At 43.5% G+C, this 72,089-nt stretch overlaps 1 protein-coding gene across 3 annotated transcripts; it reads right to left on the bottom strand.

Annotated features, from left to right (window-relative positions):
* Nucleotides 1-36,137: 36,137 nt before the first annotated feature.
* NKX2-2 (NK2 homeobox 2) lies at nt 36,138-52,486 on the bottom strand. Of its 3 annotated transcripts, XM_088477568.1 has the most exons (4): nt 52,426-52,486; nt 41,974-42,632; nt 40,812-41,120; nt 36,138-37,123 (listed from the first exon to the last, which is right to left on the bottom strand). In XM_088477568.1, exons 2-4 carry the CDS (start codon nt 42,233-42,235, stop codon nt 36,981-36,983), a joined length of 714 nt encoding a protein of 237 aa, XP_088333694.1. In that variant the 5' UTR covers nt 42,236-42,632; nt 52,426-52,486; the 3' UTR covers nt 36,138-36,980. The 3 variants fall into 3 exon arrangements, with proteins under 3 accessions (XP_088333694.1, XP_088333692.1, XP_088333693.1); XM_088477566.1 differs by lacking the exon at nt 36,138-37,123 and having other exon boundaries at nt 39,868-41,120; XM_088477567.1 differs by lacking the exons at nt 36,138-37,123; nt 52,426-52,486 and adding an exon at nt 51,999-52,063 and having other exon boundaries at nt 39,868-41,120.
* Nucleotides 52,487-72,089: the final 19,603 nt, after the last annotated feature.

Below are 72,089 nucleotides of genomic sequence, written 5' to 3'. Positions count from 1 at the left end.
GCGCATCGGCACTCGCGACCGACTCTGAATGAGGTCCATTATGCTTCCCTTGCCACACATTATGCCCCCAACCCTTCCATTGTCACACATTATGACCCCTACTTCTTCCCTTGCCTAAAATTTTGCCCCTTTATGTTTCCCTTGTCACACATTAAGGACCTCATTCAGAGCCGGTCGCACAGAGCGTGCGGTCGGTCTGAATGAGGGGAGGACGTCTTGAATTTTCAAGACGTCCTCCTTTGCGGTGGTAAGGCTGTGGGTTAACAACACAGCCTTACGACCGCCTAAGGTGATAGTCGCGATGGTCTTGACCATCGCGACCATCGGGGTTTATGACGAGACCCATGGGTAGGTTCTCCCTTGTTGTAAGCCCCGGAGAGCTTTCGGCTCTGTCTGAGCCGGAAGCTCTCCACTAGTGATGTCAGTGGGGCCGCCCCGAAACGGTAGGCGTTACCATGGGAATGCCCCCGTTTGGGCTGCCACACCCCCGGGCTGCCTTCCAAATGGGGTGAGCTGTCAATCAACATCGACAGCTCGCCCCCTTTGGATCGAGACCCACTACGACTGGCGGTGTCGGTCATAGCGGGTCTCACGCATGCGCACAACGGTGCCGGCGCCGTCGTGCGCATGCTCTGTGGGGGGCCATCCCTACCCCTTCCCTTGTCACACATTATACCCCCATCCCTTCCCTTGTCACACATTATACCCCTACCCCATCAATAGTCACAAATTATACCCCCATCCCGTCCTTTGTCATACATTATGTCCCTACCCCTTACTTTGTCAAACAATATGCCCCATCCATTCCCTTGCACAAATTATACCCCCATCCCATCCTTTGTCACACATTATGGCCCTACCCCTTACTTTGTCAAACAATATGCCCCCATCCCTTCCCTTGTCACACATTATGCCCCTACCCTTCCGTTGTTACACAATGTGCCCCCATCCCATCCCTTGTCACACATTATACCCCAACTCCTGCCCTTGTCACACATTATGCCACCATCCCTTCCTTTGTCACACATTATGTCCCCATCCCTTCCTTTGTCACACATTATGCCCCTATCCCTTCCCTTATCACACATTATGCCCCTACCCTTTCCCATATCACACATTATGCACACTTTATGCTTCCCTTGTCACACATTATGCCCCCAACCTTTCCATTGTCACACATTATGACCCATACTTCTTTCCTTGCCTAAAATTTTGCCCCTTTATGTTTCCCTTGTCACACATTATGCCCCTACCCCTTCCCTTGTCACACATTATACCCCATCCCTTCCCTTGTCAAAAATTATACCCCTACCCCTTCACTTGTCACACATTATACCCCCATCCCTTCCCTTGTCACACATTTTACCCCATCCCATCCTTAGTCACACATTATGCCCCTACCCCTTACTTTGTCAAACAATGTGCCCCCATCCCTTCCCTTGTCACACATTATGCCCCTACCCTTCTTTTGTTACACAATGTGCACCCATCCCATCCCTTGTCACACATTATGCCCCCACTTTTGCCCTTGTCACACATTATGGCCCTACCCCTTCCCTTGTCACACATTATGTCTCCATCCATTCCATTGTCACACATTATGCCCCATCCCTTTCCTTGTCACACATTATGCCCACATCCCTTCCCTTGTCACACATTATGCCCCCATCCCTTTCCTTGTCACACATTATGCCCCCATCCCTTCCATTGTCACACATTATGCCTCCAAACTTTCCATTGTCACATATTATGACCCCTATTATTTCCCTAGCCCAACATTATGCCCTTTTTATGCATCCCTTGTCACACATTATGCCCCCATCCCTTCCTTTGTCACACATTATGTCCCCATCCCTTCCATTGTCACATATTATGCCCTCATCCCTTCCCTTGTCACACATTATGCCCCTACCCCTTCCCTTGTCACACATTATGACCCCATCCCTTCCCTTGTCACACATTATGGGCTTCATTTAGAGGCGGCCGTACGGTCTATGACTGCACGGCCGCCTCGATGTTTGTCCAGTGCGCATGCGCACGAGGGAGCCGTCTCCTTCATGCGCATGCGTGAGACCCGCTACGACCGACAGCGCCGGTCATAGCAGGTCTCTTTCCAAAGGGGGCGAGCTGTCGATGTTGATTGACAGCTCGCCCCATTTGGAAGGTGGGCCGGGGGGAACGCCTGCCATTTGGGGGAGGCCCCACTGACATCACTAGTGATGTCAGTGGAGAGCTTCCGGCTCTGACAGAGCCAGAAGATCTCCGGGCTTACGACAAGTGAGACCCTACCCTAGGGTCTCGACGTAAGCCCCGATGGTCGCGATGGTCTATGACCATTGCGACCATCACCCTAGCGGTCGTTAGAGCTGTGTGTGTACACCCACAGCTAAATGACCGAAACAGAGGCGGGTGGTCAGGATGCAAGATGCCGCCCAGTTTCTGAGCGACCGCTTGCATCCTCCGACCGCCTCTGAATGAGGGCCTATGTCCCCATCCCATCCTTTGTCACATATTATGCCCCCATCCCTTCCCTTGTCACACATTATGCCCCCATCCCTTTCCTTGTATCATGCCAAACGATCAAAACGGGCATTTTAAGGGTGTGTATAATTAACAAAGCAGCGTCATCGACCACGTCACTTGGTTGTTTCTTAGCCTGAACTGTTCGCATGATTGCGGTAGGATAAACCTACCACAAGCACTGCGAGCAGTTCAGATGCCTTTCGATGTCTCGATTAATCAAATAAATAGCGGAGATGACGTAGGATGTGAGTGGCCAGGGGGCGTCTTTACAAAATAGCGAGCGCATGTTTCATTCGCTCGCTCAGACATAGAGGCGTCAACAGACCGCAAAGAGCGAGCACTCAATTTAAATAGCCGGCCCCTTTTTCTGAATGAGCGAGCGCAAATAGCGTCCGGCTCTGAATCAAGCCCAGACACCTCATAATAAATGTAACAACTTCTTTGTATAGAAAAATCTTCTCCAGTAGGTATGTAATTATTTGAACAGCTTGTTCCTCTGTATAGGTAGTACATTCCACCTTTATGGTATGGACAAAATATTTTTATTGTTATTGTAGCGCTATATAAGAAATGTAAGAAATAAATAAAATATACAGTATAAGAAAAACATATACAGTGTAACTCCGATATAATTAACAATTTGTGCTCTCATGCAATCATGATGAGAATGGAAATTAAGTGCTGTTATATACATACACAATATATAACACCTATTTAATAAGACATTAATGGACTCATACAATTTAAAAGTTCAAAACATGGTTATATGTCAGATGTCGGAGTTACACTATATATGTTTTTCTTATATATTTTATTTATTTATTATGTTTCTCATATAACGCCATTTATTTTTTATTAAATAGGTGTTATCTATTGTGTACATATATATCTACACTTAATTTTCATCATTCACTATATATTTTATTATTTCTTTATATGTTTGATGTATTCACGTCATGAAATTTTGAGGCAAGGACAAATAGGAAAAAACTTGACACAAACAGATACCATGTCACTGCATTGAATTTGAACTAACTTACACTGAAGGCGCCGTTTCTTACCTAACCCTTGTTATCCATCTATCTATCTATCTATCTATCTATCTATCTATCTATCTATCTATCTATCTCATATCTATCTCATATCTATCTATCTATCTATCTATCTATCTATCTATCTATCTATCTATCTAAAAGGGACAGCGAGAGGGATGAAATTATGTAGTCCATCTGGGAAGAGGTAATTTACTCATACTTGCCTACTCTCCCAGAATGGCCAGAAGGCTCCTGAATGTCTTAAGTTTCCCGGTCTTGAGCTACTAATGTCCGCATCTGCCCAGCACCGCCTACTTCCCGAGAGAAGTGCTTGGTCTGGGAGAGCTCATGATGCTATTTGCGCTGAATTGCAGCACTGTAGCCCTGCCACCTCTTTACAATGCCAGTAATTTCTGCATTGTATAGCAGGTGATGGGGCCACGAGGATGTGATCACATTGCCACTCTCCCGCCCATCTATGCCACGCCATGCTCCTTGCTGTGATGTCCTGCTTGGCCCCCACCCACCCCAAACAATTTTAGTTAATCTCATTCCGAAGGTCCAGTAACTGATCTTGTCCTATTTGGCCATCCATGTGTGGTCAAACTGAGTGCTCTGGTTTATTCCCACAATACAAAAGCATATACAGTAGGTAAGTTAATTGGCTTCTAACAAAAAAAAACAAGTGTTTATGTGTGTCCATGTGATAGGGACTGTGCAATATGTGCATTCTATATAAATTACTGTAAGTAAATAGATAAAATAACCCTGTTGGCTGGAACTTGTGCAGAGTGACAAGATTTACAGTATATACAATAAATAACAATGTTATATATTTATCAGTTTCTAGCCATGGAGTGCTGTGTGGAGCACATTGATGTCATGTAATTGAGATCTGCAGTATTGTTACATTGGAGAGAGTGGATAAAATAAACTTGTTGAGGGCGAGGAGTGGGATTCTTGGAGACTTGAAAAGACAGATGCTATGTGCAGTGGAGACATGCATGTAAATAGGAACAGAAGAGACTTGTACAGTCTGTTCTAAAGCTCCAGTTAAATAAAATAGCAGAAATTGTGGAGGACTGTAGTAAGTTACCTCACAGAAGTGCCCAGGGTGCTGGCCCAGGACCTTCTACAATGGATAAATGGGTAAGGTCAAAACCCTGGAAGCCACTATAAAATATGCAGATCCCCACCAATGCTCCCCTTGGTACACAATATACTCCCCACCACTTTATTTGTCATACATTAGGCTCATAAACCATCACTTTGAAACAAATGATGCTCCTCATCCCTCCCTTTGCTACACTTTATGCCTCAACCGTTCCCTTGTCATATGCTCCCACCCCTTCCCTTATCACACATTACGCCCCTACCCCTTCCCTTATCACACATTATGCCCCCATCCCTTCCCTTGTCACACATTATACCCCCATCCCTTCCCTTGTCACACATTATGCACACTTTGGACCTCATTCAGAGGCGGTCGTTAGTTGCAAGAGGTCGCCCTGAATCAGGGCGGCCGCTTGCATCCTGAACGGCCGCCTCCTTGTCAATCGTTAAGCTGTGGGTTACTACCCACAGCTTAACGACCGACCAGGTTGATGGTCGCGATGGTGATCACCTTCGCGACCATTGGGGCTTACGACCAGACCCTAAGGTTGGGTTTGGGCACTCGTAAGCCCCAGGGAGCTTTCTGCTCTGATGGAGCAGGAAGCTCCCCACCGACATCACTGATGATGTCAGTGCGGCCGCCCACAAAACGGTAGGCATTCGTAAAGGAGCGCCTCCATTTTGGAAACTACCCTCCCGGCCTGCCTACCAAACGGGGGCAGCTGTCGATCAACATCGACAGCTGCCCCTTTGGTAACGAGCTCCGGAGCGACAGAGTTTCTCTGTCGCTCCAGGGCTTGCGCACACGCAGTGTGGCCGCAGGCCAAACCATAGAGTCGGATACGAGCGCATCGGCACTCGCGACCGACTCTGAATGAGGTCCATTATGCTTCCCTTGCCACACATTATGCCCCCAACCCTTCCATTGTCACACATTATGACCCCTACTTCTTCCCTTGCCTAAAATTTTGCCCCTTTATGTTTCCCTTGTCACACATTAAGGACCTCATTCAGAGCCGGTCGCACAGAGCGTGCGGTCGGTCTGAATGAGGGGAGGACGTCTTGAATTTTCAAGACGTCCTCCTTTGCGGTGGTAAGGCTGTGGGTTAACAACACAGCCTTACGACCGCCTAAGGTGATAGTCGCGATGGTCTTGACCATCGCGACCATCGGGGTTTATGACGAGACCCATGGGTAGGTTCTCCCTTGTTGTAAGCCCCGGAGAGCTTTCGGCTCTGTCTGAGCCGGAAGCTCTCCACTAGTGATGTCAGTGGGGCCGCCCCGAAACGGTAGGCGTTACCATGGGAATGCCCCCGTTTGGGCTGCCACACCCCCGGGCTGCCTTCCAAATGGGGTGAGCTGTCAATCAACATCGACAGCTCGCCCCCTTTGGATCGAGACCCACTACGACTGGCGGTGTCGGTCATAGCGGGTCTCACGCATGCGCACAACGGTGCCGGCGCCGTCGTGCGCATGCTCTGTGGGGGGCCATCCCTACCCCTTCCCTTGTCACACATTATACCCCCATCCCTTCCCTTGTCACACATTATACCCCTACCCCATCAATAGTCACAAATTATACCCCCATCCCGTCCTTTGTCATACATTATGTCCCTACCCCTTACTTTGTCAAACAATATGCCCCATCCATTCCCTTGCACAAATTATACCCCCATCCCATCCTTTGTCACACATTATGGCCCTACCCCTTACTTTGTCAAACAATATGCCCCCATCCCTTCCCTTGTCACACATTATGCCCCTACCCTTCCGTTGTTACACAATGTGCCCCCATCCCATCCCTTGTCACACATTATACCCCAACTCCTGCCCTTGTCACACATTATGCCACCATCCCTTCCTTTGTCACACATTATGTCCCCATCCCTTCCTTTGTCACACATTATGCCCCTATCCCTTCCCTTATCACACATTATGCCCCTACCCTTTCCCATATCACACATTATGCACACTTTATGCTTCCCTTGTCACACATTATGCCCCCAACCTTTCCATTGTCACACATTATGACCCATACTTCTTTCCTTGCCTAAAATTTTGCCCCTTTATGTTTCCCTTGTCACACATTATGCCCCTACCCCTTCCCTTGTCACACATTATACCCCATCCCTTCCCTTGTCAAAAATTATACCCCTACCCCTTCACTTGTCACACATTATACCCCCATCCCTTCCCTTATCACACATTTTACCCCATCCCATCCTTAGTCACACATTATGCCCCTACCCCTTACTTTGTCAAACAATGTGCCCCCATCCCTTCCCTTGTCACACATTATGCCCCTACTTTTGCCCTTGTCACACATTATGGCCCTACCCCTTCCCTTGTCACACATTATGTCTCCATCCATTCCATTGTCACACATTATGCCCCATCCCTTTCCTTGTCACACATTATGCCCACATCCCTTCCCTTGTCACACATTATGCCCCCATCCCTTTCCTTGTCACACATTATGCCCCCATCCCTTCCATTGTCACACATTATGCCTCCAAACTTTCCATTGTCACATATTATGACCCCTATTATTTCCCTAGCCCAACATTATGCCCTTTTTATGCATCCCTTGTCACACATTATGCCCCCATCCCTTCCTTTGTCACACATTATGTCCCCATCCCTTCCATTGTCACATATTATGCCCTCATCCCTTCCCTTGTCACACATTATGCCCCTACCCCTTCCCTTGTCACACATTATGACCCCATCCCTTCCCTTGTCACACATTATGGGCTTCATTTAGAGGCGGCCGTACGGTCTATGACTGCACGGCCGCCTCGATGTTTGTCCAGTGCGCATGCGCACGAGGGAGCCGTCTCCTTCATGCGCATGCGTGAGACCCGCTACGACCGACAGCGCCGGTCATAGCAGGTCTCTTTCCAAAGGGGGCGAGCTGTCGATGTTGATTGACAGCTCGCCCCATTTGGAAGGTGGGCCGGGGGGAACGCCTGCCATTTGGGGGAGGCCCCACTGACATCACTAGTGATGTCAGTGGAGAGCTTCCGGCTCTGACAGAGCCAGAAGATCTCCGGGCTTACGACAAGTGAGACCCTACCCTAGGGTCTCGACGTAAGCCCCGATGGTCGCGATGGTCTATGACCATTGCGACCATCACCCTAGCGGTCGTTAGAGCTGTGTGTGTAAACCCACAGCTAAATGACCGAAACAGAGGCGGGTGGTCAGGATGCAAGATGCCGCCCAGTTTCTGAGCGACCGCTTGCATCCTCCGACCGCCTCTGAATGAGGGCCTATGTCCCCATCCCATCCTTTGTCACATATTATGCCCCCATCCCTTCCCTTGTCACACATTATGCCCCCATCCCTTTCCTTGTATCACATTATGCCCCCATCCCTTCCCTTGTCACACATTATGTCCATCCCTTCGCTTGTCACATATTATGCCCTCATCCCTTCCCTTGTCACACATTATACCCCCATCCCTTCCCTTGTCACACATTATGACCCCAAATATTTCCCTTGCCCAACATTATGCCCCTTTTATGCATCCCTTGTCACACATTATGGCATCATCCCTTCCCCTGTCACACATCATGCCTTCATCCCTTCCCTTGTCACACATTACGTCCCCATCCCTTCCTTTGTCACACATTATGTCCCCATCCCTTCCATTGTCACACATTATGCCCTCATCCCTTCCATTGTCACATATTATGCCCCCATCCCTTCCCTTGTCACACATTATGTCCCAATCCCTTCCCTTATCACATATTATGCGCCCATCCCTTCCTTTGTCACACATTATGTCGCCATCCCTTCCCTTGTCACATATTATGCCCCCATCCCTTCCCTTGTCACACATTATGTCCCCATCCCTTCCCTTGTCACAAATTATGTCCCCATCCCTTCCTTTGTCACGCATTATGTCCCCATCCCGTCCCTTGTCACACATTATACCCCCATCCCTTCACTTGTCACACATTATGTCCCCATCCCTTCATTTGTCACACATTATGTCCCTATCCCTTCCCTTGTCACATATTATGCCCTCATCCCTTCCCTTGTCACACATTATATCCCCATCCCTTCCTTTGTCACACATTATGTCCCCATCCCTTCCCTTGTCACATATTATGCCCTCATCCCTTCCCTTGTCACACATTATGCCCCTACCCCTTCCCTTATCACACATTATGCCCCTACCCCTTCCCTTGTCACACATTATACCCCCATCTCTTCCCTTGTCACACATTATGTCCCCATCCCTTCCCTTGTGACATATTATGCCCTCAACCCTTCCCTTGTCACATATTATGCCCTCATCCCTTCCCTTGTCACACATTATGTCCCTACCCCTTCCCTTGTCACACATTATGTCCCCATCCCTTCCTTTGTCACACATTATGTCCCCATCTCTTCCCTTGTCACATATTATGCCCCCACTCCTGCCCTTGTCACACAATATGCCCCTACCCCTTCCCTTGTCACACATTATACCCTCATCCCTTCCCTTGTCACACATTATGTCCCCATCCCTTTCTTTGTCTCACATTATGTCATTATGTCCCCATCCCTTCCCTTGTCACACATTATGCCCCTACCCCTTCCCTTGACACACATTATACCCCCATCTCTTCCCTTGTCACACATTATGTCCCCATCCCTTCCCTTGTGACATATTATGCCCTCAACCCTTCCCTTGTCACATATTATGCCCTCATCCCTTCCCTTGTCACACATTATGTCCCTACCCCTTCCCTTGTCACACATTATGTCCCCATCCCTTCCTTTGTCACACATTATGTCCCCATCTCTTCCCTTGTCACATATTATGCCCCCACTCCTGCCCTTGTCACACATTATGCCCCTACCCTTTGTCACACATTATACCCTCATCCCTTCCCTTGTCACACATTATGTCCCCATCCCTTTCTTTGTCTCACATTATGTCCCCATCCCTTCCCTTGTCACATATTATGCCCTCATCCCTTCCCTTGTCACACATTATGCCCCCATCCCTTTCCTTGTCACACATTTTGTCCCCATCCCTTCCCTTGTCACACATTATGCCCCCATCCCTTCCCTTGTCACACATTATGCCCCCATCCCTTTCCTTGTCACACATTATGCCCCCATCCCTTCGCTTGTCACACATTATGCCCCGATCCCATTCCTTGTCACACATTATGCCCCCATCCTTTTCCTTGTCACACATTATGCCCCCATTCCTTCCCTTGTCACACATTATACCCCCATCCCTTCCCTTGTCACACATTATGCCCCCATCCCTTTCCTTGTCACACATTATGTCCCCATCCCTTCCCTTGTCACATATTATGCCCTCATCCCTTCCCTTGTCACACATTATGCCCCCATCCTTTTCCTTGTCACACATTATGCCCCCATTCCTTCCCTTGTTACACATTATACCCCCATCCCTTCCTTTGTCACACATTATGCCCCCATCCCTTTCCTTGTCACACATTATGCCCCCATCCCTTCGCTTGTCACACATTATGCCCCCATCCCTTCCCTTGTCACACATTATGCCCCCATCCCTTTCCTTGTCACACATTATGCCCCCATCCCTTCCCTTGTCACACATTATGCCTCCATCCCTTCCCTTGTCACATATTATGCCCCCATCCCTTCCCTTGTCACACATTGTGGGTGGAATTCAATTCTCTCCAGCCCCTATCGCGCCCGATGGAGCTATTCTATTCTTGCTCCTGTTGGGCGCGATCAGCTTCCAAGCACTACACTACAGCTCGCAGCCCCTGGGGGATGAGAGCTGAAATGTGCGAAAAGTGATATGTTTGGGTGCCCAAAAATCACTTTTCGCGATCGCGCCCAGCAATTTGGTCGGGTTTAGCTGCTTTACGCGGCTAAACCTGACCTCTATGGGCACGATCAGCGTGAAATTCTGGCACAATTGAAAAGCGGCCCGCGATCTCCTGTCACTTTAGACAAGAGATGCGGGCCGCGAAATCAATTGAATTCCGCCCTATGCCTCCATCCCTTCCCTTGTCACACATTATGCCTCCAAACCTTCCATTGTCACACATTATGAAACCTATTATTTCCCTTGCCCAACATTATGCCCCCATCGCTTTCCTTGTCACACATTATGCCCCCATCCCTTCCCTTGTCACACATTATGCCCCCATCCCTTCCCTTGTCACATTATGCCCCCATCCCTTTCCTTGTCACACATCATGCCCACATCCCTTCCCTTGTCACACATTATGCCCCCATCCCTTTCCTTGTTACACATTATGCCCCCATCCCTTCCCTTGTCACACATTATGAAACCTATTATTTCCCTTGCCCAACATAATGCCCCATCCCTTTCCTTGTCAAACATTATGTCCCCATCTCTTCGCTTGTCACACATTATGCCCCCATCCCTTCCCTTGTCACACATTATCCCCCCATCCCTTCCCTTGTCACACATTATGCCCCCATCCCTTCCCTTGTCACATATTATGCCCCCATCCCTTCCCTTGTCACACATTATGCCTCCAAACATTCCATTGTCACACATTATGAAACCTATTATTTCCCTTGCCCAACATTATGAACCTTTTATGCTTCCCTTGTCACACATTATGCCCCATCCCTTCCCCTGTCACACATTATGCCCCATCCCTTCCCTTGTCACATTATGCCCCTATCCTTTCCTTATCACACATTATGCCCCCATCCATTCCCTTGTCACACATTATGCCCCTCCCCTGCCCTTGTTACATTATGCCTCATCCCTTCCCTTGTCACATTATGCCCCCATCCCTTCCCTGGTCACACATTATGTACATCTCTTCCCTTGTCACACATTATGCCCCCATCCCTTCCCCTGTCACACATTATGCCCCCATCCCTTCCCTTGTCACACATTATGCCCCCATCCTTTCCCTTGTCACACATTATACCCCTCCCCTTCCCTTGTCACACATTATGTCTCCAAACCTTCCATTGTCACACATTATGAAACCCTTGCCCAACATTATGCCCCTTTTATGCTTCCCTTGTCACACATTATGCCCCCATCCCTTCCCTTGTCACACATTATGCTCCTATCCCTTCACTTGTCACACATTATGCCCTACTCCTTCCCTTGTCACACATTATGTCCCAATCCCTTCCCTTGTCACATATTATGCCCCATCCCTTCCTTTGTCACACATTATGTCCCCATCCCTTCCTTTGTCACACATTATGTCCCCATCCCTTCCCTTGTCACATATTATGCCCCCATCCCTTCCCTTGTCACACATTATGTCCCCATCCCTTCCCTTGTCACAAATTATGTCCCCATCCCTTCCTTTGTCATACATTATGTCCCCATCCCTTCCCTTGTCACATATTATGCCCCCATCCCTTCCCTTGTCACATATTATGCCCTCAACCCTTCCGTTGTCACATATCTTGCCCTCATCCCTTCCCTTGTCACACATTATGTTCCTACCCCTTCCCTTGTCACACATTATGTCCCCATCCCTTCCTTTGTCACACATTATGTCCCCATCTCTTCCCTTGTCACACATTATGCCCCTACCCCTTCCCTTGTCACACATTATACCCTTATCCCTTCCCTTGTCACACGTTATGTCCCCATCCCTTCCCTTGCCACATATTATGCCCTCATCCCTTCCCTTGTCACACATTATGCCCCCATCCCTTTCCTTGTCACACATTATGCCCCTACCCCTTCCCTTGTCACACATTATACCCTCATCCCTTCCCTTGTCACACGTTATGTCCCCATCCCTTCCCTTGCCACACATTATTCCCCCATCCCTTCCCTTGTCACACATTATGCCCCATCCCTTCCTTTGTCATACATTATGTCCCCATCCCTTCCCTTGTCACATATTATGCCCCCATCCCATCCCTTGTCACATGTTATGCCCTCAACCCTTCCGTTGTCACATATCATGCCCTCATCCCTTCCCTTGTCACACATTATGTTCCTACCCCTTCCCTTGTCACACATTATGTCCCCATCCCTTCCTTTGTCACACATTATATCCCCATCTCTTCCCTTGTCACACATTATGCCCCTACCCCTTCCCTTGTCACACATTATACCGTCATCCCTTCCCTTGTCACACGTTATGTCCCCATCCCTTCCCTTGCCACATATTATGCCCTCATCCCTTCCCTTGTCACACATTATGCCCCCATCCCTTTCCTTGTCACACATTATGCCCCTACCCCTTCCCTTGTCACACATTATACCCTCATCCCTTCCCTTGTCACACGTTATGTCCCCATCCCTTCCCTTGCCACACATTATTCCCCCATCCCTTCCCTTGTCACACATTATGCCCCATCCCTTTCCTTGTCACACATTTTGCCCCCATCCCTTCCCTTTTCACACATTATGCCCCCATCCCTTCCCTTGTCACACATTATGCCCCCATCCCTTCCCTTGTCACACATTATGCCCCCATCCCTTTCCTTGTCACACATTATGCCCCCATCCCTTCGCTTGTCACACATTATGCCCCCATCCCTTCCCTTGTTACACATTATGCCCCCATCCTTTTCCTTGTCACACATTATGCCCCCATCCCTTCCCTTGTCACACATTATACCCCCATCCCTTCCCTTGTCACACATTATGCACCCATCCCTTTCCTTGTCACACATTATGCCCCCAACCCTTCGCTTGTCACACATTATGCCACCATCACTTCCCTTGTCACACATTATGAAACCTATTATTTCCCTTGCCCAACATTATGCCCCATTCGCTTTCCTTGTCACACATTATGCCCTCATCCCTTCCCTTGTCACACATTATGCCCCCATCCCTTCCCTTGTCACATTATGCCCCCATCCCTTTCCTTGTCACACATCATGCCCACATCCCTTCCCTTGTCACACATTATGCCCCCATCCCTTTCCTTGTTACACATTATGCCCCCATCCCTTCCCTTGTCACACATTATGAAACCTATTATTTCCCTTGCCCAACATAATGCCCCATCCCTTTCCTTGTCACACATTATGTCCCCATCTCTTCGCTTGTCACACATTATGCCCCCATCCCTTCCCTTGTCACACATTATGTCCCCATCTCTTCGCTTGTCACACATTATGAAACCTATTATTTCCCTTGCCCAACATTATGAACCTTTTATGCTTCCCTTGTCACACATTATGCCCCATCCCTTCCCCTGTCACACATTATGTCCCATCCCTTCCCTTGTCACATTATGCCCCTATCCTTTCCCTTATCACACATTATGCCCCCATCCATTCCCTTGTCACACATTATGCCCCTCCCCTTCCCTTGTTACATTATGCCTCATCCCTTCCCTTGTCACATTATGCCACCATCCCTTCCCTGGTCACACATTATGTACATCTCTTCCCTTGTCACACATTATGCCCCCATCCCTTCCCCTGTCACACATTATGCCCCCATCCCTTCCCCTGTCACACATCATGCCTTCATCCCTTCCCTTGTCACACATTACGTCCCCATCCCTTCCTTTGTCACACATTATGTCCCCATCCCTTCCATTGTCACACATTATGCCCTCATCCCTTCCATTGTCACATATTATGCCCCCATCCCTTCCCTTGTCACACATTATGTCCCAATCCCTTCCCTTATCACATATTATGCGCCCATCCCTTCCTTTGTCACACATTATGTCGCCATCCCTTCCCTTGTCACATATTATGCCCCCATCCCTTCCCTTGTCACACATTATGTCCCCATCCCTTCCCTTGTCACAAATTATGTCCCCATCCCTTCCTTTGTCACGCATTATGTCCCCATCCCGTCCCTTGTCACACATTATACCCCCATCCCTTCACTTGTCACACATTATGTCCCCATCCCTTCATTTGTCACACATTATGTCCCTATCCCTTCCCTTGTCACATATTATGCCCTCATCCCTTCCCTTGTCACACATTATATCCCCATCCCTTCCTTTGTCACACATTATGTCCCCATCCCTTCCCTTGTCACATATTATGCCCTCATCCCTTCCCTTGTCACACATTATGCCCCTACCCCTTCCCTTATCACACATTATGCCCCTACCCCTTCCCTTGTCACACATTATACCCCCATCTCTTCCCTTGTCACACATTATGTCCCCATCCCTTCCCTTGTGACATATTATGCCCTCAACCCTTCCCTTGTCACATATTATGCCCTCATCCCTTCCCTTGTCACACATTATGTCCCTACCCCTTCCCTTGTCACACATTATGTCCCCATCCCTTCCTTTGTCACACATTATGTCCCCATCTCTTCCCTTGTCACATATTATGCCCCCACTCCTGCCCTTGTCACACAATATGCCCCTACCCCTTCCCTTGTCACACATTATACCCTCATCCCTTCCCTTGTCACACATTATGTCCCCATCCCTTTCTTTGTCTCACATTATGTCATTATGTCCCCATCCCTTCCCTTGTCACACATTATGCCCCTACCCCTTCCCTTGACACACATTATACCCCCATCTCTTCCCTTGTCACACATTATGTCCCCATCCCTTCCCTTGTGACATATTATGCCCTCAACCCTTCCCTTGTCACATATTATGCCCTCATCCCTTCCCTTGTCACACATTATGTCCCTACCCCTTCCCTTGTCACACATTATGTCCCCATCCCTTCCTTTGTCACACATTATGTCCCCATCTCTTCCCTTGTCACATATTATGCCCCCACTCCTGCCCTTGTCACACATTATGCCCCTACCCTTTGTCACACATTATACCCTCATCCCTTCCCTTGTCACACATTATGTCCCCATCCCTTTCTTTGTCTCACATTATGTCCCCATCCCTTCCCTTGTCACATATTATGCCCTCATCCCTTCCCTTGTCACACATTATGCCCCCATCCCTTTCCTTGTCACACATTTTGTCCCCATCCCTTCCCTTGTCACACATTATGCCCCCATCCCTTCCCTTGTCACACATTATGCCCCCATCCCTTTCCTTGTCACACATTATGCCCCCATCCCTTCGCTTGTCACACATTATGCCCCGATCCCATTCCTTGTCACACATTATGCCCCCATCCTTTTCCTTGTCACACATTATGCCCCCATTCCTTCCCTTGTCACACATTATACCCCCATCCCTTCCCTTGTCACACATTATGCCCCCATCCCTTTCCTTGTCACACATTATGTCCCCATCCCTTCCCTTGTCACATATTATGCCCTCATCCCTTCCCTTGTCACACATTATGCCCCCATCCTTTTCCTTGTCACACATTATGCCCCCATTCCTTCCCTTGTTACACATTATACCCCCATCCCTTCCTTTGTCACACATTATGCCCCCATCCCTTTCCTTGTCACACATTATGCCCCCATCCCTTCGCTTGTCACACATTATGCCCCCATCCCTTCCCTTGTCACACATTATGCCCCCATCCCTTTCCTTGTCACACATTATGCCCCCATCCCTTCCCTTGTCACACATTATGCCTCCATCCCTTCCCTTGTCACATATTATGCCCCCATCCCTTCCCTTGTCACACATTGTGGGTGGAATTCAATTCTCTCCAGCCCCTATCGCGCCCGATGGAGCTATTCTATTCTTGCTCCTGTTGGGCGCGATCAGCTTCCAAGCACTACACTACAGCTCGCAGCCCCTGGGGGATGAGAGCTGAAATGTGCGAAAAGTGATATGTTTGGGTGCCCAAAAATCACTTTTCGCGATCGCGCCCAGCAATTTGGTCGGGTTTAGCTGCTTTACGCGGCTAAACCTGACCTCTATGGGCACGATCAGCGTGAAATTCTGGCACAATTGAAAAGCGGCCCGCGATCTCCTGTCACTTTAGACAAGAGATGCGGGCCGCGAAATCAATTGAATTCCGCCCTATGCCTCCATCCCTTCCCTTGTCACACATTATGCCTCCAAACCTTCCATTGTCACACATTATGAAACCTATTATTTCCCTTGCCCAACATTATGCCCCCATCGCTTTCCTTGTCACACATTATGCCCCCATCCCTTCCCTTGTCACACATTATGCCCCCATCCCTTCCCTTGTCACATTATGCCCCCATCCCTTTCCTTGTCACACATCATGCCCACATCCCTTCCCTTGTCACACATTATGCCCCCATCCCTTTCCTTGTTACACATTATGCCCCCATCCCTTCCCTTGTCACACATTATGAAACCTATTATTTCCCTTGCCCAACATAATGCCCCATCCCTTTCCTTGTCAAACATTATGTCCCCATCTCTTCGCTTGTCACACATTATGCCCCCATCCCTTCCCTTGTCACACATTATCCCCCCATCCCTTCCCTTGTCACACATTATGCCCCCATCCCTTCCCTTGTCACATATTATGCCCCCATCCCTTCCCTTGTCACACATTATGCCTCCAAACATTCCATTGTCACACATTATGAAACCTATTATTTCCCTTGCCCAACATTATGAACCTTTTATGCTTCCCTTGTCACACATTATGCCCCATCCCTTCCCCTGTCACACATTATGCCCCATCCCTTCCCTTGTCACATTATGCCCCTATCCTTTCCTTATCACACATTATGCCCCCATCCATTCCCTTGTCACACATTATGCCCCTCCCCTGCCCTTGTTACATTATGCCTCATCCCTTCCCTTGTCACATTATGCCCCCATCCCTTCCCTGGTCACACATTATGTACATCTCTTCCCTTGTCACACATTATGCCCCCATCCCTTCCCCTGTCACACATTATGCCCCCATCCCTTCCCTTGTCACACATTATGCCCCCATCCTTTCCCTTGTCACACATTATACCCCTCCCCTTCCCTTGTCACACATTATGTCTCCAAACCTTCCATTGTCACACATTATGAAACCCTTGCCCAACATTATGCCCCTTTTATGCTTCCCTTGTCACACATTATGCCCCCATCCCTTCCCTTGTCACACATTATGCTCCTATCCCTTCACTTGTCACACATTATGCCCTACTCCTTCCCTTGTCACACATTATGTCCCAATCCCTTCCCTTGTCACATATTATGCCCCATCCCTTCCTTTGTCACACATTATGTCCCCATCCCTTCCTTTGTCACACATTATGTCCCCATCCCTTCCCTTGTCACATATTATGCCCCCATCCCTTCCCTTGTCACACATTATGTCCCCATCCCTTCCCTTGTCACAAATTATGTCCCCATCCCTTCCTTTGTCATACATTATGTCCCCATCCCTTCCCTTGTCACATATTATGCCCCCATCCCTTCCCTTGTCACATATTATGCCCTCAACCCTTCCGTTGTCACATATCTTGCCCTCATCCCTTCCCTTGTCACACATTATGTTCCTACCCCTTCCCTTGTCACACATTATGTCCCCATCCCTTCCTTTGTCACACATTATGTCCCCATCTCTTCCCTTGTCACACATTATGCCCCTACCCCTTCCCTTGTCACACATTATACCCTTATCCCTTCCCTTGTCACACGTTATGTCCCCATCCCTTCCCTTGCCACATATTATGCCCTCATCCCTTCCCTTGTCACACATTATGCCCCCATCCCTTTCCTTGTCACACATTATGCCCCTACCCCTTCCCTTGTCACACATTATACCCTCATCCCTTCCCTTGTCACACGTTATGTCCCCATCCCTTCCCTTGCCACACATTATTCCCCCATCCCTTCCCTTGTCACACATTATGCCCCATCCCTTCCTTTGTCATACATTATGTCCCCATCCCTTCCCTTGTCACATATTATGCCCCCATCCCTTCCCTTGTCACATGTTATGCCCTCAACCCTTCCGTTGTCACATATCATGCCCTCATCCCTTCCCTTGTCACACATTATGTTCCTACCCCTTCCCTTGTCACACATTATGTCCCCATCCCTTCCTTTGTCACACATTATGTCCCCATCTCTTCCCTTGTCACACATTATGCCCCTACCCCTTCCCTTGTCACACATTATACCGTCATCCCTTCCCTTGTCACACGTTATGTCCCCATCCCTTCCCTTGCCACATATTATGCCCTCATCCCTTCCCTTGTCACACATTATGCCCCCATCCCTTTCCTTGTCACACATTATGCCCCTACCCCTTCCCTTGTCACACATTATACCCTCATCCCTTCCCTTGTCACACGTTATGTCCCCATCCCTTCCCTTGCCACACATTATTCCCCCATCCCTTCCCTTGTCACACATTATGCCCCATCCCTTTCCTTGTCACACATTTTGCCCCCATCCCTTCCCTTTTCACACATTATGCCCCCATCCCTTCCCTTGTCACACATTATGCCCCCATCCCTTCCCTTGTCACACATTATGCCCCCATCCCTTTCCTTGTCACACATTATGCCCCCATCCCTTCGCTTGTCACACATTATGCCCCCATCCCTTCCCTTGTTACACATTATGCCCCCATCCTTTTCCTTGTCACACATTATGCCCCCATCCCTTCCCTTGTCACACATTATACCCCCATCCCTTCCCTTGTCACACATTATGCACCCATCCCTTTCCTTGTCACACATTATGCCCCCATCCCTTCGCTTGTCACACATTATGCCACCATCACTTCCCTTGTCACACATTATGAAACCTATTATTTCCCTTGCCCAACATTATGCCCCATTCGCTTTCCTTGTCACACATTATGCCCTCATCCCTTCCCTTGTCACACATTATGCCCCCATCCCTTCCCTTGTCACATTATGCCCCCATCCCTTTCCTTGTCACACATCATGCCCACATCCCTTCCCTTGTCACACATTATGCCCCCATCCCTTTCCTTGTTACACATTATGCCCCCATCCCTTCCCTTGTCACACATTATGAAACCTATTATTTCCCTTGCCCAACATAATGCCCCATCCCTTTCCTTGTCACACATTATGTCCCCATCTCTTCGCTTGTCACACATTATGCCCCCATCCCTTCCCTTGTCACACATTATGTCCCCATCTCTTCGCTTGTCACACATTATGAAACCTATTATTTCCCTTGCCCAACATTATGAACCTTTTATGCTTCCCTTGTCACACATTATGCCCCATCCCTTCCCCTGTCACACATTATGTCCCATCCCTTCCCTTGTCACATTATGCCCCTATCCTTTCCCTTATCACACATTATGCCCCCATCCATTCCCTTGTCACACATTATGCCCCTCCCCTTCCCTTGTTACATTATGCCTCATCCCTTCCCTTGTCACATTATGCCACCATCCCTTCCCTGGTCACACATTATGTACATCTCTTCCCTTGTCACACATTATGCCCCCATCCCTTCCCCTGTCACACATTATGCCCCCATCCCTTCCCTTGTCACACATTATGCCCCCATCCTTTCCCTTGTCACACATTATACCCCTCCCCTTCCCTTGTCACACATTATGTCTCCAAACCTTCCATTGTCACACATTATGAAACCCTTGCCCAACATTATGCCCCTTTTATGCTTCCCTTGTCACACATTATGCCCCCATCCCTTCCCTTGTCACACATTATGCTCCTATCCCTTCACTTGTCACACATTATGCCCTACTCCTTCCCTTGTCACACATTATGTCCCAATCCCTTCCCTTGTCACATATTATGCCCCATCCCTTCCTTTGTCACACATTATGTCCCCATCCCTTCCTTTGTCACACATTATGTCCCCATCCCTTCCCTTGTCACATATTATGCCCCCATCCCTTCCCTTGTCACACATTATGTCCCCATCCCTTCCCTTGTCACAAATTATGTCCCCATCCCTTCCTTTGTCATACATTATGTCCCCATCCCTTCCCTTGTCACATATTATGCCCCCATCCCTTCCCTTGTCACATATTATGCCCTCAACCCTTCCGTTGTCACATATCATGCCCTCATCCCTTCCCTTGTCACACATTATGTCCCTACCCCTTCCCTTGTCACACATTATGTCCCCATCCCTTCCTTTGTCACACATTATGTCCCCATCTCTTCCCTTGTCACACATTATGCCCCTACCCCTTCCCTTGTCACACATTATACCCTCATCCCTTCCCTTGTCACACGTTATGTCCCCATCCCTTCCCTTGCCACATATTATGCCCTCATCCCTTCCCTTGTCACACATTATGCCCCCATCCCTTTCCTTGTCACACATTATGCCCCTACCCCTTCCCTTGTCACACATTATACCCTCATCCCTTCCCTTGTCACACGTTATGTCCCCATCCCTTCCCTTGCCACACATTATTCCCCCATCCCTTCCCTTGTCACACATTATGCCCCATCCCTTTCCTTGTCACACATTTTGCCCCCATCCCTTCCCTTTTCACACATTATGCCCCCATCCCTTCCCTTGTCACACATTATGCCCCCATCCCTTCCCTTGTCACACATTATGCCCCCATCCCTTTCCTTGTCACATCTTATGCCCCCATCCCTTCGCTTGTCACACATTATACCCCCATCCCTTCCCTTGTCACACATTATGCCCCCATCCCTTTCCTTGTCACACATTATGCCCCCATCCCTTCGCTTGTCACACATTATGCCCCCATCCCTTCCCTTGTCACACATTATGAAACCTATTATTTCCCTTGCCCAAAATAATGCCCCATCCCTTTCCTTGTCACACATTATGCCCCCATCTCTTCCCTTGTCACACATTATGCCCCCATCCTTTCCCTTGTCACACATTATCCCCCCATCCCTTCCCTTGTCACACATTATGCCCCCATCCCTTCCCTTGTCACATATTATGCCCCCATCCCTTCCCTTGTCACACATTATGCTTCCAAACCTTCCATTGTCACACATTATGAAACCTATTATTTCCCTTGCCCAACATTATGGCCCTTTTATGCTTCCCTTGTTACACATTATGCCCCCATCCCTTCCCCTGTCACACATTATGCCCCATCCCTTCCTTTGTCACATTATGCCCCTATCCTTTCCCTTATCTTACATTATGCCCCCATCCCTTCCCTTGTCACACATTATGCCCCTCCCCTTCACTTGTCACATTATGCCCCCATCCCTTCCCTTGTCACACATTATGTCCCCATCCCTTCCCTTGTCACACATTATGCCCCATCCCTTCCCTTGTCACACATTATGCCCCCATCCCTTCCCTTGTCACACATTATACCCCTCCCCTTCCATTGTCACACATTATGAAACCCTTGCCCAACATTATGCCCCTTTTATGCTTCCCTTGTCACACATGGCTTCATCCCTTCCCCTGTCACACATTATGCCCCCATCCCTTCTCTTGTCACACATTATGCTCCTAAATCTTCACTTGTCACACATTATGCCCCCATCCCTTCCCTTGTCACACATTTTGCCCCCATCCCTTCCTTTGCCACACATTATGCCCCCACTCCTTCCCTTGTCACACATTATGCCCCCACCCCTTCCCTTGTCACACATTATGCCCCCATCCCTTCCTTTGCCACACATTATGCCCCCACTCCTTCCCTTGTCATACATTATTCCCCTACCCCTTCCCTTGTCACACATTATGCCCTGATCCCTTCCCTTCTCACACATTATGCCCTACACCTTCCCTTGTGACACATTATACCGCCATCCCTTCCCTTGTCACACATTATGCCCCCATACCTTCCCTTGCCACACATTATGCTCCCACTCTTTCTCTTGTCACATATTATTCCCCTACCCCTTCCCTTGTCACACATTATGCCCCTAACCCTTCCCTTGCCCAACATTATGCCCAGGACAAGTGCAAGGTTTCTGTGCACCGTTGGCAAAACTCCAGCCTACTGCCCCCCACCATCACTTATACCCACTTACCAGTCAGTAAGGTGAAAGTGCAGAGGCGGATTCTTATAAGTTCCCCAGAGACATTCTTAATTATGTGATGGGAAGACTCAGTTGCCTAACGGTAGAGTCGGCCTTGATTATGCCCCCAATATGCTTCCCATGTCTCACAAACATCACATAAAAATAGTTTGTTTCTGCCCCACTCCTGTTTACTGCACACTGTAGTCCAAACTGTAACCAATAATTATTCATTCTCATTGTGAATAACTTAATTTAGCATTTTATACCTAAAGTTTCCAAAAGCTCTACAGAATTTTTATTGAACACCAGTTTATAATTGACATAACAAAGTCTAACACACAAATGCTTGTTATTGTGATTAATATGCCATTAGTTTAGTGTGTGCTGCTATATTGTGAAAAATTAGTCATAGCTGTGATGCATTGTTTCATACATTTGAAAAATGTAAGTTCGCAGACTATAGAAACGATGATGTCAGTCGCTAATCCTAGAGGACTGCCTTTGATTGGCTGTTATTGTGAACTCTCTGCTAACACTGATAGATGTTTTCTTTTTGCTGTAGCTCGTACATACCTTAAGATGGATGTTTTCTTTGTACAGGTACTGCAGCTCAGACATACACAACATGGGGATTTGTTTCTGCTGTTTATCTGAGGTGTAGTTTTATTGATGCCTAATATTGAATGTGTTTCTTGTACATAAGTGTTACTGTTACTGTTGCCGACTGGAACACATCTCTAACTCTGCATATGGGCAGAAATAAACTATTTTTATGTGAGGTTTTCAACCATAACTTACAAACATTTTGGCCAAACTCTGCACCAGCACCTAGGTTTCTAATTATTCAGTCCAATAAATAATTGCAATATCGCTGGGGCTTCCTCTTTGAGGGTCTGGTCAAATTAGGGCAGGATAGACACAATCAGTGTCTCTCCTGCTTCTAAAGCTGGGTACACACTACACGATTTGTTGTGCAATCATGGCACCTGCGACCACTCTGCACGGCCATCGTGTAGTGTATACACAAAATGTATTGTTTCATGAATTGTGTGGTTGCATTGTCCCATTTGAAGTGCTGCACATCAGATGCAGCGTCCGATGCAGTGTAGTTACATTCAGGGGCGGATTGGGATGGAAAACCAGCCCGGGCAATTTCTGCAGCAGCCCTAAATGGGAGGAGGTGGAGTCTGTGAAGGGGGCAGGATCTGGTGACATATCTAAATGGATCGGATGGTATATAGGGGGCAAGTGGAGGAGAGACAGCAAGAAATCTCAGAGAGAGATGGGGGAGGGTAGAGAAACAAACGAGAAAGATAGAGAGAGAAGAAAGCTATTTTTTTTCTTCATCATTTATCAATGTACAATCCCATCTCCACTATATAATAATAATAATAATAATAATAATAATAATAATGCCACATATCACATATTTTCTGGTACTGTCCCGCTGTCGAGCCCGCGGGCTGCAGTGTCCCGCGGTGGGGGGAAGTTGGGGAGAGCACACCCGCTGCTCTGCCTAGCAGAGCAGCGGGTGTGCAGAAGGTGAACAGATGCCATGTGCATCGCACGGCATCTGTTCACTAGCGTAGGGAGAGCCTGGGGGGCTGCCCAGCATCTCTGAGAGTGCTGGGCACGCCACCTATAGTGACGAAAACGGGGGGAAGCCACGAGGCTCCGCCCTGTTTTCAGTTGGCTCCGCCCCTTCTCGGAAGCCACACCCCTTTTTCAGACGCCCGGTTTCCCGGCGGCCCAATCCGCCCCAGGTTACATTAAGCATGTAACGATAAATTGCGGCTTCATATGGTGGACTGTGCAGTGTGTACGAGGATGTGATATATTGATACATCGCATTGATGCGTCGCTGGGCTGTCAACTCGCTAATTTCAGTTACAAACACCTCTTAATAGAGATCTTGCAGGCGTAGTAATTACTATTAGAAGTGATTAAATTGCACAGAGGAGCAGCTTACCATGGACCAAATCCCTCCTGCCTTCAGTGCAAAAAAAAAGTAACTTAAAAGTTAAATAGAAAAGCAAACATAAATCAAAGAAATAGAAACAAGTACATAAAAATAATAGTGTCCTAATGAAATAAATAAAAATGTCACTAACTCTCTACATAGTTCATCTATGGTCAGTCTATATTCTGCAAGTCACAGATGCATTTTGCATGAGTTTATACACTCTAGGGATGTGCGGTGACCACTGTGTTTTGGATTTGGATCTGTATCTCTTTCAAGGTTTTGGATCTGGATTTGGTTTTACATAACCACCCTTGCGTGTTTTGGTTTTAGATCTGTATTTTTTCTAAAAAAATCATAAAAACAGCTGAAATCACATAATTTGGGCCTGTTTTTGTTCCTACAGTATTATTAACCTCATTAACATTTATTTCCAGTCATTTCCAGTAAATTTTGACCACGTCACAACTCACAATATTGATTTCATCCAGTTTAGGCCAAAAGGTTGCATCGAGCTTGCTGGCTAAATAAGCTAAGCGACAGCAGTGGGCTGCACTAACATGTGGCAGTTCAGATTCCAACATTTCACAGAGTGGCACTGCAGTGGCAGACAGGATGGCAGTTAATAAACTATAAAATTAAAAATGTCATGCAGCAATGCCCCAAGCAGCACATAATGCAAAGAAAAGAGGTGCAAGATGGAATTGGCCTTGAGTCTTTCCACCCACCCTTATGTTGTATATAGTAAACAGGGCATGCACAGTTTAACAAACCAATCACTTCAGCGACAGGGACTGCCAATTATGGCTGAAGCTATTGGTTTGTTTGGGTCCCCACAAAACAAGCTACCAATGGGCAGCTGGCAATGATATCTCCGTGCACAAACTGGCTGTACAGAGGCAAGATGTTGTCGCCATCTTCATTCGATTCCTCACCCTTATCAGTGTGTACATCATCTTCACACAATATTAATTTGTCCCCGCTGGAATCCACCATTACAACCTCAGGTGCCTCTGTAATTTTTGGATGCAATTGGCGGTAATGGTTTTCCTCATGAAATTTGTAGTTCATTTTCATGAACATCATCTTTTCCACATTTTGAGGAAGTAGCCTCCTACGCCGATCGCTGACAAGGTTCCCGGCTGTGCTGAAAACTCTTTCCGAGTACACACTGGAAGGTGGGCAGCTCAAGTAAATGCATGTTTAAATTGCTCTACTGTCTTAGCCTCTACCACCTCTGATGGGAGGCTATTCCACTTTTCCACTACCCTTTCTGTGAAGTATTTTTTCCTCAAATTTCCCATGAAGCTACCACCCTCCAGTTCTAATACATCTCTTTCTTTGAAGAATGTCTCCTTTCTTTACCTTGTTAAAACCCTTTATATATTTGAATGTTTCTATCATGTCCCCCCTTTCCCTTCTCTGCTCCATACTACTTTGAATGAGCTGCTGATTCTTAAGATGCTGCTGCTGCTGTTGATGCTGCTGAAGGCAATACACCCAACCAGTGGGCTCTTACAGTCATGTAAATCTTGTGTTTGCCCTGTCCCACTTGTCCACATATCTGTGGTTAAGTGGACAGTCAGTACAATGGCATTTTGGAGGACACTAATTAATTTTTTTTTAAACATCCCTGTACAGACTGGGAATTGATTTTCTAGTGAAGTGGAACCAAGATGGGATTTGGTAGTGGGGACACAGGACCTCAATTAACTGTCTAAAACCCACTGCACTAATGGCGGATATCGGTCGCACATCTAATACCAGCATATATGTTATGGCGTCAGTGATCCGCTGTGCAACTGTGTGACTGCTGTCATACTTACTCTCCCTTGCAAAGGATTGTTTAACAGTCAATTGATTTTTTGAACTACTACTAGTAGTCTTCCTGGTCCCCTTCTGGGATGAAGATCCACTCCCAGCAGCAGCAGCAACAGGCGTAGCGCTCAAGGATTCTTCTGAGGAATCCAGGATAGGGGTGGACTGAGTTAGCCTTATTTGGGTAGAAATGATTCCAAACATAAGAAGTGGATTTTTTTGTTTTATGCCCAGGCATGACAATGGGCTTTTCCTTATCATGGGCAACAACTGTTGCCACTGGAGCCTGATTTACACAAACAACATCCTCATCATCAGCATCCTCATCATCAACATTATTAGCGTCAGTACACAGATATCCTCCTCATCCTGGTGCATTTCCACAGAAGCATCCTCGATTTCTATGTCAGTATGTTGGCTTGTGCTGCTCAACCCCACATTTGCAGAGGGCGTACAAGTGGTGGAAGGAGGCTCCTCTTCTAGTACAGTTTTGGAAAGGTCAGGTTCACACATGGCACCCGCCGACACACTTAGACTCTCCTCATGGATTTGTGACATTTCTGAGTGCACAGTTGGTTCCTGTGCCTTAAAAATTAATTTTTTTTTAAACTTCTACAGGGAGAAGGGCCTACATCATCATAAGAGGCAGAACCACCAGTTATAAATAAATGCCAAGGTCTTAGCCTTTTCTTGCCACTTCATGTGGTGAAAGGCATATTGCCAATTTTATGTCTCTCTGCAGCTAGCTTTCCCTTTGATGTTTTTTCTTTACCAATCTAAAAGATTGGTTCTTTGATTTTAGATGCCCTGACTTAAGCCCTGTATGCCCTTGGACATTGGATTTAGTAGATGATGTAGACGGACTAGTATCATCATGACTGGTGGCACTAGCAGTAGCTCCAGCACTAGTATGTGGTTCCTGCTCTCCTCTCAACTGATCATTCTCCATATCAACAAACACAAACAAAGTGGGGTACAGCACACACGTCATTTCTACCAATTTTAAATATTACACTGCGGTATCAATGACCTACAGTGTCACAATATTTTTTATGACTACACTGCGCTACAACCTACAGTGTCACAATATTTTTTATGAATACACTGCACTACCATTTACAGTGTCACAATATTTTTATGAATAATACACTGTTTCCACTTACAGTGTCACAATATTTTTTATGAATACACTTCGCTACCACTTACAGTGTCATGAGTAATACACTGCATTTCCACTTACATTGTCACAATATTTTTTGTGGATTCACTGCACTACCACATACAGTGTCACAGTATGTGTTGAATATTGCACTGCGCTACCACTTAGTGTCACAATATTTTTTATGATTAGAACACTGCGCTACCACTTACAGTGTCACAATATTTTTCATGAATACACTGTGCTATCCCTTACAGTGTCAGACATACTTTTATGAATATATTACACTGCAGTATTACTGACTGACAGTGGGGGTAATTCAGACCCACTCGCAAGCGGCAGTACGCTCGCAAGTGGGTCGATGTTCCCCACTGCACATGCGCACGACGGAGGGAGCTCCGTCGTGCACATGCGCGAGATCCGGACTGCGACAGCCAAGCTGTCGCTCCGGGTCTCGCACCAAAGGGGGCGTGCTGTCGATGGTGAGTGACAGCACGCCCCCTTTGGTGGGCGTGCCGGGGGCGTGCCTGCTAGACGAACGCCATGGGAACGCCTACTGTCTGAAGCCGGCCCCACTGACATCACTAGTGATGTCAGTGGGAGTGATTTTGGCTCTGATAGAGCCAAAATCACTCCAGGACTTGTGGCTGGGAAACCCTACCGCAGGGTTTCCGTCGCAAGTCCGATGGTCGCGATGGTCAAGACCATCGCGGCCACCTTTTTGGATGCTCGTATATGCTGTGGGTGGTCACCCACAGCTATACGAGAGTCCAGGAGGACGCGCCATTTTAATGGAGGAGGGCCCTGATTCAGAGCGAGCGCTCTTTTTTAACTTTTTTTTTTTTAAATCTTTTAGTTACTTTTTTTTTTTACAGCCCATGGACAAACAGCACACTGGATGGACAGCACATTATTTGGACAGCACACTAGATGGACAGCACACTAGATGGACAGCACACCACTTGATGGACAGCACAGCACACCCCTGGATTAGCAAAACAATGGTAAATAACATAGTCCCCTGGACAGAGCACAACACACCCTGGCTGGATTGGACAACAAAGCCCAGAAAAGCACACCCCTGTATTGGACAACACAGCCCAGCACTGCATACCCCTGTATTGGACAACACAGCACCCCTTGGACAAAGCACAGCCCCAACAGCCCGGGACTCAGCAAGCAAATGGTGCCGATCACCGCGGGAAGGGACTTATCTACAATCCAAAACCCGTGAGAATCCGACAGCAGGATGATGACATTATGCCTCGTTTTGGGATCTGAGTTAGGCGGGAAAACCCGAGCCAGACTCGGGTCCCTGGCCAGATCACAAAGTTCGGGTGGGTCTAGTTCTCAGAGAACCAGACCCGCTCATCTCTAATACACTCATTCAATAATACATTTCAAGCACAATTATATTACCACAAACCCACAAAAAAAACCAATCTTGTGTCAGCCCATCCCCCGGTTATGTCCAGTATTTTTTTCTGATGGTAATCAATAGTATCCAGTACTTCAGATTATTTCCAGAAAGAAGTTCTTTTACAGTCATCACTGGAAATTTAAACACTCCTGCATTCTAGCTATTTTGTAGACTGAAGAGACACTTACCGGGCCACCATACCTTCAGCAAACTAGAGTCGAGTTTAGGTGACTACCATTTTTCATGTTACAGAAAAACACACTGGCTATATCTATCCCTATGAAGATCCTAAATTGTTTCCCTTTGCACCTATATGCAGATTTGCTATTTTCTTAATGGGAACTCTAAAATGTATAAAATTTACTAAAAAGACAACCAGATTCTGGCTATCACTGATCATTTATCTAGTATTTTTATAAAATTATAGCTAAAATCAAGTTGCTATGGACAACACTATCACTTGCCCCCTTTAGAAGGTTTAATAAAGCTCTCTATAAAATTGGTACTTTTATTCTATCATCCAGGGCTTCCATGAAAATGGTACTTTTAAGAGGGTTTGCCAATTAGGGGTCTTGGCCATGGGATGCGTCCAGTATCCCAGCGGAGGGGATGGCAGCGCTTAGAATACCGGCGCCGGAATACCGACACCTGTCAGAATCCCGAAGCCGGCATCCCGACTGCCACCAGAATGCCAATGGTAAGTAGTGTGGTTGGGCCGGACCCATCCCCTTGGCCATACCCCATCATACATATTGGGAAGCCATGGAGATGCTATGCCACCACAATACACTGGAGGGTGTACTTTATACACATCTGTGGTTTGCTGACCTGGTAAACCCAGGTAAAACACTATATGTAACAGTTTGGTGCTTTATTAAAGGTATATGTTTTCAGGGCTGGCCCTAGGTTTACTAGCACCCTGTATGATAATTTTTGGAGCACACTCCTCCCCAATCCATCTACACCCCCTTCCCCATTCACACAGTAACTAAAAACACAAATTGCCCTCACAGGGGACCACTCCATATTCTGCAATACATCTCTGTCTTCTCTATATACAGTACAGTACTGCACTACATCCATGAGCCCACCATACTCTGCACTACACCCCCACACTACATATCTGCACTGCCATCCTGCCACCTCTATACCATGCACTACATAACTAACGCCAGAGCCAGATTAACATTTCATTGGGGCCCTAGGCAAGTTACTGGTATGGGTACCCCACCTGTCCCTACAAAAAAATAAACATTTTCTATATAAATTGAAAATTAAGAAAAAGCTTAAAAAATAAAATTCACCTCCTCAACTAACATGAAATTCATATTTATACTGTACGTACTTATATGCAGTATGTAGTCATTATATCTATTTTCAAAATGTTGACAGTGAAAATTTGTCGACATTCACTATGTTGAGATGATCATTATATCGACATTATGAATATATGAAACATATGAAAGATACAATGTCGACGGTGCATATCAGGGTTAGGTTTAGGGTTAAGCTGTGGTTAAGTTGAGGTTGTTGTTAGACTTAGGGCTTAAAAAGAGAAAAGAAAAGCCAGACACACACAAAGTTGATGCAGAGAGACACTGGGGTCCAGGGGTCATGGAGACAGATGTACACACTGGTGACTGGATGGGGGGGTACATAGAGACATACACCCTGGTGACTGGAGGGAGGGTGAAATGTAACACACAGATGACTGGATGTGGGGGTGCATAGAGACATACACACAGATGACTGGATGGGGGGTGCATAGAGACATACACACAGATGACTGGATGGGGGGGTGCATAGAGACATACACACAGATGACTGGATGGGGGGTGCATAGAGACATACACACTGGTGACTGGGGGAGAGAGACATGGAGACATACTGTACACATAGATGACTGGATGGGGGGCATAGAGACATAACCACAGGTGACTGGAGGGGAGGATGACATGGAGACATAAACACTGGGGCCTGACGGGGGACAAGGAGATATACACACTGGTAACTGGGGGAGTGGGACATAGAGATATACACTTTGGTAACAGAGGGAAGGTATGGGGGGATGGAGACATACACACTCGTGACTGGAGGGGAGGGTCACATGGAGACATAAACACTGGCGCCTGACGGGGGACAAGGTGATATACACACTGATGAATGGAGGGGTGGGGCTTGGAGACATACACACTGAGGCCTGTGGGGGGACATGGAGATATACTGTACACATTTGTGACTGGGGGAGAGGACATAGAGATATACACATTGATGATGGGGGGGGTATGGGGGCATGGAGACACACACACTGATGAATGGAAGGGTGGGGCATGGAGACATACACACTGAGGCCTGTGGGGGACATGGAGACATACACACTGGTGTATGGAATGAGAGGGGGACATGAAGACATACACACTGGAGACTGGGGGCGGGCCTGAGGGGGGACATGGAGACATTATGTAATAGTGACTGGGCAGATAGAAAGATGTACAGTGTGAAGTAAAGGGAACAGAACAAGGGTAAAGGTGCATAGACAGTAACTGAGCACAGAGGAGAGAAGGAGCACAGCACTGGTCAGATGGAATCACACTTACTGGTCTGTAGAACGTGGCCAGCTGTTGGTCCTGAATGGAGGAGCCCCATCATTTGCCATTGTCCCGTTGCCCTGGGGTTAAAGGTGAGGGCCACAATAATTCACTGCCAGCACCGCCCCAAAATCCCCGTCAGCACTGGCACACCACACTCCCGCCTGGAGGCAGCAACATCATCCTGCTTGAGAGTGTGACACCCACACCCGCGTCCGCCCGCCCGGCAGTTACACAGCGGCCCTGCCAGCAGAGGCTATAATTGCTAAATATAAAACCTTTTGGTTTTGGCACATTCTGCTGGCAGTGAGAGGTGCGTCCCTACAACCAACCGGTCCATGGGCTGCTGCCTCTACTGCCTTGTGGTTAATCCGGCACTGACTAAAACTTTTATACCCAGAAAAACAAGTTCTAAATACCAGTGCCATTTAATCTGGTCTAAAGGATACTGATATTTGTAGTACACTGCACCTGAGTAATAGGGAAAATATCTGCTAATCCAAATGTTTAGTACTAGAAACAAAAATTGAGGCTGCGCTTATGGGATGAAAAGGCAGATAAATGTACACATCTAGGAAACATTCACAGCTTTTAATATTTAAACATACACAAATACATCATAGTAATAGAGCAAAAAGTATCACAATCAAAATACAGATTATGAATACTATTAATAGCAGGATAATCATTAAAATATTGTGTCAGCAGCATCCACAATAAAGGTTTTTTTTATCTCCTCTCTGCTAAAATCAAAATATAAAGGAAAGTACAGCACTTATTGAATTAAACTTACAGTCTATTATAGTAGGAACAGTCATTAATTTCCCCACTTACAAGACAGTACAGTTTGAGTGCTGCTTGCTTCCTGGCTCCTCGGTTCCCCCAGCTTGTGTGGTATGCTGCCTGTTGTTATATTGAGTGTGCAACTATCTCCGGAGTCCAGCAGGAAGGTTCTAACATCCGCTTGAAGGTTCCTTTGGTATTAAGTGATCATCTCCAGAAGAGGCGGGCCACAGGGTGGGTGGAAACTGGGCTGCAGGTGGTTATAGCCGGCCCCTTTAGAGTTTCGCAGATGGCATAGGCAGCATCTGAGAAGATGAGCCCAGTGCTGCCCTGGCCAGACGTTTAATAGGTGTTTCTACCGTTGGCTGGCAGTCAGCACTAGTCATCAGTGCCGGCAGCAGCAGCCGCACTGCGCCCGCTGAGGTGACGCCTTGCATGGCCGCTCTGCTTGACCGGCCCTCAATCCACAGACCCTCCAACATGACCCCTTTCATCAGGTACAAAATGCTCTGCTCCTGGATTTCCCTCTTCATTTATGATTGCCACCATCTGTGTTGATATATCTTTCTTATCAATTAACTAGTTCAACACAGGTGACGTCAATCATAAATTAGGCGGAAAGTCCAGGAGCGGGGCATGTTGTACCCATGGTCGGACTGGCCCACAGGGCTACAGGGGAAATCACCGGTGGGTCCCACTACCTGAGGACCACACTTCCTCTTCTGTCAGGGTTCTGACTGTGCACTCGAATTACACATTGTTACTCTATTACAGGATCATTTACCTGATTGAGTAGGAACATGGATGAATATACTATGCAATGTAGTATCCATGTTGTCTGTAGGCTATGTCCCATATAATAGTTGGGCAAGCCTCTGTGGTGGCTTGTTACACTCTTTAAGCATGGGCCCCTACCACTGCCTTCTCCCCTTGGGTCCTTCATGCCCCAGTCCACTGGTTGTACCGGTAGGAAGGGTCATTTTGGAGGGTCTGTGGATCTGTATGTGCTTCCAAAGCCTAACCAGGTAAGGCAGAGTTTCCCAAACTCCACCATTGCAATCCAGGTTTTAAGGATATCCATGCTTGAGTCCAGATGGTTAAATCAAATTGACTGAGGTACTAATTAAGTAACTTGTGCTCAAGCATGGATACTCTTAAAACCTGGACTCTAATGGAGGCATTTGGGAATCTTTGAGGTAAGGGGACAAGGAAAAAAAAAGACCATTAAAACTTTTTACTTTTAATCTAGTTGTAGGAAGTAAATACGGATTTACTAAACTGTAGTAAAACTTACATCTTTGTTCATTCACTTTATGTTTAGTCATTGTCTGCTGTCTACCATATATACCTCCCAACATTCTTCAGTAGTCAACTTCTTTATTTAAATTGATTATACGTCGCTAAATTATTATTATCATTATTATTACTAAACAAAAATATATATTTTTTACATTTTTCAACGTCAATTACTGTACTGTTCATCTGAAACAATAAGTGGTTGTGTATTAAACAGGAATTCCTCAATATCTCACTAATAATGGGTGTGTATTAGACAAAAGACAAGTAATAGAGGAGCCATATACAAGTAGTGCTCTCAGCTAAATGCATTTTGTATCAGATATCATTTAGTTTGTAAATATTATGACAGTTTAAAACAACGTGTTCTTTCATGTGTGCCTCAGGGGAAATTGCTATAGAAGAAATGAGACCTCACAACATGGATGCGCCATCTGGCGGATAAAACTGGTAATACAGATAATCTCTGTTGTATGCTATTTTGAGCTAGTCTTCTGTAGTTTCCTTTAGGAAACTAAAATCTCCTTTACTTGCATTTCTTATCCTACTGCGACCTCCTGAGGCCAGCTGTTTGTTTGCCTCGGATGTTGGGTACCTTAATTTCCAAAGTCCTACCTCTGGAAATGCCAAGATAATGGCTACTATTTTAAATGTAATCCTTAGAGATGAATGAATTAATAAATAAATAAATAAATAAATAAATTAGTACATTTTTGATTTCCAAGCAAAGTTAAAAGAAACATATTTACATATCCTAGTAACTAACTCCATCAAGCTAATAAAAACGCAGTCAGTTATTTTATAATACAGAAATCAAATAACCCTCTCCCAAGTCACAGGCACAAGATAGAAAAAAATATATATTTTATGCCATCAATTGACCTTCATTAAGTTCTTTATATATTTAATATCGTTTTTATGGTATAAATACAATGACATTTATTTTCAGCATTTTCTGATATGTAGGCCTTGACTTTACATAAGTAAAATAACTTGGAAGGGAGTAAATATTTACATGTACTGCTTAATCCGGTGAAGCACAATGCATGGCCAAAACATTGCATCACATTTATTTTATTAGGTTGAAACAAACGGGAGGACTTTGAAGCAATCTTGCGTCACACCGATGCTCACCAAGCAAACACACGTGTAGTAATATCATGTGTAAGGTCGCTTATCGGAATTAAGACTACTTTTTAAGTGTTTGTGCCAAGAGTAATGCAATATAATAAATCACATGCAATAATAATTCATTCGGGCTAAGAGCAGCGTCTTTCAGTTATCACAATGACAAGTTGGAAATGAGAATTATGCTGCAAAATTCGAAATCGCGTCGAAACAGACCATGATAAATGTCTCCCCAAAAATTCCACCTCTTTATATTTGCGATTTTTGTTCTCGATCAAACAACAGTCTTCTTCAAACTATGCATTATGATACATCATTTATGTTTCATACCGTATTGCCACACCATCAACACATATCCGGTGTATACTACTGTCATGTTTAAATATATTTCACTCCGAACAACATGTACGGTAGTTGGAACAAATGGGGAAGGGGGGTAGTCGGAAACGCAACATATGCTGGCTCCTCAGTGTATATGGAGCTGATATATATATATATATATATATATATATATATATACATATATATATATATATATATATATATTCTGCCTTGGGACTACAGTATATTTTTCTATATTTATGTATATATATATATATATATATATATATATATATATATATATATTGCTGTGGGACTACAAATCCCGGCATGACTGGGGCATTTTGTTGTACAGCGAGCCCCGGCCGTTTCTGAGACTGGAATAAAGCCATTATCAATCTCCTGTAAAGTTTTGTTAGTACAATGGATACAAGGTGATTTTTTTTTAAGGCAAATATGTATTCAGTGGAAAATTAAACCATTTATCTCAAGGGTAGTTCCGCTGGAAGCATATTCTTGTACAGAGCTCTGCTGACCCCTGGTGGGAAAATAGGTGATTTTCGCTTTAAAACAGGTTTTGCGTTTTACTGGTCTCCCTGATTACATCTTGCTATCGTATTAATAATGTTGACCCAAAACAAAGCCTTAAAAAGCAATAAAACTAGATTGCTTCCTTCCAGAGATAGCGGAGGCTGGAGAGTGCTTTGGAGATGAGGCTATATTATGGGGATGTTGGCTAGGACAGAGAGATGATATACAGCCTTAGTTACAGTGTAATTTTATGTCTGCTCTTATGCAGTCACAAGTGTATATTTCCTGGGGAACTACACGAGGCAATACCCAATCTAGCTTTCACCTAAGCCACACACAACGATACAATCCTACATCTTAGGTTGTTCTATATGGTTGCTGGGACTTGTAGTTCCACACCAGCTGGAGAGCTACTGTATCCTCAAGCCTAATGCGTTTCTAACAAATTGATTTTTAAAATATACACATTTAAATGTATGTATATGTCTCTATCACTGGGCATATGATTAGTGGGATAAATATTCACTTTAAATACTGTATAGAGTAACTGTAAAAACAGTGGTGACGTGTCTTATATAAGGATCTGATGTGGTAACATACCTCTACAGCCTTTCCAGTTGCACATTCCACTGGCAGCCAAGGAGTTAAGGATTACACTAATAAAACAATGTACTGTACTTTTAGGCAATGCGCCCCTCCCTCCTCTCCTCTCACACCCCACAATAAAAAGCATTTGTTTTACCACTTCAACCAATCACTCAGTAATTGTCCCTCATAAATACAACTGAGAAATTGCATTGTACTTTTGTAAATATTGGATTAGCTTTTCAATGACCAAACTCTTTAAGTATTCGCGAAGATACTGTACACACAAAGGTTTGGTCTAAGCCTAATGGTCAATAGGTAGAGAGCAACATGCCAAGGTGTTAACACGTATCCTCATTAGTGGGTTATCTCTGATCTTGCCAGCGTTATAGGAAATAAAATCCACGGGACGTTTGTCTTCCAGCTCAAACAAACAGTGGAGGGTGTTGGAAAGTATTAAAGCTCCTAACTACTATATATTCAATTTCAATGCCAATTTCTAAATATTGCATTAGCCTCCTTACTTAAAAAAAATTATCTTCTAATTTCCTTCTCTCTGTGTAACCTGAAATACCTCCTAATCAACTTACACAAAGCTAGTTACCGATCCACAAAGCAACGGGATCCATCGGATATTTAACAAAACACCATTTCCCCTTTTGGGATTATTTGCTGTAATTCAGTTACCAAAAAAAACCCAGTTTTTAACTTTAAATTAGGTTCCTTACTTGTAATTTACATTTGTGTGTGTAATATAATACTTCCCAGTTCATTTGTCAGCACTCTTTGCTGTCTTGTGCTATTTTGAAGGACAGAACACAATTGAAGCATTGAAAAATGTTGATATACAAAAGACATTGTATCCGGCAGTCAATGTAAATATTCAATTAATTATGACGTCCAGATTTTTTTTTCTTTTCGCTCTCTCTTTTTCTACTCCTATGTGTGTGAAACAAGTAGAATCACTTCTTTTCTTGTCCATTATTGTAGGTTTATATCGATTTTCCCAACACTTTTGTTAATATGTAACAGACTAAACCGATTACAGGTGCCAGCAGGTGCATCTATAGTCAGAAATCTTAGGTACAGTTGGTCCAATATTCTCTTCGACAGTTCTGCCCTCACTAAAAAGGAAGACACGGATACAATGGGTCAGATCTAATTATAATGACTTACACCACTAGAATTTTAATGTACAATTTGCTGCAGGCGAATCACCGCATACTGTAACATTATATAAATCATTATTGAGTCATTGGGGGCACTATAAAAAAAAAATATAGACTAAAAAAAAAAATATCTTTTCTGTTAAAAGTTTTTTTTTTTAAATACTAATAAAAATGTAATAGCAATCCTATTAAAAATATACAATAAATCCTATATTATTAAAAGTATAAAAAAATTATATAGTATTAAACTTATAAAAAAATCATATAGTGCTACAACTATAAAAATCCTATATTATAAAAATTAATCCTAAAGTATTAAAAATATGAAAGCCATATACTGTTAAAAATATAAAAAAATTCCTATACTATTAAAAATATAAAAATCCTAATTATTATTATTATTATTATTATTATTAAAAAAAAAATTACTAACAAAATATAAAATAATCCTGTACTATTAAACTCTAAAAAAAATCCTGCAATATTAAAAATATATTTTAACAAATCTTATATAAGCGGAACTATAATTATGATGTTTCCATAAACTGTCATTTTATTTATGGTCTAGTATCTATAGAGACGCAGTGTCTAATTTCCTGTGGAAGGACAAACTTGTCAGAGGACATTGACAAAAAGGGGGCCTGTTATCCCTTAGGGTTTTTTTTTCTTCCACACGAATAAATATAGCACGAATTTTTAATTCGTCTTCCTTTCACAGACAACAATGCTGGTTTTGAATGCTGGACACAATTTGGGTTTTGTGAGACTGTCTTTCCACCCTCCCTCAGCCCAGCTGTCCATATGGAATACAGCGTGTACAAGTTGGATCACAATAGAGCCAACTGACAGGCACAACAAAACAGCTAGGACAGTTCTCCCTGACTCTGGGATGCACTGCTACTGATAAACGAATTCAATAGCAACCAGGAAAAAAAGAATAGAGGGGGAAAAAAACACTATCTTTTTCTGTGTTCCCCATGGGTCGCTTTCATTTGGCCTTCTTAATATGCACGCCTCTTACATCCTCAACTACCAGCCTTTCTCTTTGTGTTGTTTTGTAATGTCTACTGTATATTGTTCAAAGATAGACTGCACAAACTGCCCTATTAGAGTGTGAGATTTAAGGCCAGTGAGGTTAGGGCCACACAAGACTTGAATGCTTTTATTGACTCAGGTACAAGCTACAAGTTATCGGGGATTTTCTTGCAGCTCAGTTTGAAATAGCAAGGCACGAACAGTATGTATGTGTGTGTATATATATATATATATATATATATATATAAATAAATATGTGTGTGTTTGTGTTTACACACTTATGTGTATACACAAACATATGTCTAATGTGTCAATATGGCTTCACGAGCAAAGGGAATGGGGAAGGTAATATAATATAGCACACACACAACCAACCCCCCCCCCCCACACACACACACATACACACACGTTGATTTTAAAGGAAATTGCAATTTTGAAAACCATTATTAAAACATTTTTAAATGTGTGTTATTGTGTGTCCCTTTTAAAGAATGTCAACAATAAAGGAAAATGTTGATAAAATACCTAAGGACCTATAATTTGTCATTAGATACAAGGATAATTTGTGCACCCCACATGTAAATTTGATTACCTCTTACAATTAGTTATTAAACACATTTAACACTGACTCCCATAATACCAGGGAGGTTTGGAGATAGATAATCTTGCCACAATTGAATTAAATGTTATAGTGATAGTCCTTTCATTTGGGAATTCTAACTTTACATTTCTGCAGGCACTCACGTCTATCTGCTTACCATTATTTATGTGTAGGATATTAATTAAACTAACATTTGAAGACATTTAATCTTGGAAGACTATCGTTATTCATTTCTACGTAATCACCATATTACGTAAAACAAATTAAATGCAATTACAATTTAAAATTAAACACGGATTAATTTAGTACATTGGTTATAACATAATATGTACTGAACAAACTTGTCGTTAATTAAACTATAAAAATGTAGACTTTTTGTATGGTGTATTAAGGTTACATTCATTTGGAGGTTATTATGAGCCAATTACCCTTGCAAAAAAAGGAGTAAAACACAAATCAAAAGAAAAGAAATCGAAAGAGCAAATAAATAAAATAAAATGTTTTATATTTCCTAGAACAAATATTTAAGTTACATGAAGAAAAAAAGGTTTTCTTCCACTTTGTGTAAATTAGCCAACACCAAGTGCTTTTCAGATGGTAAGAGATTGAAAGGTTTCCCTGCTGAAGGATCTCTTTGCTGATTAAGTAAGTGGGTTTTATTTATTGTGCTGTGTTACGTTACCTCTACTGCCTCTCCACATAGATAAATAGAGCAATCCAAACCGTGCAAACCGATATCACTAAAAATAACATCATTTTAAAAGCTTAACAATGGTAACAAAAAATAAACATCACATTTTTTATTGTATAGTCTTGGGATAGGTGTAGCTGCTACACATAGTGATTCTAATCCGAACCTTTTCACATACAAATATCCATCAACCTTTGCCTATCTTTACTACTGTAATAATAATAATAATAATAATAATAATAATAATAATAATAATTCAATAGGGAGAGGTTTGCTTATACAGCAGCAGAAGAGCAGGTTGGGTGGAGCTAATATTGTATTTCCTATTCAAAAATTCAAACACAAGTTCTTTATTTTGTACACATCATTTTATTAAAATTCTTATAAAAATTGAAAATCTCCCAAGGATGCGTTTTTTATTTGTTTTTTTTTTTAAACCATACATAATAGTCAGTTGTATATCTCTAAGTAGATGACTTTGAAATGTCTTATTTTTTGTTGCGTTGTTTTGGGGTATAGTTGCATAAAAAACGCCCTGAAGGTTACTGATGACAACAATAACCACAGATATTTACAAAAAAGCTAATAATTCGTCAGAATTTATACATGGCCATAAATATTTAAAGTTTCATATAAAATAAGCAAATAAAATTCTCTATATTTTTTTTAAAGTTATCCCACTTGTTTTATATACGACCGACAACATCTCTACAGCACACAAACATACTGTACAAAAAAGATTTTAAAAATAAATCACAAAAGCAGAATTATTTTCCTCTTGAACTTGTAGGTAGGTAGGTAGGCAGGGTCACTGGCATGGTTCGGTTTTGTAAACATGGCGCACAAGATACCAGAAATATAATGTTTTGAGGATGATTTTACCTCCCATAGAAATACAAACAAGAAGATACCCCCCACACCCACAAAAATAATAAAATAAAAAAAAATATCAATAATAATAATAACTATTATAATAATTATAATAATAATAATGTTTTTTTGTTTTGTTTTATTTTACCCAATAGTCTTTTTCAACGGTTTGGAGCACATCAGTCTGTAAATAAAAGTTCACCAAGTCCACTGTTGGGCTTGAACCAAATGATGAGCTGTTGGGTACTGGGGGTTACTGGCAGAGCTGTAGTGGGCATTATATTGCATATGCTGTAATGACTGGGCGCTATATGCTGAGAAAGGGATGCCAGCCGGGAAAGTGGCTGCTAAGTCCTGAGCTTTGAGCGTGTGACATGGTTTGCCATCCCTAACTAGGACAGGCACTGCCACCCGTCTAGGGGAGGGTAGAGGAGTGACTTCCATACCTTTCTCTGCCCGTGCCCTCTTCATCTTGTACCTGTGGTTCTGGAACCAGATCTTCACCTGGGTGGGGGTGAGCCGGATCAGGCTGGCCAGGTGCTCTCTCTCAGGGGCTGAGAGGTACCTCTGCTGCCTAAACCTTCGTTCCAGTTCATAAGTCTGTGCCTTGGAGAACAGCACCCGTCTCTTCCTCTTCTTCCCAGAGTCCGCATTGCTTGAAGTTTCCTTGTCGTTGTCTGGGGACTCATCGGCAGAGGGTTCAGGGGATTTGGGCGAGGAGTCCTGCCGGGAATTGCTGGATGCAAACCCGTGCACTGCAGGAATAAATGAGGATGGATGTGACCATCAAGAAGTAACAATACACATAGCAAATTGCAGAAAATTATTATGGCAATTTGTTGTTCCATTCGCAAGCAAATACATACATTGCACACACTAATATACATACATACATATATATATATATATATATATATATATACACACACACATATATACCCACACACGACTATATATTTACACACTCACACACACTTCTATATATTTTGACACTCACATATATTTATACACACACACACACACACACACACATTACATGATATATGAATTATCTATCTATCTATCTATCTATCTATCTATCTATCTATCTATCTATCTATCTATCAGGGGGCATTTGACGCTTCTCCTGCATATAATAGCTCTGCACACTCCAGGGTTTTAGGCGTTTGAGAAATACAATAAACCTGTAAATGATGGGAGGTTTAGAAGTTGCTCTCACTGGCTGCAGGAACTATTTCTGTCCAAGATACGTGGATTGATTTTTAAAGAATAATCAACAATTCGTTCATTGATGAGCACAGCCCCGGCCTCGTGTAGACATTTTATTCTGCCAAAAAGTCTGATCTTCCAACTACACACAAAGGTCCCTCTGTGCGGGGAATGTGTCAACTTGTGTCACAGAAAGTGCTAGTTATGGCTTATTTTTATTTCCTATGGGAATGGAAGAGATAACAGAGGGCTATGGCGAGCAATGTAAATAGGGGGTTCATTCCACACCAAATAATTCCCTATATTTTACTGATTGATCATACACAGCCAAATGCATCATCACACAACACAGCTCAGCAAACTCCCAGGGTAGGATGACAATAAATGCCAGGTACTTACAGGAATACTGGATGCTCTCAGTAGTGGCCAGCCATCGTGTATAAGGATTATCGCTGTTGTCATAGAATGGGTTTTTCAAAGGCAGACCTTGCACAGTGTCTATGGTGCTTTGCCCTAACCCTCCAGATTTTTTGGGGGGCTCAGTCTCTTCTGTGTCTTCATCCGCCCCCTCAGCAATGGACCCTTCTTCATCATTGGTGTCAGGCAGGTCTAAAATGTCCTTGACAGAAAACCCAGTCTTTGTGTTGGTAACAGAGGACATGTTCTACTCAAATGGTTGCAGGAAAACTTGAATCACCAGAGATGACAAAATCCTCTTTGCAACAGCAAATAAAAAAAAGGATAGGAGAGAAAATAACCAACAGCAACAGGAGCAGCAGCAGCAGCAAAGGAAAAGCCACACCAGCAACAGGAACAAGAGCTGGAGCAGCACACATAGAAGGGATCACAGGCAGGGGCTGTAGCGTTGTGTGGATCTGCTGCAGATGGGAGATAATCAGAGAGTGTCCTCTGAAATAGTTTGTAACTCCAGGAAAAATGCCAAAGTGCTCTTACTTCAGGGTCTGGCTGAAGCACACTGAGCTGTTGCCTGCTGCCTGAAAAAAATAAGCCATTGCTGGAGTGATCAGTCCATATAAGGTTGGTCCCCACACATGAACCTGCAGAGAAGAGAAAAAGTACATTAAAATCGCGAAAGCTTGGCCACGTGTGGGCGGGTCCTGGGAGTCAAGTGGATGAAGACAGTGTTTGCAGATGTGAAATTGTGGGTTTTGGGGAGATCGGCGCCTTTACCATTGGTGCTTCAGCACATGATGAGTGGTATAACGTGTCAATTAATTACAAAGATGGGGAGGGCCTTTTTACATAGTATTTACATACAAAGGACCTCCAAGTAGCTGATATTCTCCACACTTGAGACCACGTTTAAACAAATTGTCTCCCTCTCTTGTCTCTCTCCCTGCACTCATCCTCATTCTTCGCAGCTGTAGGGAGAAGGGAGCTTTGCAGCCAGACAGAATATTGAGTATTTACAGAAACAGCTAAACTAGATTAGTGACAAGAAGACCTATTCAAGATATTGGCTGTTACCTAAACAAGATGCTTTTGAAATGGCAAGAGACCAACTTATGTAAACCGCTTAGGTCAATATTGTGGTTGGGGCTTAAGGATGAGTAGTATAAATTAAACAGTAAGTAATTGATTCGACTTTGCTCCAAAATAAACCAAAGTGTGGAGAAATGTAATCATTCTGTATCCTGGCTGGTGTGGGAGGTTTGTACTCTGTGGAAGACAAACCACAGCTCCTGGATTGTCTTACGGGCACATTGTAACACAAGTTACCATTTTTAAATGAATTGACCAATTAACCCAGAAAATGCATCCTCATTGTATATTATATTAATGATGGCAAAAGCGGCCGATATAAAATTGCATTATTATTATTATTATTATTATTATTATTATTATTATTATTATTATTACCCAATTAAATATAAAATTGCACATTCAGCAATATTCTCAGAAATGATGTGAAATAAATGTAAAATATAACTACATTGATATATATATATATATATATATATATATATATATCACCTTATTATTCACTTTACTGTTTATTGTTAATTTTATAGGAATGAAGAATTCACAGTAATGTTTCTGACAAGAAAAATATATGACCAGAGGTAACTTCGGCATATTAGTGGTACATCTTCCCAGGGCAGCAATAAGGTTAGGGAGAGGAGATTTGTATACGATTTGTATACTAGGAGGCTGTGAGTGCTGGTCTTAGTGGTGGGGGTCTGGGGAAGTTCTCTGGCTTTCTCCCACAACTGTACTGCAAGAAAATAAAAAGTCTTTGACACTCGGAAAGGGGGAAAAAAAAAAAAAAAAGCTAATGGATTATTGTTGATCAGTTGATTTCAGTATCTCTGTGCCTCCCATCTAGTATGTGATGTGTGTGACAATGCATTGGGTTTTAGCATCCTGGGTGGTCGGACCCGGGCAAATACAAATACAAACCGATTGCTAAGCTGCGGACAATGGGCGAAATGTAGACAAATGTCCGGCTCCTGTTGGATGCTTTTGTCAGGGCTCAGTTTTTGCATTTATTTTAGTGGCGAAATAATACATGATTGACGCCCTCTTACAATGTGTTCTAACTGTTTGGGATAAATCTGAGGTTGTTGCTAGTTGTCATGGCATTCAACCTCTTTCAATGGGGCTATCTCTTCATTCATTTCTCAGCCCTGTCTCAGCATTAACCCTTACCAGGCCACTCTGCAGGGTCTACTTGGCAAATAAATGGTTAAGTCAATTAGTGCTCATATAATCACATCTTATAGATTTTTTTTACCTTTTTCATTTATTTAAAAAGTAAAAATAGAACAGAGGTTATTAAAACCCCTATCAGGTCTAATAAATGGTAAAACAAATCTGGTATACACCATCCCACAGCCATATTATACAAGAAATACAAATATTGAAATTATATTTGCACAAGTGAATATTGTTCTATCCTATTATAATTGAAATATAGAAAAAACTATTTTTCTTTCGTTATATTTAATAAAATAGAACAAAAATAATAGTCAATAAAACTACTTAAACTGATACGTTCTTGACATAAGTGTAGTCATTCTATCATCATCATCGTGGGTTACTCTTAAGAGAATTGCTCAGCGGTAGAATTAGGGGTTGAAATGATGTTGACAGTCAGCAAGATCAGATGATGTCTTGTTACATCTCATTAACACTAAGCAAACCAGTTTGTTACTTTTCTTGTATTAGACAGATCTTATACTATTCTCCCTTGGAACCACCTGATAGGTAAATATATTTTCCGATACCATGGCATGTTAGCCATTAGTCACACTATATTTAAATGCAAAGCACATATATTTACACTGCTGGGATCAAGCCTTAAACGACCAACATGTAAAGTGATTGCCCTTATACTCCACCATGTTAACAGTGCATTCTAATTATAAGGCCCTTTTTCAAACACACAAGCTTTGAGAATTAGGCGATGGGTAGAATTTTACTTTTAAAAACACAAGCAATTCCCCCCAAAAATAAAATGTAATAGAATACTAATAAAAAACGTATACATAATTTTTCTGTCTAAAAGGCCTGCCTGAGAAATATGAATCTAAAACTGCCCTCTTCCCTCTCAAAAAACACCATATTAAACGACATTCGAAGAGCAGCAACTAACTATGCAATACCCATGAAATGTCTGCAAAGGAATAATTGCATTACATTAAGATGAACGATGAACCAATAGCCGTATTACGAGCAGTAATTGGCAGATTTAACTCATTACTGGACGGTTTCTTGAACACTTTTTTTTAAATGCATTTTGAACTTTCTAATTACAAATTAAGTAATACATAAAGACGATTACATGAATTCTTACTGCGTTACAACACTATAAATGTGTGTCAATATCTGATTTTTTTGTCACTGTATAGCTCTAGGCACACTATTATAGCACATTATATATAGTATATACATATATGACGTTACCCTTTAATTTAGTCATTATTATAAAAACATTTGTTCATGTGGGTTAGAAGTGATCACCTTTGATTTGGGTCTTGAACATCCCAGTATTGTTGCAGTGTACTTAAATTAGGTATCTATATAAACATGACTGATATACCAATTGTGTAGTAAACAATCATAATGCTTAATATTGTTATTTTCTAAGACAAAAAATATGCAGTATTAATGGTCAATTACTTCTATGAGGCTCGATGCTCAGGTGAGGAAAAGCCTGAATCAATAATCAAAGTATTTTATTAATTTGTAAAACAGTGTCTGTTTTGGAAGTGTAACTTTACCGTGTATGATTAGGTGGGGTATTTATCAAAGCTGGGAGAGAGATAAAATTGTGAGAGATAAAGTACTAACCAGTCAGCTTCCAATTTACATTTTCCGGGTTGTGTTTAAAAAATTATAGGAGCTGATTGGTAATTTATTTTTTACAATTTTATCTCTTTCCCAGCTTTGATAAATCCCCCCCTAGGTGCACTCTCAGCATTTCAATATTCGTATATGGAGCTAGGTGGATAGTAACTATTTTATTAAGTTGCTATAGTTTTATTTAAATATCAGATACATATATTAGTATAAAGTATATCACATTCTGGAGAGGTCACCCACAGAGGAACGAATGTGCCCTGCTGCCATCTCTATATTCCAAGTTGATAAACTATGTAATAATTTATGTTTTCCATGGCACTGTCTATGATGTAGCCAAAAAACACATCATCGGTGCCCCAGTATGTACAGGGCCAGCGTTTGGTGAGAACCAGTATATAGATGAAGTAGACAGTCAGTGTTTGGGGAGAATAACTACATAGATGAAGCAGAGGTTTGTGTTTCGAGAGAACCAGTACAAAAATGAAGCAGAGGATAGTGTTTGGGGAGAACCAGTATATACAGGAAGCAGAGGGCCAATGTTTGGGGATAACCAGAACATAGATGAAGCAGAGGATTAGTGTTTGGGGTGACCCAGTACATAAAAGAAGCAGAGGTTTGTGTTGGGGAGAACCAGTACATACATGGAGCAGGGGGTTAATGTTTCAAGTAGCCCAGTACATGGATGAAGCAGAGGTTAGTGTTTGGGGAGAACCAGTACATAGATGAAACAGAGGGTCAATGTTTTGTGGAGACCCAGTACATAAATGAAGCAGAGGTTTGTGTTTGGGGAGAACCAGTACATAGATGAAGTAAAGGGTTAGCGTTTGGGGAGACCCAGTACATAGATTAGGTAGAGGGCCAGTGTTTGGAGGGAACCAGTACATAGATGAAGCAGAGGGCTAGTGTTTGTGGAGACCCAGTACATACAGTATATGAAGCAGAGGGCCAGTGTTTGTGGAGACCCAGTACATACAGTATATGAAGCAGAGGGCCAGTGTTTGTGGAGACCCAGTACATACAGTATATGAAGCAGAAGATCAGTGTTTGTGGAGACCCAGTACATACAGTATATGAAGCAGAGGGTCATTGTTTGTTGATACCCAATACATAGTTGAAGCAGAGGATCAGTGTTTGGGGAGAACCAATGCATACAGTAAGTGTTTGGGGTGACCGAAAATATAGTTGAAGCAGAGGTTTGTGTTTGGGGAGAACCAGTATATGTAAGAAGCATAGAGCTAGTGTTTGAGGAGAACCAGTACATAGAGGAAGCATAGGACTAGATAAAGGAGAACCATTATGAACCAGAGGGTTAGTGTTTGGGGAGAAATAGTAGGTAAATAAAGTAGAGGGCTAGTGTTTGAGGAGAACCAGTACATATATGAAGCAGAGGACTAGTGTTTGGTGAGAACCAGTACAGAGAGGAAGAGAGGAAGCAGATGACTAATGTTTGAAGAGAACCAATACATAGAGGAAGCAGAGGACTTGTGTTTGAGAAGTACCAGTACATAGATGAAGCACAGTGAGTGTTTGAGAAGTACCCATACATAGATGAAGCAGATGGTTAATGTTTGGGGAGAACCAGTACATAAATGAAGCACATGGCTAATATTTGGAGAGAACCATTACATAAATGAAGCACATGGCTAATATTTGGGGGGAACCAGTAAATAAATGAAGCACATGGCTAATATTTGGGGAGAACCAGTACATAAATGAAGCACATGGCTAATATTTGGAGAGAACCATTACATACATGAAGCAAAGGGCTAGTGTTTGGAGACAAGCAATACACAGATGAAGCAGAGCGTTAATGTTTGACTTCAACCAGTATATGCAGGAAGCAGAGGGCTAGTGTTTGGGGTGAACTAATACATAGATGAAGCAGAGGACCAGTGTTTGGGTAACCTGGCACATAGATAAAGCAGAGGTTTAGTGTTTGGGAGAACTATTACATAAATGAAGCAAAGGGCTAGTATTAAGGTTATCCTGGTACATAGATAAAGCAGAAGGGCCAGAGTTTGGGGAGAACTAGTATATAGAGAAGGAAGAATACTAGTGTTAGGCAAGAACCAGTACATAGATGAAGCAGAGGGATAGTGTTTTTCAAGAACCAATACATATGATGAAGCAGAGGGATAATGTTCTGCAAGAACCAGTACATATGATGAAGCAGAGAGCTAGTGTTTTGCAAGAACCAGTAGATATGATGAAGCAGAGGGCTAGTGTTTTGCAAGAACCAGTATATATGATGAAGCAGAGGGCTATTGTTTGGAGTGAGCCAGTACAGATGATGAAGCAGAGGGCTAGTGTTGTGCAAGAACCAGTACATATGATGAAGCAGAGGGCTAGTGCTTGGAGTGAGCCAGTACAGATGATGAAGCAGAGGGCTAGTGTTGTGCAAGAACCAGTACATAGATGAAGCAGAGGGCTAGTGCTTGGAGTGAGCCAGTACATACAGTAAACAGAGGGCTAGTGTTTGGGGGGGGGGGGGGTAACAAGCACACATGGGAAGGAGAGGGCTAGTGTTTGGGGAGAACCAGTACATAGAGGAAGCTGAGTAGGTAGTGTATAAGGATTGAGAGAATTGTGGGATTATTTGAACAACAAGTGAGCAAGGAGGAAAGCGATGTGACCGGGATAAGTGTTTGCACTTCAAGTCAAGTGCTCTCTGCTGTATTTACCTGTTTACTTTTACAGGTAGCTTTAACACAAGTGATCAGTCTTTTAGGCTGGAGACGGGTGCCTTTATATTAATCAATAAGTCTCTCTCTATATCCAAATCTTTCTCCACATCTGCTCTCTCTTTTTGTTCTCTCTCCCTCTATTAAAGTCCTTTTTTTCTGACTCGAGTACAAAGAGTGTTACATACATTTGAATCCACTCCTGCTCAGTAATATATTTCTGCTCTTGTAAATTAATATATTTTCTGAATATCAAACGTATTTTTTTTTCTTATCATCAACATCTGTCCTTTAAACCTCCCTCATTTATGTCTGGTTATTATCATGTCTCCCGAGCCCCCATTACTCTCCCTCTCTGGCACTTTACACTCATCCCTCATTTTTACTATCTCCCCCCATCTCCGTCTCTTCTGTACCTCGTCTCTCCAATATTCTCTCACTCCCAGCCTCCCTGCCTATATGTGACTCTATGGGTTTATTTCTTAATCTTTCTTAAAACCTCTTTTGCCCTTATCCACCATTATTTTCCCTATATATATATATATTGAAAGTTCCTAGATAAGGACTTGTCTTTTTTGACAATTGGATGACACCGCCAGAACATTTTTAGAGCACTCTGTGCCCCCCACCCATGTATCAGGAGATTATCTCATCCAAATGCAAGTACATCACTGTTTATTTTTATTTAATGAAAGTTGCTCCGACATGCATTTTCATGGGGTGATCGGAAACACAAGCAGGCTCCTAAATAAAATCCAAAAGCTGTAATGGTAATGTACAGGGGGACATTACAATATAAACACTCACCCCTTTTTGATGGCAGATGAAAACAAAAAAACTCAGTGTCAGGCTGCTGTGCAATGCCTTGTCGGTCCTTCCTCTGACATATATAGTTTTAATATCTGATGTGAGTATAATGGATGTGGATTGATAAAGCTTGTGTAATTTCATTCATTAAAGTGCTCAATAGCATCATTATATCTCATACAGGATGACATATAAGGCTGACCCGCTGCTCATCACACAACACAGAACAGATAACAAGCTTCACGTGGATTACAGTATTGTTTGAATAGTTCTAAGGTGCAGGCAATTGTTTTTTTTCTTCTTCTTCTACATCATCATCCTTCACTTCAGACAAACAAAACATTGCACCTTAACGCACTACTGAGGATTAATGATGCTGACACAAAGGCTTTGTTGGGCCAGGGTACTCTACTCCCATCTATGACTTTATACTCTGTGGATTGGTACACTTAAAAATCAACTTGGACGAAAAGCACAGTCCAATTTAGCGCTGGCAATTATTCTGGAGACAATCTCAGCAGAAAACAGGAGTATATAAATAAGACAAGCACAAAGCAACACATATAACGCTGCCAGCTCGCAGATGGATATAGAAAGGATACGAAGAGGTGTAACAAAAGCGAGGTGATCGTGCTACTATTATTACCCTCACCGCGGAGTCATCTGAAATATTTAGCTCCTACATAAATGAAATATTAACATTAAAAAAAAAAAGAAAAAAATCTGACCCACGCAATTCAGAACAGAGCATGCAGGGGTCTATGTTCTAAGACTTGGGGGGAGATAAAGTGGACGGAGATAAAGTACCAACTAATCAGCTCATAACTGTCACTTTACAGACTAAAATGACAGTTAGGAGCTGATTGGTTGGTACTTTATCTCCGTCCACTTCATCTCCCCCCGAAGCTTAGTACATAGACCTCTAAGTCATTGTAGGTAATTAAACCAGTTACTGAAATGAATAAAACTATGACTACTTCAAGCCTGGCTCAGACAAGTCTGATAAAGAACTTTACCTGCACTCTCCCTCAACGGTGAAACCGTATATATACATTATATATATATATATATATATATATATATATATACATACATACATACACATACACATAAATATATGCACATTTTTATAGCTTTACAAAAACATTCTATTGCCACTTCTGAAGATGCGTTGTTACAAATGTATTTAAATCTCCCACATCAATACAAACCAAATTTGATGCACATTTAGGCACTCTCCGTGACAACATATTAATTATTTGTTCCAAATACAAAGATCTAAATTGGCATTTGTATTTTTTTTCTCACCAAAGATGGATATAAAAATAAATAAATAAAATAAATAAAATAAAATATATATATATATATATATATATATATAACCATCCTAAGAACACCTCAGATAATAAATTGTAGTGAAAATCAGGATTTTCTTTGTATCAGTCACATTCCAGGATGTGGACACCCCGAGGCTACAGAGGAGGACTTAGCTAAATCCAATTTGTAGCAAAGATTTGGGAGTGCGCGCACAATGCTGCTGCGTTAATGAATACAGCAGCGCCCGCTTAATGTATCGCTGCGTACACACATACAGCGCAAAGCTAGGAAATACACCCCAGGCGTTTTTATTTTATCTGCTGTCCATTATGAGTGTTTAATATGAAAATCAAAGTCGTCGTTTCCTTAAGGCAAACATTTTGTCTTTATTCATTTTCTCTGCTCCAGAATTGATTAAATATATCACAAGGAGATTATAAGCAGCGTCATTCTCCCTAAGGAAACAGCCATTTCAAGACTAACACGATAAAGCGCCGCATTTTATGGTCCGATTTCACGTCAATTCTATAAAATGAAATACAACGCTTGCAGCATAGGCTTATCTAAATGTGCTTGGTACAAAACGGCCCTGCAGGACTTTTGTTAGAGGATTGAGCCAAGCTGTGATAATGAATGAAGTATACAGAGATACACACCTTTAACTGTATTGGATGTGATATTCAGTGCATGGGATGAACAGGATTTGTTCTGGAAAATTAAGATACAAAAGAATGCATGCAAAGAAAGGCTTATTCAAAATATGCGCTATTCATAACGTTAATGGTGCTGCATCCATCATAAATGAAGGATATAAGACAGGGGAGAAATGATTTTGGTGGAAATAGAGTTTGAGACATATGCATTACATGGAGTAACATTACTGATCCTCCAGCGGGCTCTACTGACACAAAAGAGAATTGCCCAATTCTTCTTATTTTTTCCCATTTACAGCAGGACAGGGCATGGCAACAGGGATCTGCTCTGCTCTCTAATAAAGTGTTCAGCAGCATAAACCGATACAGCTCTACAGAATAGGTCAGAGACAGATTCATTCCTGTTCCAGGCTCATGCTTCAATAACGCAGGTAAATTAGAATATGTATGTAAAGAATATGAACATGCATAAGACAAAAACGCTCCTTCACATGTCACCTCCCATCAGATCTGGTCTAAAAATGCACATACAATAACCCACAACTACTTGACAGAGAATTGTGCTTGATTTATTAAACGGTTATCAGCAACAAGCCATCTGCACAACACTAGTGCCATTTATTACTGAGAGTCCCCTCACCTGTCTCCTCCAACGCTCCACTAAATCACCGCTCAACAGCGGCGTTATCTGAGCGCTATACAGTGCATCTACAATAGTGGAACCACCTGCTGCCCCTAAGAGATGACGTTCCCCCCTCTTATAAATCCTAAGGAAAAAAAATCCTTCATGAAAATGCACAATTGTTCCCGTGTGGATTAATAATGTCATTAATGGTGCATTAAAACCCAGATCACATAAACACATTGATAAATACATTTACAGGTTTGCAGTCCCTGATTTAATGGCAGATATTTATTTTTCAATCTACAGCTCACATCAAACGATTTTGCAGCTTCTTTGTGCACTTGCAAAATAAATGTATCCCTTTAATCCCGTCTTTCAGGGGAAACAACTGCTCAAGAATAGAGATGTGAGAGTTTATTGCAGCTAGAGAAAATCAGCTCACCTGGTGGCAGATGAAAGGAGGGAGCCAGTAGGGGAACAGCTGAGGCAGTGATGTGGTTCAGCTTCCCAAAGGTAAGCAAGGAGGAGGTGCAGAGACAGATAAGGCAGCTAATATGCTGCACTCTGTGTGCAAGAGCTGACACTCTACTGTACGTCTCTCACTGTGCAAATACATTTATCCTTCTCTTCAATTGACCCACATGTCTCTTCTCTCTCACACTCTCCTCTCTGCTCCTATCTGTCTATTTCTTTCCGAGCTCCTCTCGCAGACTGACTGTCACCAACCCCCACTCTCTTAAATTGCCGGATCTGTTTGCTTTTCTTCCCAGTGACGTGAGTCAAAATATTGGCCATATGTTCATCGGTAATAAATTGGTCGTAAGCGCAAACACCCTTCCCCTTGATAGCTTTCATCTGGCACATACCTGTCTTTGTTTTCTAGTAGCTCCTCTAGCCCCTGTGCTTATTATTATGTCTAATGCTAAATATAAGGGGTGTAGAGATAGTTAAATGTCATGCTGAATAGTTGTGATATGGATTCTTTAGTTGTACTTCACCTGTAATAAATATCTGGGTAGTCCTGTTTTAATAAGTAGGCAGCTGTAGCAGCATATTTTAGTGTGATGCACAGTTTACATTAGATCTGAGGATAGGACCTGTGATAGCACATGCTTTGGTAGGCAAAGACCTATGCTTTGGTTTCCACTAACAAGTTTGTATGGGCAGAATTTCTAGTGTGTAACTTGGAGCCGAGGAATGGATGCAGCACTCAGCCTACAGCAGGATTATGTACAGCTAGGGCCACTGGCTGGGACACAAGCTGGAGATCTGGAATTTATTCTATATGCTCTATATATGTTCAGTATGTGTCTATTTTGTTTTTAGGTATTTCCGCCTTAATAGTGTAAATCAAAGTTTTAACAATAACTATATATATATATATATATATATATATATATTAGCAGTAACGATATAAATATATATATATATATGTATATATATGAAAGAGTGGGAAAAGGTAGCGCACAAACAAAAGTTTCCCTCAAAAAGTTATTTGTTATACACTAAAATGATAGGTGTGTGTACAAAGTGCAACAAAGTGATGTGATAAGTAAAAAAATGTCATAAATCCTTGAAATGAAAGGCGGCAGCAGTCTTCTTGAAGTCCCATTTGGCAGACGGATAAGACAGTTCTGACAAAAGGTTAAAAAGGCATGCGCCTGATAGTGTAATAATATGAAACAAAATGGCAACCGGTGCTCAAATCAAATGTGCGTACCACAAGAAAAAACTTTATGGCTTATCTGAGTTCCAATTTGCAGGGTTCACACTGGACTCTGGATATCATAAGCTGGACCACCTTAGAGGAGCTCATATAAGCCCATAAGTGAAAGAGATAATATAGTGTAGTACTTATTATACTGTATTGTGGCTAATAGAATAAGGGCTGTGTACCGAATACTGCTATATTTATAGCATGTAGTAGCATCTTTCCAAAAGGTCTCCTGCTATCCCTTTAGTATTCCACAGGAATGTACATGATGGGTGCACAATGAGCTTCAAATCAAATACAAATGATCCCCCATCAGTACATTTAACACAGGTTTTATTTTGGAAACAATAACAAATGGAAACAGCTTAGGAAACATAAAATGAGATAAAAGATATGCTTATCTTTTATAATGGTAACCCAGTCCTCATAGGTAACAATGTCCACAAATGGAGAGCCTGGGTCAGTGCTCTCAACGCATTTTGTCCTATAAGGACTTCCTCAGGAGTGATGTTGATTCTCTGGAGTATTTGCACTTTATCCCCAATTTAAGGGGTGGTTTACAATTGAATTTCGCGCTAAAATGGCGTATGCGCATGCACAGTGCATGGCGGCTATTTTGTGTGACGCAATACCTGACGTCCGTGATGTCCCACAAGGCTTTGGGGCATATAGTTACAACCACGCATGCGCGGGCAGGGACCGGTGGCTGTGTTTTAAGCCCCATCCTATAGTTCTCACCCCGCAGATGTAGGGTTGAACACTAGCGTGGTCAGGAATCAGGAGCTAGTTAAGGGGGATATATCTATGTGTGGAGGCGGACATTTTTTTGGTTGGGGATGCACATATACCAATATGGCGTCAGTCATCTTGGATTGATGAGTCGGCAGCCATCTTTTAGGTTATCACAGAGATGACCATTTGTCAAATTACAGAACCAACTGCTTATGACAGCGCCATATTTTTGGTTATAATAAAAAATTAAAAAACATATATACTCCTTTAAAAACTCCCTAAAACAAATATCACAGATATAAATAAAGTAAATAAAATACAATGCAATACAAGGAACAATAAAATCATTACATGAACACTACATAGGGGAAAATTAACCCCAAAAATGTCTCCAACACTAGTGGTAGCCATTTTGTTAAGGATAAAGTGCAGATTATAGCCATTAAAATACCAATTAAAACAATGAAAATGCGATGTATATGCATAAGCCTAAAATTTGCATAAAACTTAAAATGTGACCATAAATAACTCTAAAAGCAACAAACAACAGTATTCATGACAGATCAAAGTTAAAAAAATGCATAAAATTACATGGGATTGATAGGAACAGGAGAGCTTTAAAAACATATTCATACAACCACAATTTATAGAAAAGGGGAGCATTTCTCGTTGTGAAAGTTTTACTGCCCCTTAAGTCCAGTTTAGCATGTTCAAAACCTCTATATGTTAAATATTCGGGGTTTGAGTCATGGTATGTCTTAAAATTTTTGGACATTAAATAACAGAAGAGGTGTTAAGGTGCCCACACACATAGCGACATTTTACACGATTTGGCCGATTTCAACGAATCGTGACGACGAATCGGGTAAAAAAAGTACAAATCGTGAGTTTATACTCACGAGCACGATGCCGATGCGCGTCCCCGCTCGTCGTATATCGCATCTTCTGATCTGCCGTGCTGTAGGGCAGATTAGCCAACCATGAACCCGATGGACGCCGATCGTGAGGTTTTTTTTCCTCACGATGAATCGTACGATTCATCACACAATGCAGAATTTGACTGACAGACGCCTGGACACGCCCCATCGCCATCTTGTGCAGCATCGTGTATGGAGCAAGTCAGTCGCACTTTGGGAGCCTGCACACTGGATATTTGTTTTGTTGGATATTTGGTGAGTATTTGTACAGTTTCCAACCACACTGACCACCAATATGTGCTCCCCACTGCCCACCAATGTATGCCCCCAGGTAATAAATGCATGACCCAGCCACCGCCCGCCGTATTGAGGCGGGTGGTGGCTGGGTCATGCATTAAGCTCCCCCGCTGCCCACCAATGTGTGCCCACAGGCAATAAATGCATGACCCAGCCACCGCCCGCCATATTGAGGCGGGCGGTGGCTGGGTCATGCATTAAGCTCCCCCACTGCCCACCAATGTGTGCCCCCAGGCAATAAATGCATGACCCAGCCACCGCCCGCCGTATTGAGGTGGGCGGTGGCTGGGTCATGCATTAAGCTCCCACACTGCCCACCAATGTGTGCCCCCAGGCAATAAATGCATGACCCAGCCACCGCCCGCCGTATTGAGGCGGGGGGTGGCTGGGTCATGCATTAAGCTCCCCCACTGCCCACCAATGTGTGCCCCCAGGCAATAAATGCATGGCCCAGCCACCGCCGGCCGTATTGAGGCGGGCGGTGGCTGGGTCATGCATTAAGCTCCCCCACTGCCCACCAATGTGTGTAATACCTCAAATAAATAAATAAACACGTTTTTTACAAAAAAACACCATACATTACATTTAAAAACACACATTATTTCAAGCTGGGGGTCTTCTACCTTTCGGTCTCCAGCTGTTGTGGAACTACAGATCCCAGGATGACCTGCCACCCACCTTTGAAACTGTTTTTAGGGCATCCTGGGATCTGTAGTTCTACCACAATGACAGGCCCAAAGGTGGAAAACCCATACTGTCAAAGAAAAACATTATATTACCAAGCAATAAACACATAACATTCCTGTAAAAGAAAACATGATTAGAATACCATAACAAACCTTTAAAAACCTGTAAAAAAGAAAATATTAAAACATTAAAAATGTGAACTATAACAACATTACATTTTACAAAACTATATACACAAATATTTAAATGTCCTTTTTTTTCTTATTCATAGATAATGTCCATGGATTCAGAACGTGAATTCGTTACAGGATTCATTGAAATCCTGCACTCGAAAGACTGTCTGTGGAAGATCAGTTCTCGGAAGTACCACAATAAGTCGCAGAAGTTGGCCGCACTCGAGGAACTGTTGGTGTATACAAAAAAATACATATCTGATGCAGACCTGAAAATTGTACGGCAAAAGATACAAAATCTCAGGACAGTATACATCAAAGAAAAAAAGAAGGTGGATGACTCCAAAAAATCAGGAGCGGCTACAGATGAAATATATACTCCTGCGCTGTGGTACTACCAAATGATGTAATTCATCAGTGAAATGTTCTTTTGTAAAGTTGTAATAAAAAAGTATTTTGCACACAGTTTAGTGCACAGTTTCAGTTGCCTGCAGGTCAGTGCACATTGTACTAAAAGAAGGCAATTTCTTGCTTTATATGTTGAGTAAAAAATAAATATAAAAAATTTTCTTTGCACAAGAAACCAATGTGTGGTGTTTTTTTTTAACTTACCTTGCAATACTGGTACTGTAGCACTTTTACGATGGCTTTGCAGGTCTCCGGAATGATGACGCCCAAGGACTGAGGTGAGATGAGTGTCCCAAACTTTAGGTCTTCCAGTGACCTTCCTGTAGCCAGGTATCTCAGGGTAGCCACCAGTCTGTCTTCAGCAGGGATCCTGTCTCTTGATGTGGGGGGTCACCAGATGCAGCAATTCTTGGAAGCTGGCGTCATCCATGCGCAGGTAGTTCCGATAGTCCTCCGGGTTGTTCTCCTTGATCTCTATCAGCAGGGACATGTGAGAGAGGGTATCCCTTTGTAGCAGCCACTCCTTGGTCCAGCATGCTCTCGTCCTTCGCTGGGCCCTCTTCCTAATCTCCCGGACCCCGGCTTCAGCGACCAACACTTTTTACTGATGGGGACGCATCAGTACAGAATTCAGGAACAGGATAGAATGCAGGTAGGTAGCACACACTTGCAGGTAGAATAAACTTTGTATAAGGCAAGCCAAATACAAAGAGCACAGTAGCAATGTACAGGATTCAGCAGGAATACACCTAGCCTCATCTAGTAGCAGAGCAGAATGTACACAGAGTTTAAAGGGTTCCTGCTGTTTATACTCCCTAGATAGCCCCTCCCATTGTTATGGCTATTTAAATTTCCCACCAATAGTCAAGAGCCTGATTTTTTTTTTTTTAAACTCACGATTTGTTATGTCCAATCTCACGATGCGTACGATCCGATAGATCGTGAGATCGTAGGACAGATTGGGTGTCTTTTTTCCCAAATCGTGATCACGACGGCAAGGGAGCTCCCGTGAAAGCTCATGAGGAAATTGGCCATAAAATCGTATCGTGAGCACATCGGTATATGTGTGGGCACCTTTACAGTTAATAAATTATTTCATATTATATGATTATGAGCCATTAAAGTTTGAAAAAAGCTTTTCTATTCGGGTGAAGAAGTTTGCACATGTTGCATCATCCACATTTATATGAACCGATGCATTTAATGAGGTCTTTTCTAGTAGGGGGAGTTTGCTTAAGCATACTTGGGGCCAGAATATCTTTCAGGTTTTTAGATTTTTTAAATATAATCGTCTGGGGTAAAACATCAGATAAAACGGGGTCCATTTTGAGGACCCCCCAATATTTATTCAGAACTTGCCTAAATCTCTTCTCATCTCATCATTACTAAACTGGGTAATAAATGGTAGGGGACCATATCCTCTCATATATATATATATATATATATATATATATATATATATATTGATCCCTTTAATTCTGGAACTCTTTTACTGTATGAGTTCCAACAATAACTGCTGGGAGACTATTATAGGTATATTTCTTTCTGTCTTGCTGACAATAATCTTTCTGACAACAATAAATAGATGAAATATATATATATATATATATATATATATATATATAGGAATGCAACATATGTTAACCACTACCTGTGAAGGATGTGGAATCCAGCCAGCACACCATTTGAAAAAAAGCAATATTTTTAATGTCCCATAACAGGGTGAAAAGCCATCACAAGACACTGGTAAAAAAGAATGGTACTTAGCGTCAGGTTACAATATGCATAGGGGGAGCCACGCTCTGAACCCCGTCAGTCAGAAGCCCCAACAGCTGTTTCGGATCCTCCTTCCTCAGAGGACTGCAGTCCCCTGATGTGAGGAGAAATCCGAACAAAGTGCCGGGTACGCAGCTGTTTTTCTGCTTAGCGTGTCACTAACAGCCGCGCGCCCGGCACTTTGGTCAGAGAATGCTGGTTACCGCACCTTAACACCCTTGTTAAGGCACGAGAGCCGGCATTCTCCGACCACACAGTGCACTGAATAGAATAGCTGCTCTTCAATTCGCGTTGAATCGAATTACCCCCAATGGTTGATAAGTGTTGTTGTGGAACCCATGCAACTTTTTTGTCACCGTTTTCTGCTTTATTAATATTTTTTTTAGATAGGGCCTATAGGAACTGTACACATTAACCCAGGTAAATTCTTACCCATTACTTATAATCTCCCTCTTTCTGCTGCTAATACCTATTTCAATATAACCAAGCGGCCTACTGACTTTTCCCACTGATTGTTCTCTCTGCTTGCTTACCTTCATTTTATCTGAAACTATAACTCCAAGGTCTCTTTTCTCTGTTAGTGGTTTATTCATTAAAAAAGCATTGGCCCTTTGTAAGTTAGTTATCTGTCTCACCACGAGTTGCGGATGCAAAATCACAGGAGCAATTCAGCATTTGTCTGGGGGACAGCTGCTTCGAAATTAAGCTGTTCCCTATATCTCTAACACGATGATTCCACCGCTAATTAGTAGCAGTGGAATTCTACACTGCCAGTTGTGACCCGACAGCGTTAGTGTGAATGTGCCCAGAGCTAGCTGATGGGAGCCGATCCTGCATCGCAACCTGGAACTCCTTAATATTGGAAGTAGTGGGGAGAATGGAGGCCATCTGAAGATATTTCCACAATCAAATTTCAAAAGTTATGTATTTTTGGATTTTGATTACTTGGGAAATGAGGAGTATACTAGTGTAAGAGGACCTTGTTACACCTTAGGGATGACCGACAGGCAGGATATTTCAGCGAAATCTCCTGCATTCCCCGTATAATGAATGGGGCCATCACTTAAAATTTTACAAAAGTTGGTGAAATAAATTTAACCTACTTTTAAGGATAATGAATAGGACCCTGATGGGTAAATTTACTAGGAATCGTGTTGGTTCGATTTTGCATTTAAAGGGAGCATTTCGCCATTTTTACAAAAAGAGGAATTTATTATTGAAAAAACGGGTGTCATTTCTGTTTTTTTTACAGTGAATACGTGAGTTTTTGTACTTAAAATGTGACTGTAAATACCAATACAAATGAAAACACCATCATCTGAACACGGCAGTACTTTCCATAGACAGGAATACAACATGGGAATTTACCAAGAATTGCGATTATAATTACGGGTGTACTCTAAGCAAACACGGTTTAAAAATAGAAAATGAAAATACACCCCCTCCTCAGCAACGTCTTTGGGAGAAACATACCATCTTGGTACAGCTTTAACAATCCACTAATACAAGCTGCAGTGGTAAGCTTTCCACTAACATTATTATTGTGGCTTTCATTCATAGTTACCAGTACGGATCAGAGTATACATGCCGGCTACTGCTTATTAGTTCCAGCATTTCAACTGTACACTTTTCATTAACCAGCAGTCCGCTGTCATAATATTTCTGTGACTATTATCCCTTTGGATCAATTGTGACTCTTGCTTATTGATGGTGACATTGTTACATATTTGAAAGACAAATTGTATCAATTGGATATGGCTTTCTCCCTGCAATAGATCTGGAACATTATTTCATACTATTTTTGGAGGATCATATTTCTTGGATTGTTTTAATTGTTATTGGGACTTCTAATATTACTTATTTTATCAAGTAATGACATGCTCATACAAATTGTTTTTTTTGATTATTCATTATAATTAAACTGTTTTTATTCCTTATGCATCACATTATTGATATCTGCGACTACAAAATAGAGATTGAATAAATATTTTATATCAATTGTACCTGAGTTGTGATTGATATAGCGCAGTTGCTGTTCTAAATATCTTTTGTTGCTACATACTTTCGTATTTAGGAACTACAGAGTTCCTTGGGAACAGCTGCTTAATCAACCTCAACATACTCAGCCTGCTATTCCCTCTGGGTACACGAGCGCCGACTGTTTTTTTGTTGTTGTGTTATTTGTGTATACAGATCAGTGTGATCTGTGTATGTTTCTGCTTCTAATTAATAAACTAAAGGGTTCATTTCAATTAAATAATGATGTGCGGCTTTCCCCTCCCCAAAGCCTAACCGGCTCCGGGCTCCAGGAGCCAGTCCTGGTTCTAAAAATATGGGGGACAAAATTTGTAGGTTTCCCCCATATAAAAATATGTGAAATAAATGGCGTGGGGTTCCCTGTATTTTTAAAACCAGCACCAGACTCAAACTAGCCAGGGTGTAATGCCACACCCAAGGGACCCTTTCACCAGGTCACCCCAGCCATCATTAACACTCCAAGCTAGTCAATCCAGCCTGGGGATCCCAGGGGAGGTGGGGACCCCCCAATAAAGGGGTCCCCCCTCTCCATAGGCTTAGGCTAAAGCCCGGTGCTCTTCCCTGCACCCCTGGCAGGTGGGTGCAGGGGTAATGGAGGGAATAATATATGGCTACTATTGTTTTTTTACAGTGGGACTCAGGGATGGCAACAGAAATCATGGGGCCTGGTGCACCTACTCCATGCCCATGGTGTCCCTCCATCCACCCACAGAGTCCCTCTTGGCCCCCACAGTATCTCTACATGCCCTCACAGTGTCCCTCCATGTCCTCACAGTGTCCACTCCATGCCTTCACAGTGTCACTTTATGCTCTCACAGTGTTCCTCCATGCCCCCACAATGTTCCTCTATAGCCCCACAGTGTCCCTCCATGCCCTCACAATGTCCATTCATGCCCTCACAGTGTCTCTCCATGCCCCATACTTACCTTATTCTATGTCTGCTTGCCACAGCTCCTCTGCTTGGGTGTCTTTCCGTGGAGTGGCACACATGACATCCCGAAAACAATATCTTTATTGCACGACCCACTGCCAGTGCAATACAACTGCTCCCCACTGGACAGAACCCCGAACCGCTGCCTGCATTGCTGTTGCAGTGATTAGCAAGGACCCTGTACATGCCTGCACCCTGCTAATCACTGCATCAGCAGCGCAGACAGCGATTACAATCCAAGGTCCCCTAGGACCACGTGGCCTGGTACAGTTATACCCCTAGGCCCTCCCTGTTGCCAGGCCAGGTGGAACTACAGGTGCCAGTGTGCCTGCCCTTTGGCACCTGTGGAACTACAAGTGCCAGCAGGCAGCTGGCACCCGTACCTCCACTGTAAAAAAATAGTAAAATAATGACAATACTCAACACATCGTGCATAGTAAAATTTTATTACATACTAAACACACTCACACATACTTACCTTCTCCCAGGTGATTGGTCCCCTTGTCCAGTAGAATTCCCAGGGTTTCTCACCTACCTCCTGGCGCAGGTCATTCCTTTTCTCCAGTATAGTCCCGGCCTTGGCAAAATAACAAAATGAATAGCCCAGAACAATGAAATTGTAGAGATGTATGTGTTACCACATACATCTCTACCCCGGTAAATGACTAAGATGTCAATCAACAGCCACGCGGGTCACAGCCAATCAGCGGCCCCTTACTCTAGAGCGACCTCTGATTGGCTGGCGGCCCGGCAAATGACAGAACCGTCGTGAGCTCTGTCATTTACATCTAGCCCCTGACTCACCTTCTGTGACTTCAAAAAGTCACATATGTTGGGAGTGAGGAGAGGTGTTGGCCAGGGGTGCAGAACTGCCCTACTACGACTTTATTTTTTATCAAGAAGTCCATGGAGAGGGATCCAAAGAATCAATCTCTGCTCCCTGTGGGTTTCACATGCACTGGCCGATGGCCATGCATGTGCATTAGGACTCCTGGTTTAAAAACTTAGGAGTCAATTCTACACTGGGACAGCTCAATATCAAAGAACTGTCCCAGCAGATAAGTAATGCGCACACTTGAGTTGATATGCCTGCAAATATGGGCGGATGTATAACAATATATTTGCGATACATGATACATCCCTCCCTCAGACATATACTGTATCAATGAATGTCATTGATAATATGAAGTTTGTTGAGAACCCTCTAACCAATCATAGCAGCTTTCTTATGATCCAAGTAGTCAGTCGCTCTGGACTGGTTAATCTTGGACAGGTTTTCCTGGCCAACAGGGATCTGTAAGGAGCAGTTTAGAGGTGGTCATATGTTGTTTTCAATTTTATTTGATTTAAAATGAATACTTTTGAGTTAGGCAATACATATACTGGTGAATGATGAGTTGGGGGAGTATTTCATTTAAATAAAGAATATTTTCTGTGGTGTGTGAGGTTTTTTTTTTGAACCCAGCAGAGCTGTAGCCAGCATACCCTTGAAGTTTATTGCAGCCAGGACTTGCTAAGGCCAGTAGTACCAGACATAAAAATGCTTTTATCAGATTTACAACTTATCATTCTAACATACACCAGAGAGAACAATTGGGAGGAGGCCCAAAGATGTCCGCACAGGTGGAGGGCGTGGGTGTGTGGTTGTGAGGCGGGGGGGGGGGGGTTTAGTGGGGGTTTTCAAGGCTCTATATGCACAGTATCCTGTGCCATGTGGCTGTTGTTGCCATGGTAGACCAGTATCATCTCAATGATAGCAGCTCAAAAAACCCCCATAAAAACAAGGGAAAATGCTATAGACTAACATTCTTCTTATAGCCTACTATACAACTTGGATTACAGTGAACATGCCAAAATTAAAAATGTCAACAAGTTCTGAATGTCGACATACTGTATTTAAAATGTTGACACATGCAATGTCTATGTCAACTTAGGGTCGACATGCTGAAAATGAGGAGATTGTGAATGTTGACAGTAACAATATTGACACATGCAATTAAGGTTATGCAACAATTAGGGTTAGAGTTAGGCAATAATTAGGGTTAGGGTTGGAATTAAGCTAATATACTACTGTCTGCAAATGTCGACATTATGACATCTGTTGCCATTGTGGCATTTTGAACATGTAGACATGCTGAATATGTTAAGACTCAAGAGCACAGGCAAAATTGTTGAAAATATATTACTTTGGTGTTAAATGTTGTAAAATGAATATATTAAACAGATAAATTAAATCAAATTACCCTCATTGGTTTCATAGTATATATAATAAGAAAATGCAACATAGTGTGCACCATTTTTTACTACTGCATGCTTAACACATATTTTGTGAATACCCTTTTTATAGACATAATATTTCCACATAAAATCCATAAGCACGGGTAATTAGATAAAAATAAGCAAATGTAATATAACAGCGACATAAATGGCTCAAAAACACACGTACAAGATAAAAAACATAAAAGAGCTTATTTGTCCATAAGTGGGGGTACAGGTACAGGGGACTTAATAACTGCGCTAGTAGGTACCTATAATGTTAAAATCTAAAAAAAATATTATAAAAATAGCACTCTCTGTGGACCAATTAAAATGTAAAATATTTCTTAGTACAAACAATAAAAAACCATACATATGATACATACTAGTATGCTCTAATAGGAGTAGCACAACAGGCAGGTAATTCTGATGGAATCCCCAGCATGTCATATACAATGTAATTATAATGCCATATACCACTTAAGTGGCGATAGTATAAATATGAGGAAAAGTATGTAACCAATAACAGGCTTGATTTGGTATATCAAGCATTCGAAAAGGGTAATGTTACCAGAATATAGCCGGGTGGAGTCCTATGTGCAAAGATGAGGTTGCGCAGGTATTCTCACAGGATGTCATATACAGGGGTGCAAAGAGGATTTGGAGAGGGGACTAATTACCTGGGCCTGGTCTTGTTGGAGGGGCCCATTCCTAGCCCAGTTCAGCATCTGATGGTGACTAAAGTCCACCTGTGTTGTCACCGGGAAACTCTTTTTTACACCCTTTTTTTGAGGGTGTGTGGCCATACCTCCCCAGGATTTGTACATGCACCCTCGGCACCCTGGGCCTTAGGTGCTATTGGCACCCTTGGCCATATACACACCTTTAAGGCTTGTGTGGCTCTCCAGGACATTATTGGGGCTCTGCATCCAGATTCATTGGTCCAGGATAATCTAGGAGACACTCCAGCAAGCAAGGGACATCTTTGCACATAGGACTTCACCTGGCTACCATCTGGTAACATTACTCTTTCCAGTCGCTGCATATATCAGATATGTTTGTCTGCCCCGTCCTATACATTGCTGTTTTTGGCAACTCTTTTTTTTATCTTCCTCTCTATTTTCCTTATCCTTTCTTCCTATTCCCCCTCTTTGGCCTTCTTTTCACTAATTTCCCCCCTTTCTTTTTCACTTCTCTCCATTCCCTTACCTTGCACCCTTTATCCCCACTGCCCCTGTGCTGCCATGCACCGTCCCACAGCTCTCCCCTCTCGCTGACTGGCTGCCTTCTCTAAAGCCCTCTCCTAACCACACCAGAACACACCTACAGGCAGCAGCTCCCGCTACAGCTTGGTATGCATCTCCTGTTCCATAGGGCTCCACTTCCATGTCAGGACCCTCCTCATCTTGCCCCCATTACTTCACTACCCCAATGGTGCTGCCCATCCATGTGGCCCCTGTTAGTATTCCTGAACCTGGTGGGTCACAGCGTATACTACTGCCTCGCCTCAGTATGTCCATCTCTCCACTGCTTCCACGGCCCCTTGGACTGCGTCTATGCTGATTCCACTATGGGGTTCTCTGAAGCCCCGGCACATGGCACACTAGTCTGCACGTTTTAATACTGTTTTTATGCTTTTATAATATTGTTTTCAGTACTGTTTCCTCCAGTTTTTACTGTTCCTGCTGCCAATCCCTCTTTCCTCTGCTACTGGGAGTATTCTTGGGAAGCTGCATGGTACTCATACCCTCCTTTTCTGCACCACCCCTGGGGCTACCACTGCATTTTTCCCCATTACTTTCACCATCCTACCCTTTTCATTCCTGTGTCCCTGCTTTTCAAACACCCCCCTCCTCCTGTCATTAAGCATATTCTCTTTCCCAAGTGGCATCTCAGATTGCTTTGTCCATCCCCGTTAATTTATTTTGCCCGACCACTGCTCCTACATCCCCTGCAAGTTTTGCCCTTCTCGCAGATGTCATGATGTCCTGCTCTCACTGCCATTGTCTACTCACAACCTCCTTCATCCACTCTCCCCGTACCTTCCATTGCTCCCCTTAATCCTATTTTTCTTTGGGAGAATTATCATTGGGTTGCTCTAAAGCTTCCATGTCTGTGGAGCTGGCAAGGATTTCCTTCTTTTGTAGGTTACGTGGTTTGCTTGATCCTAAAGGCAAGGATTGCCTTCTTTTGTAAGTTGCGTGGTTTGCTCGATCCTATTAGGTCTTTTATTCTCTTAAAGGCCCTAAATGGACTGGGTGGAGGAGGTCCCCTCCTGTGCCTATTCATGCAAGCCTATTGATTTGCAGCATTTGCCGGTGTTGATTTCTGCTGTGGGCAGTGTGGCTTCATATGATTTCTAAACTGCTCTTTTCCCTTTAGCCTTTTCAGTTGCTCATTCTGGGCTTTTTGGGTTAGTTTGTTGGTTGCTTACAGGAAAGCTGTCAGGTTTCAGCCTAGGATCAGCCATCTCTTACCTCCACGCCAGCTTCCCCTGACTTCTCATGTGGTCAGATGTCTGGTGCAGTGATGGGCGAGGTTCTGAGCATTCTGCCTTAGGTGCTTGTGGACTTCCATTCTTGGCTGTGTATGTCGGGTATCGGAGTTCCCGTCACGGGTGCCATCATGACAGTTCCTCCCATATGACAGTATCCCAACCAATGGTAGCATGATCTCGGTCAGCTGACACTGTGCTCCAATCATCTGCTATCCCTGGGTATATATTCGGCTCCAGAAGTCCAGGAAGTAGTCTGATCAACAGTTGTCACTCCTAGTGTACTAGGGTACTAGTAGAGTCCTTGTTCCAGGTTCCCTTGGTTCTCACGTTTAGTTTCCAGTGTTTCCTCTAGCAACAGTGGGACCATCATCCCTGCCTGTGTGCCTAGTCTCCAGTGTCTCCTTTGAGCGACAGTAAGATTACATATCTTGCTGTGTATTAGTTCCAGTGTCTCCTTTGAGCAATAGTGTGACCAACATCCCTACTGCTGTGCAAATTACCAGTGTCTTCCAGAGCAGCAGTGCAACTAACATCTTTGCCTGAGTGCTTCACCTCCAGTGACAGTGCGATTTCATCTCTGCCTGTGTGCATTATATGTGCCATCCCGTGGTGCAAAAGTGCATCCGCACACCACTACCTGTGTATTCCTTGAGTGCCACCCAAAGGTGCAAAAGTGCGTCCGCATGCCACTCCCTGTGTATTCCTTGCGTGCCACTCCATGGAGAAAAGATGCATCAGCACGCTACTCTCAATGCATTTCTCAAGTGCCACTTTCAGTGAACCTCTCACATGCCAATTCCAGTGTACCTCTCAAGTGCCACTTCCATGTACCTCTCAAGTGGCATTTCCAGAGTACCTCTCGAGTGCTAATTCCAAAGTACCTCTCAAATGCCATCCTGTTGAGCAAAAGTGCATCAGTATGCTATTCCTGGAGTACTCTTCAAGTACCATCTTCTAGTGAAACTCCTTGTGTAACAATGCCTTTGTTAGGCACTTCCCCTGGGCCGTTGATATCTTGAGTCTCTATTCCCACGGATCTTGGATACCTGGTCAAAGGACCGCGACCTGCCTGCAGGGTGCAGCTAAACCCATATCCCACTTGGAGGGGTCACTGGTGAACACCTCCCTGCAGGTTAGACTCCGCACCATTTACCAGGTCTTGCCAACGTCCAAGATCTGTGGATGAGGAGTTCTGATATCCAGGCCTCTCACCCCGAATTCTTCCAAACCCAAGATCACAACTCCTCAGTAGGGGATTCCGCAACGTCAAACCTGACAAAAGCATTGGTTACTTCTGGCTTGCTCATGCGAGATGTTTTTGCTAATGATTCTGCTGTGCTTTGTACATTGCAGTCTTTCAAGATAGGTTGTTGGGTTACACTTGCCCGGGGCAGCATTCCGATTTCTACATTATTTTTCATCCCTCTACCGGTCAGCAGTAATTAGTATATGCTGATTTGCGCCCCCTTTCTAAGTTTCAGTTTGCTGTTGTTTTTAGGCATTGCTTAGTGGCGTTAGATTTTTAATAGCAGGAGTTGCGGTACGCATTCATTTCAAATTGGAGCTGCAACTTGTCCGGTGGCATCTACACTTTCCATTCATGTGCATGGCAGGTGGAAATCCTCCACTTATAAGGCTTATATGTGTTGGATAAGTTGTGTCTCATACTTCCTGCAACAACCAAAAACATTGCTTACATGCCAGTTATTGAATGGCTAGCATTCTATAAATGGGGTTGTGAAGGGATTTTTGAAGTTTTCCAACTGGGACCCCGCAATTTGGCCAACCCTGTATTCATGGGATGTTTTTTTTGAGTGTTCTTCTTCCTTTGGGTGACCTGTTTCTCCCCTTCCCTGGCTAATCTAGGTTTGTGATTGTGTTATATATGTAGGTATGCTTAGTTTTTGGCGTGGTGGCTCTGGATTATTTTGGCTGGCCGGTCAGTCTTATATTTATTGGGCTGAGAAATATGACCTGGTTCATCATGCTGGGCTTTTACTGGGTGGGTGCAAAGTGCCCTAGTTTGGTGTTCACAGTCTCTATTGTGAGGCTTTGCTGGCGTTGCTGGTCACTCATAGGGGCTGGAGGGTCACTTGTAGGGGCTGGAACTGATTGTGAGTTTGCAGGAGGTGATGATTGAGGTCAAAGCTCTATGGATTAGTTTTCAAATAGTCTGGTCCAAGGGGATTCCTCATTTGGTGTGGCTTGGTCCCCGCAATCATATGTCACTGTATAGGGCTAGGCAGAAAGTGCATGTTCTGTTATCTCATTTTGTCACTTGGGTGCAAGGTTATTTGCACCCAAGGTTCTGGGCTCACTCTGTAGTTCAGGCCTGATGAGTTGCACCTTAATTCATTAGGTCTGGGCTTATTACTTTCAGATTGGTTGTCTTTTTGTTTTGCCTCTTTTAATGCAGGTAGTGAGTCAGGGCCTGCATTGTCTGGCTGTTGTGGGAGGGTGCTGTATCTCAGTTTGATTTATGTGGCTCTTACCCTCTGTTTATATGGTGAATTTGTCCTGCCTTGTGCAAGTGGACCTGTTCACTTCTAGTGTGGAGGTGTCCAGACTGTGCACAGGGGAAGGGGAAGTGAGTCTTCCACATGGTGAGTACATCAGTAGGAGTGATGTTTTAGTCATCCCCTAAATTGGTTACATCTGTAGAGGCTACAACTGAGAATGCAGCACCCCATGGCCACATTTCCCAGGTTAATTAATTAATAAAAGCTGTGACCTTTTAGTCAAGGGTGTTTAATGTGTTTTATTAACAATAATTGATGTCTTAGAGTAGACAAACGCTGAATAATCTTGAGGATATATATGAATCTGTTTTTTATTGATGAGATAAGTGTGACAGCCCTGTTACTAGGTTATGTAGTTTTAGGCATCAGTCATTAATTTGGACCAATAGGGGCCTTTATCGGCATGTGCTATTACTGTAGTATATAAGTGGGACGCTGATTGCTAAACAGCCTTTTTGCATTTTGGAGTCCTGTCACCGGCCCATTACCTTGCTTTGTTTGATGTTATATATTGAACTTTTCCCTGTTTTAGTAACAGCACAAAGTGGCATCTCTCCAAGTGGTGACACCCAGTGCGAGGAGGGTAGTAGTGCATGTGGCAATATAGCATACCGGCAAAAAGGAGCATGGCCTTACGGGCAAAGGGCATGACCTCCTGGGTAGGGGGCATGGCCTAATGTGCTGAACCCCTGTTTTCGTCACTCACGGGGTCCCGGAGATGCGGACTTCCTCCGGGGACCAGTCTGTGTGTAGTGTGGCTCCCTCACTGTGTCAGCTGCCGAGTGCTGTACGTAATGCTACAAGAATGCATTGTGGGGCATCTACCCCCCTGTTATATGACAAGTTTTTCCTGCCTTGTGAAAGGAAACCTGGGCAATTGTAGTGCAGACGTGTCCAGACTGTACCCAGAGGAGGGGAAGTGAGTCTTCTTCAATGTGAGTGAGTCAATAGGGGGGACATTTTGTCATCCCCTACATTGGTTACATCTGGAGAGACTAGAACTCAGATTGAAATGTCTCTTGGACACCTTTTTCAGGTTAATTAATTAATAAAAAGCTGTGACTGTTTAGTCAAGCTATGATGTTCTTGTCTTTATTTTAGTTGATCTACAAGTTAAATATCACTTAGTTTCATCTCCTCCTTCAGTTTCTCTAGCTGCTTTTTCAGTAGTTTTCTTAAGGGAATCACCTGACTCAAGCTGGCAGTGTCTGAACTGAGGGCCTGATTCAGCATGGATTGCAAGTCTGCAATCGTATGCAACACGGCCGCTGTAAAAATTTGCTAATGAATGCATACACACTGCCACCACACCATAATATGAAGACGCCCAGCACTTCATAAAGACACCCCCTTACCTTGACTCACATCCGTAATAATGTGCAAGACAGCAAAAACATCAGTACAAACGAGAACCATCGAACCAATATGCAGAATAGTGGTTGACCTGACCATCCTACAGGAATTGCTAAACTTCCTGCACACAGTGGATCTCATTCAAAGTCGGTTGCAAGCACTGAGCGCTCGCAACTGACTCGATGCTTTGGTCCTGCAAACATGCAGTGGCTGCACCGCGTGTGCGCAAGCCTCTCGCAAACTCTCTCGCTCCAGAGCTCACTACAAAAAGGGTGGCTGTCGATGTTGATCGACAGCTCGCCCCTTTTGTAGGTGGGGCGGGGGGTGGTTACACAAATGGAGGCATTCCTGGTGGAACGCTTGCCGTTTTGTGGGCGGCTGCATTGACATCAGCAGTGATGCCAGTGGGGAGTTTCCTGCTCGATCAGAGCAGGAAGCTCCCTGGGGCTTGCGGCTGCCAAGACCAAACCTTAGGGTCTCGTCACAAGCCCCGATGGTCACGATGGTCTTGACCATCGTGACCATCACCCTGGTCAGTCGCTAAGCTGTGGGTGGTAACCCACAGCTTAGCTAGTGACCAGGAGGCCGCACAAAAAAAAGAAGCGCCCGCCCTCATTCAGAGAGAGCGATCGCTTCTTGTGACTGCCTCTGAATGAGGGCCAGTGAGTACTCAGGCTGCATATAGGTTCACTGTAGAAAATTTATGCACGACCCTGCAACGGCGTTCAAATGCACTGACATGACTGCGTTCGCATGACCACCCTCAATCACATCATCAGCCACAAATGGTACTTCCTTTCAATCACTGAATGATGGGTCTGCGTACTGCCTGCGATTGCAGTGCCTGGTTCACACACGCGCACTGCATCTTATACGTTTGCTCAAAATGCAAACATGGGCTGGCTGCATGCGATCGCAGCCTTTTGATCCAAGCTGAATCAGGCCCTCACTTCATTAGTTAATACTTCAAATTGTTTCAGTAGTTTGCATAAAACACAGTATTCTCCAGTTTGCAGAACTAAGGTACTTTCCCCCTACGGTCCCTATGTCATGACTTGTTGTGTAGGTTTGGATGGCTTGTTGCATTTCCTCCATTCACTGAAGCATATAAAGAATGGAATTCCACCTGGTCACTACCTCTAGCTTTAGTTGGTGGCATGGCAAATTGAACTGTTCTTGCAGCCACTCCAGTCTTCTACATGTGGTAGCTGAATGCTGAAATTGTCCAGAATTTTTTCTGGCCACACACAGCATCTCTTGCACACCCCTGTAATTTTAAAAAAAATTGAACCACCAAGTTTGAACATGTGTTCAAATTCACAAAGTTGTAATGCTCTTACAATGTTACATAAGTTATTGGATTTGACAAATCACATAACATTTTGTTTGACCAATACCGCAATGGAATTTTTTCGGCCAAGAACTAGTTTTTTTTAATGTCCCGGTACATGTGAGAAACTGCTGCTCTTGTAAAATGGAATCGAGGTGGAAATTGGTAGCAGGGACATAGGACCTCAATTAACTGTCATGCATTGATGGTGGATATTGGACGCAGATCTAATGCTAGCATAGCTATCATGGGTTGAGTGATATGCTGTGCAACTGGATGGCTGCTTTCATACTTGCTTCCTTTTGCAATGGATTGCTTCACAGTCAATTGTTGTTTAAAGCTAGTCTTATTGGTCCCCTGAAAAGTAATATTCACCCCCAGCAGCAGCAGCAGCCCTAGAGTGCAAGGATTCAGTTAGCCTTCACAAATTGGATGCAGGAGGACTACCTTTGATCATTAATGAGGAGGTTGGTGATAAA

Source organism: Taudactylus pleione, unplaced genomic scaffold (assembly GCF_031769625.1).
Source record: "Taudactylus pleione unplaced genomic scaffold, aTauple2 ptg000201l, whole genome shotgun sequence".
Taxonomy (NCBI): Eukaryota; Metazoa; Chordata; class Amphibia; order Anura; family Myobatrachidae; genus Taudactylus; species Taudactylus pleione.
Note: the sequence above shows the minus strand (reverse complement) of the source record. Positions and strands in the feature narration are given on the sequence as shown.

Coding starts and splice junctions, on each gene's coding strand:
- NKX2-2 (XM_088477566.1), bottom strand. CDS start 42,235: ATGTCCTCTGTTACCAACACAAAGACTGGGTTTTCTGTCAAGGACATT. Junction 41,121..41,973: donor TGAGAGCATCCAGTATTCCT/GTAAGTACCTGG, acceptor TTATTCCTGCAG/TGCACGGGTTTGCATCCAGC.